General features: G+C 47.0%; 1 protein-coding gene across 1 annotated transcript; it reads left to right on the top strand.

Annotated features, from left to right (window-relative positions):
• The first annotated feature begins 22,179 nt into the window (after nucleotides 1–22,179).
• LOC142473355 (indolethylamine N-methyltransferase-like) lies at nucleotides 22,180–57,671 on the top strand. The gene is made up of 3 exons (XM_075580589.1): nucleotides 22,180–22,936; nucleotides 28,968–29,175; nucleotides 56,539–57,671. The coding sequence occupies exons 1-3, from the start codon at nucleotides 22,786–22,788 to the stop codon at nucleotides 56,972–56,974; spliced, it is 795 nt and encodes a 264-aa protein (XP_075436704.1). The 5' UTR covers nucleotides 22,180–22,785; the 3' UTR covers nucleotides 56,975–57,671.
• The last annotated feature ends 14,418 nt before the right edge of the window (nucleotides 57,672–72,089 follow it).

The following is a 72,089-nucleotide window of genomic DNA, read 5'->3' as shown; positions in this document are numbered from 1 at the left end:
TGCTGTGGGAAGCCCACAAGGCTACAATTAGAGGAGACCTAATCTCTCTAGCATCCCACAAGAAAAAAAGCAAACTAAAAATACAGAAAGCACTAACTGACAAGATACTAGTCCTCGAACAACAACACAAAAAGACCCCCTCCAAGAAATTACTCAGAACACTTGACAAAGCAAGATCTGAACTAAAACAATCACAACTAGAAGAGGTAGAGAGAGCGCTCAAGTGGACCAACCAGAGGTTCTACGATAGGAGCAACAAAGCAGACAAACTTTTAGCAACAAAGCTAAGAGGTCTTAAGGCAAAGGCCCAAATCACTAAGATCCGCACCAAAGGCGGCCACACCACTTATGTGGAAAAAGAAATCGCCCAAGAATTTGCAAACTATTACACAGACCTCTATAATCTACACCCCCCTAATCAAGACCCAAACGCAGTAGATATTGCCTCGCAATTTCTGGCGCGATGTAATCTTCCCTCTCTCACTGAAGAGGAGCTTACAGCTCTGAACCACAAAATCACAAAGGAGGAATTGACCCAAGCCATAACCTCCCTCAAAATAGCTAAAACTCCAGGCCCTGATGGCTTCTCGAACGCCTACTATAACAAATTCACATCGTCCCTCTCCCCTTACCTAATTGAAATGTTCAACTCCTTCCTAGAAGGAGAACCGATCTCGGGCACAATTTCCGCTGCCAACTTAGCCATTATTCATAAGGAAGGAAGGGACCCGCTACAATGCGGTAACTACAGACCGATCTCCCTGCTTAACACAGACCTGAAACTCTTCAGTTAGATCCTCGCAAACAGGCTAAATCCTATTCTCCCCAGACTAATTCATATAGACCAAGTGGGTTTCGTGTCAGGAAGACAGGCCTCTGACAACACCCGTAAAATCATTGATATTATCGACCACGTGCATCTCAATAAACTCCAGGCCATGATTCTCAGTCTAGATGCCGAGAAGGCCTTTGATCGGATCAAATGGACCTTCCTCGACCAAACCATGATTAAACTCGGCTTCTCAGGCACCTTTCTCGAGGGTGTCCGAGCCATATATCAGAACCCCACCGCATACCTAAAACTCCCGGGAGGACAATCCAACCCAATCCATATAAAAAATGGAACCAGACAGGGTTGCCCCGTCTCCCCTCTGCTTTTCGCGATCTCTATTGAACCATTAGCATCTCAAATTAGAGCCGACCCGAACATCAAAGGCATAACAATCGCTGATAAAAACTATAAAATATCCCTTTTCGCGGATGACGTAATTCTGACCCTAGCCGACCCCCACATCTCCCTCCCTAATCTACATAAACTATTAGACCAATTCAGCCAGGTCTCAGACTATAAGATAAACATGGATAAATCCGAAGCGCTGAACATATCTCTCCCTGATCCCATTTGGAAGCTTCTACAATTAAATTACAAATATAAGTGGAACTTTTCCCACATAAAATACTTGGGTATAAAAATTTCTAGCTCATACAACTTGTTGTACAAAGTAAACTACCCCCCTCTATTTGACCAAATCAAGAGAGACCTAGACACTTGGAATGCATACCAGATCTCCTGGTTTGGCAGAATTGTCTCCGCTAAAATGAATATCCTTCCCCGCCTACTGTATTATTTTCAGACACTCCCAATCCCAGTCCCCCTGGCCGAATTAAGAAATATACAATCACATATCCTACGTTTCATATGGAAACATCGTAAGCCTAGAGTCCCGAGGTCGGTACTCCTGTCCGCAAAGACAAGGGGAGGACTGGGGGTCCCTGACGTGGTTAGATACTACCTTGCAGCCCAGCTTAGGCATGCGGTGTTCTGGAACAGCCTCCCGAGCTCTGCCTGCTGGCTAGAAATTGAGACTCACCACGCACCCCCCATCCCTCTTCCAGTACTACTATGGTCCCAAGAGTACAAGCAAAAACAACCTCAGAGGCTCGAGCTTGGAGCAATGAAATGCACATGGTCCACATGGTTCAAGAACAGAGGGAAATATGGCCTAACTTTATCCCCCTCCCAACTCACCCCCATTCTCGGGAACCCAGAATTCCCTCCAGGGTGCTCCCGAACACAGTTTGGTCAATTTCAGGACCTAGACATTAGCATGGTTGCGGGTCTACTGGAGAATAACGAAGCTCTGTCCTTCCAAGAGCTCAAAACTAAATTTACATCCCCCGATCTCCCCATATTCAAATTCCTACAGATAAGGCATTTCCTTGGAGCTCTATCCCCGACCTCGAAATTCCCCCCGCTCTCCAGATTTGAGTCTCTCTGTCGTATGAGAGTACCAAAAAGGACTAATTTCAGGAATCTATAGAATACTCGAGAACTCCCTCCCCCTACCCACACACACCTACATGCAAAAATGGTGTGCAGACCTTAACACGCCACTGGACCTGGAGGACTGGGAGGACGTCTGGGAAGCAGCTTCCAAAACTTCAATATGCACAGTCACAAAAGAAAACATTTACAAAATCCTATTTCAGTGGTACCTGACCCCGAGGAGACTGATAATGTGAAAAAAAGACTGAGCCAGATTTTCCCCGGCACGGTTGACCTGTGCTGGAGAGGATGTGGACAAAAGGGTGACATGGCCCACATTTGGTGGACATGTCCGGAGATCCAGAGATTCTGGGCTGTAATCCAGAGACTTCTGGACGATACCCTGGGCCTGGAGATCCCCTTGGACCCCCTGACATACGTGCTGGGTAAACCAATAGAGGACCTCCCGGCCCCCACGACCAGGCTGACCTCCGTTATACTCACGGCGGCGAGATGCTCAGTTGCGGCGGCCTGGAAGCAAGCAAAGGCACCCTCGAGAAGGACAGTAGTGAATAGGATAAACATGGTCAGGAACATGGAAAAACTCACGGCCATGCTAAAACAAAAAATGCCCCAATTTTACAATACATGGGAACCCTGGCCCAACCCAGAGGACCTACCCCTGCCCCAGGTTCTAACTACTAACTAAGCAACTGACGCTGGGAATTAATCGGAGAGATACCCTACCCCTCCTCCTCTCCTCCCCTCCCTCCCCCTCTTCCCCTTCTTTTGTCGTCCCAAGCTATCGTCCCACCCTATGTCTCCCCATCTTTTTCTATTAAAAAAACAGGAAATGGATTTATTGGGACATCTCATATACTCTACGGTCATGTGCCGATGACCTCACTGGACTGTGTATTGATCCGATGTAATCACTGTTTGTAACCTATACACATGTCTCCAATAAAGGAAAAAAAAAGCTGTGTGTGCTGTGCACGCGCATAGTAAGTGAAACTTCTTTGACTTTTGTCACAGAAATTGACTTATAACGCGCGTGCTCGGCACACATGTGTCAGTGTGTCAGTCAGTGAGTATGTATGTGTTTGTTTGTGTGTGTGTGTGTGTCAGTCAGTGTATGTATCTGTGCCGGTCAGTGTATGTATCTGTACCGGTCAGTGTGTGTATTTGTGTCAGTCATTTTGTGTGTGTGTGTGTGTGTGTGTGGTGTGTGTGTGTGAGTGTATGTCTCTCTCTCTCTGTGTTGTGTGAATGTCTCTCTGTGTCGGTCAGTGAGTGTATGTGTGTCAGTCAGTGTGCGTGCGTATGTGTGTCAGTCAGTGTGTGTGCGTATGTGTGACAGTCAGTGTGCGTGCGCGTGCGTCAAAGTGTGCATGCGTCAGTGTGTGTGTATGTGTTTATTGGCAGCAGTACCAGCATCATGAATGTTGAGCGGGTGGGGGAGCTCACAGTGGGGGGGAAGGAATAGGCACATCATTCAGGGGCGGTGTTCGGTACATCACTGGGGTGTGCGTGCGTGTGTCAGTGTGTGTCAGAGTGTGCGCGTGCGTGCGTCAGTGTGTGCGCGTGCGTGCGTCAGTGTGTGCGCGTGCGTCAGAGTGTGTGCGCGTGCGTCAGAGTGTGTGCGTGCGTCAGAGTAAGTGTGTGTGTGTGTGTGTGTCAGTCAGTGTGTGTGTGTGCGTCAGAGTAAGTGTGTGTGTGTCATTGTGTGTATGTATCAGTCAATGTGTGTGTCAGTCAATGTGTGTATGTCAGTGTGTGCGTGTCTGTCAGTGTGTGTGTGTCTGTCAGTGTATGTGTATCTCTCTGTGTGTACCGTATGTCTCTCTGTCTGTGTCCTGCCCCCTCTCTCCTGACTCCCCCCACCCCCGACGGAGCTGCGGACCCGGGGGGCTCAGTCTGAGTCTTCTGAGCAGATACCCCCCCACCCCCCGGCGGCGCGCTCAAGCTCCCCCCTTCCCCACCCCCCCGGCGGCACGCTCAAGCTCCCCCCTTCCCCACAACCCGGTGGCGCGCTCAAGCTCCCCCCTTCCCCACAACCCGGCGGCGCGCTCAAGCTCCCCCTTCCCCACAACCCGGCGGCGCGCTCAAGCTCCCCCCCCGGCGGCGCGCTCAAGCTCCCCCCTTCCCCACCCCCCACCGGCGGCGCGCTCAAACCACCCTATTCCCAGGCGCCGCTGCCAGCTGCTTCTGCGCATGCGTGGCGCGCGGCATGGCAGTGGGCGGGGAACGGCGCCGCTGCCAGCCACTTCTGCGCATGCGTGGCGCGCGGCATGGCAGCGGGCGGCGGAACAGCGGCGCCGTGGCAGTTAGGAGCAAACAATGTTTGCTCCGGGGGCAGGGGGACTTGCAGGGTGACAGAGGAGTCTGTATGCTTCTGACATAAGAGGAATAACAGCGGTGGGACCGGATCAGCTTCAGACAGCTGACGGAGTTCCCCCACCAGCGCCTGACGTCACTGGGACGTATAGTAGCGTTAGGAGCGGCGCCGGCGGCTATCGCCGCCGCCGCCGCATATGTCTGCGGCCCTGTGGGGGGAGCGGGGGCCATTAGAAGCGGCGGCGGCGGCTATCAAAAGATTGGAAAAAAAAAGAGGCCTAGCAGCATAATGATGCATTATTATACGTAGAAATGTATACAAGCAATGTTGTTAAAATGTGTTAGTCCACCACATAAGCACAGGCGGTAATCTATTACCAATGGATTGTAGATCAGTGTCTGCATTTTATTTTATTTTTTTTTAAATATTTGTATTAAATTTATCAGTTTATTCGAGCATTTGCCCGTTCTCGGCCGCAGCAGTAACCTGGCGCGCGCCGGAGGGTGCCGGGCGCGCGCCGGGCGCGCGCCGAAGCAGCGGAAGAGCGCCCTCCGATCGGGGCGCTCTCCCTCCCGCTGCCGGGTCCGCCGGGTCCCCCGGAACCCCCTGCCGCCGTCCCCCACATCGAGGGACACCAGGGCTCCCTCGGGGAGCCCTGGACGCGCGTGCAGGGGGCGCTGGCACCCGATGACACGTGACCACGCATCGGTGACGCGCGGCACGCTGAGGGAGTGGGGCTAGCAAGCCGGGGCATCCCCCGGCTTGCGGAACTAGCCCTGCTCGGATTAAGTGTGTCGGTAGTGTACGTACTGTTTGTTGCACTTACATATTAATAAATATACAACAAAATCTGTTTGACATGAAATAAATGATTTAATTTTGAACCTGCGTCTCTCTTCTCTATTGGAAAAATGAGTAGATTTAGTCAGTCAGCGGGGGAGCGGAGCGAGCGCCCGGGACACAGCGGGGGGCTCTCACCTCACCAGGCGCTCTCCCTCACCAGGTGCTCTCCCTCACCCCCCCCCCCACACACACACAGAGCACGCGGATCTCCCCTCACACAGGCCGCTCCCTCACCCCCCCCACAGAGCACGCAGCTCTCCCTCACCCCCCCCCCCCACACACACACAGAGCACGCTCTACGGCTCTCCCCTCACACACACACAGAGCACGCGGCACTCCCTCACCACCCCCCCCCACACACACACAGAGCACGCTCTGCGGCTCTCCCCTCACACACACAGAGCACGCTCTGCGGCTCTCCCCTCACACACACACAGAGCACGCTCTGCGGCTCTCCCCTCACACAGGCCGCTCCCCGTCCCCGCGGCCTCTCCTCAGGCTGTCTTCGCCTCTCCCCGCGAGAGGCCCAGCACCTCCTCACCGGAGCGTCTCAGCCTCGCCGCGGAGGAGCCAGAGGAGGAGGCGGAGGGCGGCCGTGTGCAAGGTGAGAACAGGCAGGGGAATGGGTTATTTAACGCGTCCCTGACTCCCCCTGCCCTTTGCCCCCCCCCTGCCCTCCCTCCCCCTGCCCTTTGCCCCCCCCTGCCCTCCCTCCCCCTGCCCTATGCCCCCCCTGCCCTTTGCCCCCAGCCCTTTGCCCCCCCTGCCCTCCCTCCCTCTGCCCTTTGCCCCCCCTGCCCTCCCTCCCAATGCCCTTTGCCCCCCCCTGCCCTCCCTCCCCCTGCCCTTTTCCCCCCTGCCCTCCCCCCCCTGCCCTTTTCCCCTTTGCCCCCCTGCCCTTTGCCACCCTGACTTTTGCCCCCCTGCCCTTTGGCCTCTTGCTCCTTGCCCTCTTGCCCCCCTCCCTGCCCTCTTGCCCCCCTCCCTCCCTGCCCTCTTGCCCCCCCTGACCTTTGCCCCCCTCCCTCCCTGCCCTCTTGCCCCCCTCCCTCCCTGCCCTCTTGCCCCCCCTGCCCTTTGCCTCCCTGTCCTCTTGCCCCTCCTGCCCTCTTGCACCCTGCCCTTTGCCCCCCTCCCTCCCTCCCTGCCCTCTTGCCCCCCTGCCCTCCTGCCCCTCCCTGCCCTTTGGCCCCCCGCCCCTCCCTGCCCTTTGGCCCCCCGCCCCTCCCTGCCCTTTGGCCCCCTGCCCCTCCCTGCCCCCCCACCCCTCCCTGCCCTTTGGCCCCCCTGCCCCTCCCTGCCCTTTGGCCCCCCCGCCCCTCCCTGCCATTTGCCCCCCCCCACTGCCCTTTGTCCCCCCCCACCCCTCCCTGCCCTTTGCCCCCCCCGCCCCTCCCTGCCCTTTGCCCCCCCCGCCCCTCCCTGCCCTTTGCCCGCCCCTCCCTGCCCTTTGCCCCCCTGCCCTTCCCCGCCCTTCCCTGCCCTTTGCCCCCCCGTCCCTCCCTGCCCTTTGCCCCCCCGCCCCTCCCTGCCCTTTGCCCACCCCTCCTGCCCTCTTGCCCCCTGCCCTTTGCCCCCCTCCCTCCCTGCCCTCTTGCCCCCCTGCCCTCTTGCCCTCCTGCCCCTCCCTGCCCTTTGGCCCCCCGCCCCTCCCTGCCCTTTGGCCCCCCGCCCCTCCCTGCCCCCCCACCCCTCCCTGCCCTTTGGCCCCCCTGCCCCTCCCTGCCCTTTGGCCCCCCCGCCCCTCCCTGCCATTTGCCCCCCCCCCCACTGCCCTTTGTCCCCCCCCCACCCCTCCCTGCCCTTTGCCCCCCCCCGCCCCTCCCTGCCCTTTGCCCCCCCTGCCCCTCCCTGCCCTTTGCCCGCCCCTCCCTGCCCTTTGCCCCCCTGCCCTTCCCCGCCCCTCCCTGCCCTTTGGCCCCCCGCCCCTCCCTGCCCTTTGGCCCCCCGCCCCTCCCTGCCCTTTGGCCCCCCGCCCCTCCCTGCCCCCCCACCCCTCCCTGCCCCCCCACCCCTCCCTGCCCTTTGGCCCCCCTGCCCCTCCCTGCCCTTTGCCCCCCCCGTCCCTCCCTGCCCTTTGCCCCCCCGCCCCTCCCTGCCCTTTGCCCACCCCTCCTTGCCTTTTGCCCCACGCCCTTCCCGCCACTCCCTGCCCTTTTCCCCCCCGCCCCTCCCTGCCCTTTGGCCCCCCCGCCCCTCCCTGCCCTTTGGCCTCCTTGCCCTTTGGCCCCCCCGCCCCTCCCTGCCCCTCCCTGCCCTTTGGCCCCCCCGCCCCTCCCTGCCCTTTGGCCCCCCCGCCCCTCCCTGCCCTTTGCCCCACCCCTCCCTGCACTTTACCCCCCCCCACCCCTCCCTGCCCTTTGCCCCCCGCCCCTCCCTGCCCTTTGCCCCCCCCTCCCTGCCCTTTGCCCCACCCCTCCCTGCCCTTTGCCCCCCCCCGCCCCTCCCTGCCCTTTGCCCCCCCCCACCCCTCCCTGCCCTTTGCCCCCCCACCCCTCCCTGCCCTTTGCCCCCCCCGCCCCTCCCTGCCCTTTGCCCCCCACCGCCCTTTGCCCCCCCGCCCCTCCCTGCCCTTTGCCCCCCCACCCCTCCCTGCCCTTTGCCCCCCCCCCACCCCTCCCTGCCCTTTGCCCCCCCGCCCCTCCCTGCCCTTTGCCCCCCCTCAACCCTCCCTGCCCTTTTCCCGCCCCTCCCTGCCCTTTGCCCCCCTGCCCCTCCCTGGAAAAGCTGCCCTTTGCCCCCCCCATCCTTTTCCCCCCCCCGCCCCTCCCTGCCCTTTGCCCGCCCCTCCCTGCCCTTTGCCTGCCCCTCCCTGCCCTTTGCCCCCCGCCCTTCCCGCCACTCCCTGCCCTTTGCCCCCCGCCCCTCCCTGCCCTTTGCCCCCCCCGCCCCTCCCTGCCCTTTGCCCCTCCCTGCTCTTTGCCCTCCCCGCCCTTCCACGCCCATTGCCCCCCCGCCCTTCCACGCCCCTCCCCCCCTCCACCCTTCCACTCCATGCCCCCTGCCCTTCCACGCCCGGGCAACGCCGGGTCTCTCAGCTAGTGATGCCTTAAGGGGTTAAGATCTCCAAAAACATGGCACGTCTCCCACCAACCCATAAAAAGGTTGGCGTAGGAGGGGGCAACGGAAGTCCCCATAGCAGTCCCACGTGTTTGGAGATAATAAACCCTGTCAAACAGAAAAAAGTTGTGTGTGAGTGAAAATCTGAAACTATCAAGTAAAAAGGCTATATACAAAGTCCTCCATCAAGGAACAATTCCTGCGTAAACGCAGGAACTGCCCTCTTGGGATTCCTTTCATCAGAGGGCCGGAATTACAGTTTTTAGCGTGTAACAAAGAATTTCTGGCATTCTCTTTTCTGAAAATGTCAGATTGAATTTTGCGCTCGATATTGTATTGATATAAAGATCAAGATCCAAAAATTGTATGCGTTGCATATCGTAGCTATGCGTAAAATGAAGATTTAATTGATTATCAGCCAGATACTCAAAAAATGTAATGAGATCCTCTTCCCCACCACTCCAGATCAACAGAAGATCATCAATATAGTGCTTGTAAAACGCTATATGATGCCTAAAGGGGTTAAGATCTCCAAACACGTGGGACATCTCCCACCAACCCATAAAAAGGTTGGCGTAGGAGGGGGCAAAGGAAGTCCCCATAGAAGTCCCACGTGTTTGGAGATAATAAACCCCAACAAACAGAAAAAAGGTGTGTGTGAGTGAAAATCTGATACTATCAAGTAAAAAAGGCTATATGTGATGGAGAAAGAGAAGAATGTGAATAAAGAAAAACTTCTACTGCAGTAAGCCCGTGGTCGTGATTAATAATATTATAAAGGGAAGCTACATCTAGAGTGACCCAGATGTAGGAGGAGTGCCAGGAGATGGGTGCTAAAAGTGATAAAGGTGCTTGGTGTCTATAAGATGTGAGGGTAAGTGAAATACTAGGGGTTGTAAAAAGTGATCTATGTATTGCGAAAGGTGCTCACCCCTTGAACCAATACTAGAAATGATGGGCCTACCCGGGGGTGCAATGAGTGTTTTGTGAATTTTGGGAAGGTGATGGAAAATTGGAGTAATAGGATCTGGAGTGGTGAGGAAGTCTCGTTCAGAAGGTGTAAGAACTTGTAAAATCTCACCTTCATCCATCAAATCGATGAATTCCCTAAGGAACTGCGGGGTGGGTCCCTTTCCAGGATTTTGTAGGCCTCAGGATCCTCAAGTTGCCTCCGAGCCTCCAGCACATAATAATCTCTGTCAAGAACGACGGTGGCACCCCCTTTGTCAGCTTTTCTAATAAGAATAGAATCATTATTTGAGAGAGATCTAATACTGTAGCTGCCCTCTTCTCCGAGCGTGAAACGCGTTGAGGGGGAGACTGTGGTGTAGCCTGTTGTCCGTTTGTTATTGCAATAAAGTTTTTCTACGACCCGGAAGTGCTTTGGAGTTTGTCACTGGTTGAGGCGCCGGATTTCCCTTCCTTCTCCTTGACTGAGCCACTGATTGAACCACCTGGGCTGAAGCAGGGATATCCTTAAAACTTGAGCTGTTGGTGGCCATTGAGGACTGGAGTTGGCCACCCCTGCCCTAATCTAATAGAGGGGAGGGAAAATGGAAGTCCCTATAAAGAACACGGATTCTCGTGCATGAAAATCACAGCTGTTTGTGACGGAAACAAAGTTAATTTCTAAGTGGATTTGGTCACGGGAGACCAGGACTCTCACACCAGGGATCAACTCACCAGGGATCAACTCACCAGGCAGAACTACAGATTTGATCAAATTGAATTTATTGGAAAAAATGTACAACTGTGCACAGGTAAACAACACACACTCCCAACTGGGGGAACTGGGATCACCTTATAGACCTAGGCACAGGGACGTGTACATGTGTCCCGGTTGATTACCGGAGAGTCTTGGAGCTGCGGGAGGAAGATGACCTGGTAAAAGTCTGAAGGTGACGGACGAGCGCAGTCTCACATATATGTGGAAACAGCTAGAGTCAAACAACTGGAGCTAGAGTTAGGGGCCTCCCTCCCAACCTTTTTATACCCCCTACCACAACAAGCTTACAATAATAGAGAGTTGAGACCAGGTGTCTTCAATATGACCCAGCCCTGAATGGTGGGTTGAAATGCAACATAACTTTTGTTGCATACAAATAAATAGATGGAAAGGTCACATGCAACTAGCAACTAGCAACATTTCCATTACATTAATCCCTGGTCCCTGATATATATATATATATATATATATATATATATATATATATATATATATATATATATATATATATATATATATATATTTATATATATATATATATATATATATATATATATATATATATATATATATATATATATATTTATATGTATATATCTCAATCTTATAAAAATATTACTATATTACTTGTGAGCACATTCACATGTCTTAGACAGGTCTGCAACTCTGCTTTTCGCCATTATAACCTAGCATACAGTGTTTCACCTGCAGCAAGGGATTCTAGAAAATGACATGCAAATGAGCACACAGTGCCACCTTTTGTCTCAAGACCACATTACATGGAAAACCCTTAAGCCAATGCATGCTGCTTTAAACACAGCTTTTAAACCTAGCCTGGGATGAGATGCAAAGCAAATAAACCCACTAACAGACAACTCAGCTGACTGCTCTATGGTGACTAACACATGTAGCAACATTGTTTGTGTATTCTATGTATAATTAGGCATCGTTATGCTGCAAGGAATCTTTTTAAATGAATAATTACAGTAAAAGCTATTTTTTATTAATTCATTACATTCTACTACTTTTTGAGTGCAGTACTGTATATAGTGATTTTTCCTTCTTGATGATATTACTTATAGTAATTACTGTATGCTTTCTGATTTGCTTGCACTTTCATAACATTATTGTGGTGAGCGGTATCTCACAAGTTATATATATTTGATGTACTGTATAATAAACCTATTATTTTTTTTCAATCTCAGTTACATGCTCATTGGAGTGATTGCCAGGGAACAGAAATATCTTCCTCCGTCACAGAAGAGAAGGGAAAAATGTCCCCTCCATTAATTGGTTGTAATGCGCAATTGTGGTAACTTGTGATCTTAGTGGTCCATATATGAAAAGTAATTCTGCGCCGACGCAGTGGTGTAAAATAATGTGATATTTTCTTGCCCTGAAATACAACATGATTATTAAGAATATTTCTCCTGCCGTAGAACTTGGCACATACAGTACTGTACACAGCACTATGCTAGTATTCTGAGCCAAAAACATAGCATACGCCACCGAATACCAACGCAAAACTTTCAAGAAAAGTGACACAAGCCGCACATTCCTTAGAACATAGAGCTGCACTAACATCCAAATTACTCCATTAATCACTCAATTGATTGTAGACTGACACAGAACCTGAAAATGGAGCAATTTAAATTAAAACAAACGTTGCCTGCCGCAGGTATTATTCAGTGTACGTTGTTACCTTAAGGAGGTACATGCTGGGTACATCCTGGGTAGATGCTGCAAACATTTCAGTGACATTTCTGCAGAGACTAATGGCCCATCGGATTAACCCAGCAGGGGTCCCTGGAAGTCCCATTCAGTTTTAATGGGACTGCCAGGGACCCCCACTGTTAATCCGATGGGCCATTAGTCTTTCTGCAGAAATGTCACTGAAATGTTGCAGCATGTACCCAGCATGTACCTGGGTCCATTTGGTGATTGCCCCAGATTTGTTTTAGAATACTTGTCAGCACTACAGTAAGTGTTATTTTGTGTATTCAGCCGGAATGTGCCTTGTGTTAACTATAACGGCTGTTCGGGCTAAAGAGGTGTTCCCTCTAAGGCTGCGCTTATAGTGTCGGTGACAGCGACAGCAACGCAATGGCTTTTAAACAAATGTATTGAAGCCAACTGATTGGTCGCGATCGCTGGAAGTCACTTAAATTAGATTTTTTTTCAGCGACCGTAGCGTGACGTCAGAGTCGACGTCGCCAGCACTATAAGCACAGCCTAAGGATGCTTATCCATCGAGCTCAGTTATAGTCAATGCCGGGATTTAACCTGACGTTACTTGGGGTGAGAGGGAGGGTGATGGGGAGGGCCAGAGAGATTCGTTATAAAAGTCCCACGTGCTATGCAGTATATACCACCCCAAACTCACCTTGTGGAGAGACAGCTGTGCACAGAAGGGAGCACACACCTCTCTTTCTCTCATTTTGATAACTCGCAGTAGTACGGAGTGTCTTGGTGTGTAGCGCATTAGAAAAAAGTCGACATAAATAAAACTAACATGATGTTATAAGCCCTGAAATAAAGGTGCTCAGAGGATCTTGGCTTTTGTGCCTAACTTTCGGTTTTGATTCATCAGGCCCTTAGAGCAGTTGAGCGCAAACTTTTGCAGCTGCGCCCCCCTGCCTTCCCTCCGCTCGTGCTCGAGTCCCATCCCTTACCTTGATGCGGCGTCAAATGACGCCGCGGGGTCATGTGACGTCACGTGACCCACAGTGTCATTTAACGCGTTGTAACAGGGGAGTTATCCTTGTTCAGGTAATGTGCCTCTAATCCAGCAGTGTGGTGGTTAACTGCTGGTAGTCAATTAACAAGCACCACCTGCCTGATTAGATTGCTTAGAAAAGCCTGTCTTTTGAGACAGGAAGAGAGACTCCTTAGCTCACACCTGAGCTGAACTTGGAGACAGATCAGAGATTGTCCTTGACTCTCACAACTTGTGAGACTGACATGGGGACAGTTGTCTTGAGCCCTGCCAGAAGAGACAGCAGAGCTGCTTTCAAGACAAAGGGGACAAGATTCTAACCTGGAGCTTGATATTTCCTGTGCACACAAGGGTGCGGTTCCAAGAGAGCAGAGAAGCTTCCCCTACAGCAGCCCAGCTAACAGATAAGACTTTCATTTACAAGACTTTTTATATCTGTTCATTTCATGCTATATGTTTGGGGCTGGGAGACATGCTTATCTAAAGGGAGTGGTGGATTGTAAAGTATTTTACTAGAAATACTCCCAAGTGAATAGAAGCTTTGTTTACCACTTGTTTGGATGGTTTCCTGATATTAAGGAAACAGGCGAATTAAAAGCCTTATTTAATTTCACTATAACCAGTCTCCCTTGCATACCTCTGTGAGTGTCCGCCTACATATGGTGTTAGAAGTGGGATCAGAGGTGGTCTTTGAAGTTAGAAAGGAAAAGAGATTTTTTCTGTGAATTTTTTTATGCGTTTTGCCTACAAACAATCTGAGCAACGTAAAAAAAAAAAAAAATCTCATACAGCAGAGACCAGAATTAAAGTGATACACACCCATGCAGGAAACTTACACTGCACTGAAACTTACAAAACCACAGATGGACTCTTTTCCCCAATCCCAAGAGGAGAGAGAGACTGCTAAAGCAGGTAAACCTTATTTGCCTTTCACAATAAAGTGTAATATGGTCATTGAAATAGGGGTTTTGCCTTCCAGCCATAGTCAGGGTTCAAGAAGTGAGTTAGCCCTTAAAAGGGATAGGCGTTTGTTGTTTTCAAATGTTTAGCTGAAGCAGTGAATACAGATGGTGACCCATGAGCGGTACTGATTCTGCAAGTAAAGGCTGCCACACCGCATAGGACTACCAGTTGTGAATGGAGTATATGCAGAAAAATGTGAAAATTGATGCAAGACTGTGCTGAAGCAGGGGAATTTTCAGTAAACAAGTGCTGAGGGTAAAATTGCCTACTAAAAAAAAGGAATTGCTGAACTGTGTAAAAGGTATCCCAATGTGTGAAGAGTGAATGTCATAATACCCAAAGTTGAGACTGAACTCAAGCAGAAAATCACATTATTTGGCTGAAGCAGAGAGATTGCACCTAGCAAGTAAATGGTTTAAAACAAACAGAAGTTTTTACCTAGCAACTACACATCCAGCACACCTAATGAGAGATTAAATCTAGCAAGTAAATGGTGTAAAGCAAATAGATGTTTTTACCTAGCAACTGCACATCCTGTATACCTGATGAGAGAAAATGCGTGCACAGGACTGCTGATATTGTAAAACTTACCCAAGAAAGAAAAGTCTACAGAGATGCCTGTTAGAGCTACGACCTCTACAAGCAAAATATGCTCACCTGTAGGACTACCACAATTGGGGGTTCTAGCAAATACAGTGGCAACAGCTGCAATAGCGCCTCCTGAGGTCAGGAAAAAAATTACACCTGATAGCCTTAAAATGGAGGACAAGATGCAGCATTCCTGTAATGAACCCTACCCCACTGAAGAGTGGCCCTTCCAGTCCAATAAAGAGGAAGACATCTCTTACGGGGAACCCGAACCGAGTCACACCCACAAAACACCCCAAGAATGGTGGGGGTGCCTGAACTCGGCACGAACCGAAAAGACCGCTCCCTATGATGACGAATATGATCAGCAGGAGAAAGAGCGGGAGCAGTGGATCACCGAATATTTCCGTCAGCTATTATAGTTGCAAGAAAAGCCGGGTGGATCCAGTGACGCTGCTAAAGTTTCAAATGAAGATGGAGACCCCAGTATACCTGAAGGGACGTGTCAACCAAAACAAAAAGGCGAAAAAAGAAAAAGAAAAGTGGTTCTGCACTTACCATGAAAGGAACAGACACGTCCGCAGATCCTGTGGAGAAAAAGCGGGACCGAGATGCCCTGCAGCCTAGAGAAAATGGAGAATTTGTCCCGCGGATAACTGAATATCCAGAGGGCCCAAGGCTGAAGTCGTGTACCCCAAAGAAGTGTCTGTCCGGTGCCAACAGTGAGGAACCCTCAACCAACCATCCCAGGGAAGCGGAGCCGGAACCAGTGAGTGTCGATCCATTGACCAGCCCTGAGGATGCCCTGAAAAATGCCAGGCGTGAAACAATTGAAACAAAAGAAAGATGATTACGCGGAGCTACTGACAATAACGTGAAGCTACAGGAATATGTGCTCGCAATGTACTCTGCAGGCAGGACAGAATTGGACGATCTCAAGACTGATCTAGATACTGCAAACGCTACTATTTCCGCCATGGATGAAAAGCAGAGCCAATCTGATAAAATGATGACTAAGCTGAAGCAGAAGTATGAGGAAGCACTGAAGCAGATGACAGTCTTCCAGCAAGAGGTTCACACTCTTCGCATAGAGCTGAATGCCTCACAACAGGAGGTCAACAGTGTCTGGACAGAGGTGGACGTATCTCAGAAAGAGGTTCAGACACTCCGCAGAGCACTGGATGCCTCACATCATGAGACCAACAGCTGCCGCACAGACCTAGAAGTTTCCAGAAAGGAACGCCACAGTCTCACTGAGGAGCTGGACATGTCTAAAGAAACGATTGTCAATCTTAATACAGATCTCCAAGTCTCTCAGAAGGAGCTTCAGACCCTCAACCTAGAGAAGGAAGTCTCACGCCAGGAGACTGTCATTCTCAAAGCAGATGTGCATAAATGGAAGGAGGACTGCAAGGAGGCCCTGAATAGTACAGAGACTGAAAAAGGAGAACATTTAAGATTAAAAATAAAAAACTTAAAACTCAAAGAAGAAAATTTTCATTTGACAGACGACGTCAAGAAAAAGAATGAAAAGCTGCACGAGCTTAAAGAAATAAATAGACTTTTGGAAGGTGAGAAGTTTGAAGTAGAGCACCGACTGCAGAACCAACTGCAAGGTCTACGTACGCACCTCGAGAAGGCCGAGGAGAAGCAGCGAACTCTGCAGGAAGACAATCTGCAGGCTGTTAAAGAAATTCAAGTGCTGCAGGAACGTCTGATGACCCAGTATGTTCCAGCAAAGCAGCATGAGAAACTGAAGGCTACCTGTCAGCGTCACCAAAGCATCACTAGAGGCCAAGCTTAGAACCAGGTGACCTGGCACAAAAGGGAGCACAAGAAGGTCCAGAAACTAAAATAAGTAACTGTGGCCGGAGCAAAGAAATTCATAGTGCTTCACAATGCAATAAAAATGTGGAAGCAAGCTCAGAGAAAGCACAGCATGCAGATAAATTCCCTGAGAAGAGATTTGCAAAACGCACTCGGATGAGATTACAGTCCTACAAAGACAAGTATTGACCCTGACTAAACGTCAGTATCCCACAGCCACAAAAACCCATGAAGACCAGGGTGAAGTGAGAGCTGGGAATACCGCTCATCTGAAACACAAGGTTGCAAAATTTTAACCACCTAAACAAGCACTAGCAAAACCTTCAGTCACCCAATAGGCAACAAAAGAAGGTACACGTGCTGAATCAAAACCAGAAGAATCCTTAGCTGATAAAGCTGAAAAGATGAGACATTCTCTGGAGGTGGGTGTGGAATTGCAACTTAATCCCAAAGAGGCTGAACTAGCAACCCCATTGAGTGGGAAAAGGGCAGTGAGACAGCTTCAAGAGCAGAAAACTCAACGAGCTGTTTTAAAACGCTCTGCAACTGCTGCTATACAGTCTGCCTGCAATAAGACAAGCACCCGACGCAAGGGAAATCTCATGACCACGCACGTAGCAAAAAGACTGTACTTAGAAAAAGTCCTCCTCGAGCGACTGAGGAGTGCTGATCTCAAGCACCTTCGGGAGGAGACACGAATGAACTGGAGAAAGGGCTCCGATCCCAGCGGGACTGAGGGTTCTCTTCCTCCATCCACTCTCATTCAAGTCACAGAAATATCTACAATGAGAGTGGAAGGATGGGCTTTGGCCGTGGCAAGCCCGAGCTTCTCACAAACAGGGGAGGTATGTAACAGGGGAGTTATCCTTGTTCAGGTAATGTGCCTCTAATCCAGCAGTGTGGTGGTTAACTGCTGGTAGTCAATTAACAAACACCACCTGCCTGATTAGATTGCTTAGAAAAGCCTGTCTTTTGAGACAGGAAGAGAGACTCCTTAGCTCACACCTGAACTGAACTTGGAGACAGAGCAGAGATTGTCCTTGACTCTCACCACTTGTGAGACTGACATGGGGACACTTGTCTTGAGCCCTGCCAGAAGAAACAGCAGAGCTGCTTTCAAGACAAAGGGGACAAGATTCTAACCTGGAGCCTGATATTTCCTGTGCACACAAGGGTGCGGTTCCAAGAGAGCAGAGAAGCTTCTCCTACAGCAGCCCAGCTAACAGATAAGACTTTCATTTACAAGACTTTTTATATCTGTTCATTTCATGCTATATGTTTGGGGCTGGGAGACATGCTTATCTAAAGGGAGTGGTGGATTGCATAGTATTTCACCAGAAATACTCCCAAGTGAATAGAAGCTTTGTTTACCCCTTGTTTGGATGGTTTCCTGATTTTAAGGAAACAGGCGCAATAAAAGCCTTATTTAATTTCACTATAACCAGTCTCCCTTGCATACCTCTGTGAGCGTCCGCCTACATATGGTGTTAGAAGTGGGATGAGAGGTGGTCTTTGAAGTTAGAAAGGAAAAGAGATTTTTTCTGTGAATTTTTTTGTCTTGAGCCCTGCCAGAAGAAACAGCAGAGCTGCTTTCAAGACAAAGGGGACAAGATTCTAACCTGGAGCCTGATATTTCCTGTGCACACAAGGGTGCGGTTCCAAGAGAGCAGAGAAGCTTCTCCTACAGCAGCCCAGCTAACAGATAAGACTTTCATTTACAAGACTTTTTATATCTGTTCATTTCATGCTATATGTTTGGGGCTGGGAGACATGCTTATCTAAAGGGAGTGGTGGATTGCATAGTATTTCACCAGAAATACTCCCAAGTGAATAGAAGCTTTGTTTACCCCTTGTTTGGATGGTTTCCTGATATTAAGGAAACAGGCGCAATAAAAGCCTTATTTAATTTCACTATAACCAGTCTCCCTTGCATACCTCTGTGAGCGTCCGCCTACACGCGTGTAACGTCACATGACCCGTGGTGTCATTTGACGCTGCGTTACCATGGACACGAGTGACGACAGCAGAGTCAAGGTAAGTAATAGCATTGCAGAGGCCTCCCGCGATCCCCCGGTATTTAATTTTAATGCCTTGGGGAAGAGCGCGGGGCCTCTGCAACCGCCCACGCCCCCCCGAGGAGCGCACCCCCACTTTGCACACTGCTGCCTTAGAGTTTACGATTTTTGTTTATGGCGCCTACAGATAGGTCTCACACGAAACGCAGTGAAAATGGGCTTAGAATCAGACTTTAAGCAATGAGAGAGCGATCAGGGTGACTGGTGGAACATTCTTTTTGTTCATATTCGAAAGCTTTTACAAGAAGCGGCAGCATTGTAACCCATATAGGTTTCTGGTCTTTATGATGGTGTAAAGATTAAGTATACTAAATGACTTGCCTAGGCGCCACAGCTTTCTAATAAATTATGAAGTGTGATACAATAAATTAAATGATGTTACCCGACAGGGTACTTCTCAAACCTTCCAGGGAAATATGCTCGGATTTCCCACAAGTACAGTCGTGATTGGTTGTGGAAAGTGAGCGACCCAGTCAGGAAAACAACATGTGAATAAAAAACATATAAAAACAATAATTGTGCAGTATTGTGATTCAATAATGAATTAATTTGCGTGAATCTTAGCTCTGGGGGAGAACCTACTTACAGCAACATATAGGGTAAATTCGCTTTTCTCTGACTCTGTCAGATAGTGATATGGTACTGAGGTTTCTTTAGGTAGGGCTTTTATCCCCTCTTGATCTTCCCTTATGAGGGTTACTTCAGGAATGGTGGAGCTCGATTTCCCATGGAATATATATAAAAGAAGAGCAGAAGAAACGGCCAATAGTATAGCTTGCAAAAAGCAGAGTTTTATAAGCAGTGAAATTGTAGGACATGTACTCACATTCTGTACACAAATATCAGGCACATAAAGGTATCTTTTGCGCTCAGTGCGCCCGCTGTGCTGTCTCCCCGTCCTCCTCTGTTCCCAGTGCTGCCGTCGGCAATGGCGTCTGACGTCACTTCCGGGTGGTATCTGGTCGCATCCGATGGCAATGGACTGCGAGGCGCTGAGAGGGGGATCGCTGGAGAGCACAAACGTCTGGAGTCTTTAGTCTTCGCTTCCAGTCAGCTGCAGCTTGACTGAGTAAGCTCTGGATCAGGCTCTACGCGTTTCGCTGCGTCATACAGCTTCGTCAGGAGCGTCATACAATATTGCGTGGGCATAGTGTATTTATATGATTAAAGCCTAATTGGTTAATTGATGCTAATCTCTTTCAGCTAATTCAAAACATGATTTAACCCACAGGTTTGCCTTTACATAGGCACATTGCTCTGTGGTCAAAAAAACCTACACTCATTTCTTTACTAATAATTAAAATACATAAAAAAAATTATTAAGACAATCTTTATTCATACATACTTAAAAACTGAAAAATATTTTTTTCATTAATTAGTTATGTAAATTTATTGAGTACTGGAACAAAAGTGCAAATGTGATAACTCATTCAGTCCAGTTAACTATAATTGGAATGGATTAAAAAAAAAACAGGTAATACTATCATATTATCTAAAAACAAAAATTATTATACACAATAAGTCATGAAAACTATCTAGGTTGGGAGAGAGGAGAGATATAAAACAAGTATTAGTGTGACAAATACTGTCTGCATTAGATATTGTATAAGGAAATCTTGGATTGTGTAAAGATTAAGCCATATTATAATCCCAAGTAATCTTTGGAGTTAAGTACTTTGTAATAAATGTGATCCAGAATCCATGCTTTTTGGCAAGATCGACAAGCACTAAGAAATCTTGGAAACGTTACAATATTTACAGTAAAAACTGTGTTTACGAACATAAATATAAAGACAAAAACTCAATTTCGTCATCACCAATTCAGCCTTAGCCTGTAATTCCTTAACATTAATAAGGACTTTTGTGTTTAAAATTAAAAGCCATACTGTATTTCAGATAATCCTTTATTCCCTGTAGTATCAGATGGTCACGCAAACATATAATAATCTGCATAGCAGGATCAGGTCCCGGACTTTGATGCCGCATTGAAGAGGAGGATGTGCACTGGCGTCGTGGGATCACATGTGTTTTGACCCACTCAGGATGTGACAATGATAAGCACACAGAGCGTGTGATCCGGAATAGTTTAGTAGTATAACTCCAACTCCCAGGGTTACATGCAAGATTCAGCTATGAGTCACCCCAGGGAGTCAGTGAACCAATTGACTGCTGACAATTGATTGGAAGCCGCTGCTGCATACATTGTTTCTGTGATAAACTTCCAGTGTAAAAATAAATTAATGTTTCTTAGGCATTCTAAGTGTATGTCAGTGGAGGGCTCAGCCCTTATTCGGTATGCAGTATTCAGGGTTTAGCTTAGGACATGCTCTGTCCTCCCTCCTCCGAAAACTCCCATCCCAGTCCTGCAAAACCCCTCCTCCATCCTGCAGAATTCCCTCCTCCCTGCTCCTAAACTCCACCTTCCACCCACTAAATTCTCCCTCCTTCCAAAGGCCTTGATCCCACCTAAATAATTTGCTTACTACATTAAACATCAAATATTAACATATATGTCCTTTAATTGTTCCATTCAGACGCTACCTGCAGCACCTCGAGTTTCTTCATAACAACAGCCCCTACACCTCTACCCTACCTCCTCCCATTGCTCCATAAAACTATTCCCTTTAACACCTGCCATTGCTCCATATAACATCTCCCGATAACACCTCCTATTGATTCATATAACTGCTACTTACAGGTATTCCTCCCCCTATTACTCCATATAACCACTCTATATACCTCCCCCTATTACTCCATATAACCACTCTATATACCTCCCCCTATTGATCCATATAACTCATCCTATTGCTCCATATTACTGCTCCCTATAACTCCTCCTGTTGCTCCACATAACTGCTCCCTATAACTCCACTTATTGCTCGCTATAACACACCCTATTGATTCATATAACCGCTTCATATAACTCCTCCTTTTACCCACATATACACACTCCCTATAACTCCTATTGCCCCATTTAATCTCTCCAAATAATGCCTTCTAATACCCCCATATAACCGCTACCTATAACTCCTCCTATTACTCCATAAAACTGCTCTCTATAACTCCTATTACCCCACATATACACACTCCCTATAACTCATATTGTCCCATATACCAGCTCCAAATAACGCCTCCTAATACCCCATATAACCTTCCCTATAACTCCTCCTATTACTCCATATAACCATTCCCTATAACTCCTCCTATTAACAGTTATAACTGCTCCCTATAATTCCTCCTATTACTCCACATAACACTCTATAACTCCTCCTATTACCCCAAATAACCTCTCCATTTAAGACTTCCTATTGCCCATACTGTATAACCGTTCCCTATAACTCCTCCTATTATCCCATATAACTGCTCCCTATAACTCCTCCTATTACCCCATATAACATCTCCCTTTAACTCCTGCTATTGCTTTATATAACTGTTCCCCCTTGCAGTATATTGCTTTATCTAATTGCTTTTTTATAACTTCTCCCAACACCGCATGTTGACACGATAATAAAACACACTGATGGATGACCCAAAACGGGGCAATAACCCTCCTTATTCTTACAGCAAAGGATCAGATTCTTGCCGGTTTAAATACAGTAAGAAAAAAAGAAGAAAGAATCGCAGAGAAACGCCGCAGTGCAGCACAATTATTTAATAAAAGTAAATAACAACCAATGACAATAAACTCACAAGGTCTGTCACAAGCTCTCCCCCCCTGCCCCTCCATATATACCAACAGCTGGTACATATCACACTGCCAGAGACCACAGAGGCAATTACACAGTCCGACAAGCGGAGAGAGAGACGGACCCCGCCATTTGAACCTGTTGGCACCAAACTCCCCCCCCCCCCACACCCAAAAAGTGTGAGAGCTGTTTTTACCTTGACACCTTGTGAGTTTAGTACCATTTGTTTTCACTTATTTTAACTAAATAATTGTGTTGCGTTATGGGCGTTCTCTGTAATTTCAGTCTTCTCTTATTCTACATGTACTGAAAGAAGAGAGGAAAACCTCAAACAGAGAGAGAGCTGCCCACGCCTGCCACAGATCCAGGACTCTGGGACTTGCTTCAGATAAGGACTCTTCCTCACCAGGAACTTTTTCATTTCATGAACGTTTTAGTTAATTACCGTAGTTATAATTGTAGAGTTTTTTACATTGAGGATTTGGCCTGCAGGCCATCTTCCATGAGACTGTTTTTTTCTCATTGATTCACATATTTATTTAGGAAAATTATCATCCTGATTTGCACACTGTATTACACACTAATTAATCCGATAACTTTTTTGTAGCACACTGCAGAATACCCTTTTTTTAAATACAGTAACACTTCTCAAAAGCAGGTACAGTTGAGGAGCTGTTACCGGGTAACTGTAGATATAATGGATACATCTTTCACCAAGCAGGAAACATATATACAGGAATTTAATTCCAAAGACTACCTTGAAACATACTATTCTGCAGAAAAGGGAGTCCTGAAAGGAGAATGGTTGAACTTTGCGTTAAGAAAACTTCATGAAACCTTCACCCCAGGTAACTTTAACTTAAATAATGGCTAATTAAATTAGACAGTTTTCTTTTCATACATCACGTAATTACAGTAGATTTTTTTGCCGCTTTATTGTTCAGAACTGTTTATCTACTGAAATAAGTATACCTTTAGCTGCAAATGTACACTGTTTTAATATTATTATTAATAACGTATTTCCATTTTCTCAATGTAAAAAGCTCAATTGTATTGTATTGTCTGTCTTTATTTATATAGCGCCAAAAGTGTACTCAGCGCTTCACAAAGAATACAGTACAGGGAATCATAATTATACAATAAGTGCAGCAAAATCAGACAATATGAAAGGAAATCCCTGCCCCGAACAGCTTACAATCTACGAGGTTTCATGGGAAACTTACAGAGACAGTAGGTGAGGGAGTAAGTGCTGTAGGTGGCAGTGCTTGGTCACAACAGGTGGTAGGAGTGACTAAGTGTGGGACTATAGCCTTGAGTGCAGGCTATTGGGATACTTGATTTGTGGGGTGAGATTTAAGGCTGGTCAGTATTAAATGAAAAGGTTAACACAATTTACAGGGGAAGAGATGGCAGGGAGGCATGAGTGAGATCAGGTGTGTATGTCTGGCTTCAGGCTATGGGAAGATCCCCAGCAGTGGGAAGGAGTAGATAGAGGGTGTGAATAGAGGATTTGTGTGGGTGTGTTTTGTTGCGGGGTATAGAACTTGTTGGGAGAGAGGTGTATAAATAATGGTGCATAGGGGAGAAGGGATGTTGGAGAGAACAGAGAAATTCACAAAGGAGTGAGAAAACAGAAAACAGAAAAAGCAGTAGTGAGGGCATAGTAAGATGCAGGAGGAGAGACATCACAGGTAATGGAGGATAAAAGTGAACAAATAATCACAGATGTTAAAAGTGAATGTCTCACAGTGGCAAAGTTGTAATGCAGAGTCCAGATCTTCCTCCAATCTTCACCTCCAATTTCAACTCCCAAATTAACTCTTGCAGACACTTTAGATATGACACTTAAGATGTGACTCTTTTGATGTTACACAGCCATATGGCTCACAGCCAAGTTACACTAACAAGTACCCTAATCACATGCATTAACTAACTCTTAAGGGAGGGGTTTGCCTCAATTATTTTTGTCCAGATTTAAATATAGTTTTTGTAGATGTTTACCACTTTTGTTTTGTTAACATTATAATTTTCAGCCTTTAGATGCAAACGTAGGTAAGCCAAGTGTGATCCAAATTGATTGCTTTATTAGAGCATTATGAAATGTCCTAAAGAACTATTGAAATTTGTGAGTGAAGTTGTATAATATGGGATGCATGGAAAAGAACTGCAAACAAGGGATTTAACCCTGTAAATGTGCATATAAGGGGGGACTCCATTTTGATTGCTGGATAACCATTTTTCTATAACTATTCTGTACTAACGTTTAAGTCTCAGGAACTAATCACATGCCATATGCCATACGTAATTGTGCTGTGCAGGCAGGTCTGAGAATGTGACTTGACCTGTCACCTACTTATCGCTAGCTGAACCGTATTTGTTCAGACTTATTTTGCCCTGTAGAAAACAGGAACTTGTCTTCAGCCATATTGGGCATAAGTTACACAACAATGCATTTCACAACATACTGCCATTTCCTTAACGGCCTCCTAACTCGGTATTGAGCCCCTTTCCCAGACCATAAACTGCCTAACTGTCATTTTGCTGAGATAGACAGACTGTGAAGTAAAAGGGGAAGTATGTTCTCATATCTGTGTTTTTTCTATGCTCAAGTTTGCTATATAAACTGGCTGTAACCCTTCAATAAATGAGAGAACAGTTTTGACAAAGCTTCAATGGTTGTCTGACTCAATTACTGTCTTCTCCCGAGCTCGTCCGCCATTTTGTTTTCCCAGATCATCAGCGCTATAAGAGTGGGTTAAATCCTCCGGAGGTTTGAAGTCATCTCGAGTCGGGCAGACGGTGTATTTTCACGCTAAGACGTTGGAGAATACAAGGGCACATTTTCAAACCCCTTCAGAGATATCTCACTGCAATTTATTCAGTCCTCAGTGCAGAGACAATAGGACCAAACGAAGGGTGGGGATTGTGTCCCCAGACCCCCATATTCCACCCCCCTCCCGAAACATTGTTGCTGTCTATTGCCTCTGCACAGGGGACTGAATAAATTGCGGTAAGATATCGCTGAAGTGGTTAAATTCATTGTTTGCAGTCAATTTTTATTTATCTTGTCTGCGGACTAAGGAGTCGTTGGGTGGGTGACCACAAGGGACTAGCACAGGAATCCGAAAGGACACCACAAACAAAGTATCTGAGATGTCCTGTGTGTGTGCCTAGGTAACCCTCTTTGGTTCCCTACATGCTGGATAATATGCACATGTGACTATTATATTAAGGTTGGAAATTTAAAAACCCTTGTCACTTATATTATGTTGAACAAGTTAACGAACTAAGAATAACATCAGTATAACCTCCAACATTTTGAGTTTAATTGACCACCATGCATTTGATAAATCCAATGATTATGTTTGATGCTTTTTGTCATGAATTAGTAAATGGAGAGGGACCGAGAGAGGTAGAGAGATGGAGAGATACAGACAGATGAAGATGGATAGAGAGGGAGAGAGACAGACAGAGAAGAAATGAAGAAATACAGACAGATGGAGAGGGAGGGAGAGAGAGAGGGAGAGATACAGACAGATGGAGATGAAGAGGGATAAAGAGAGAGAAATTGAGATATACAGACATGGAGAGGGAGAGAGGGAGAAAAAAGACAGAAATTAAAATGAGTATGTTGGTTTGTTAAAAATAAAAGAAGACTGAGGAGTAGAAGTAGAAAGAGAACTTAGAGGATTTGTTGGGTGGAGTTACCAGTGGCATACCTGTGAGCAAGCGAGTTGTATATGTGACAATGGTTAATAGATACAGTTACACGCCATTTTCCAAAACAGGGGTTGGCCCCAGATAACCTCACTCCTAGACAAACACAGAAACCCAGGCTGGGTCAGTGGTTTGACCAGCCATAAAACCATACATGTATGTTTAATTTTTATCTTGTAAGAAGTACTGTAAACTGTTTGTGTCCCAGATTTGTTAAAATACTGAATATTTTCATGGTATACACATGACATGTTGTAATAGGGTAATATGCATAGAGAGAAATGTATCCCTTTAAAAAAATTAATGAACTTAGTCCCATACAGTATTAGAGCAGTTAAATGATGCACAAAATTATTCACTCCCCTCAAGCAGATGTTAGAAGCCAAACATTCCAAAGTAGAGTATACAGAGAACAGTGAACTTGACTACTGTAATGTTTAAGTAATAATCCCCTCAGAACAGGGCATTACTGGCCAATAATGCCCTGTTCTGAGGGGATTATTACTATTATAGGCTAATGTAAGCTTTTTTCATAAATAATAGACACTTTTGTGTAGTTATATAGATTTTAAAAATTAAAATAAAATGTTAAATACATTAAAGCACCTCTGTATACACAAACTGCAGCTATCTATATCCACACACAGCCGCCCCCTCTGTGTACACACACACACACACACACACACACACACACACACACACACACACACACACACACACACACACACACACACACACACACACACACACACACACACACACACACACACACACACACACACTCGCACACTCTGTCTACACACACACACACTGCAGCTACAAACACTGCAGCTAAACACACTGCAGCTAAACACACACACACACACACACACACACACACACACACACACACACACACACACACACACACACACACACACACACACACACACTGCAGCTCTACACACAAACACACTGCAACTGCACACTGCAGCTACACACACACACTTCAGCTACACACATACACACACAGCAGCTCTACACACACACACTGCAGATACACAAACACACCTACACACACACTGCAGCTACACACACACTGAAGCTACACACACAGTGCAGCTACACATACACACATACACTGCAGCTCTGCATACAAACACACTGTAACTGCACACTGCAGCTACACACACACTTCATTTACACACATACACACACACACACACACATACACATAGCAGCTCTACACACACACACACACACACACACACACACACACACACACACACACACACACACACACACACACTGCAGCTACAGACACACACCCACACACACACACTGCAGCTACACACACTGAAGCTACACACACACTGCAGCTACACACACTGCAGCTACACACACACACACACACACACACACACACACACACACACACACACACACACACACACACACACACACACACACACACACACACACACACAGAAACTGCAGCTACAAACAAACTTCAGACAGCCACTTACTTTGCAGCTACACAAACACGCTCTCTCGCTCCTCAACTAAATACGAATCTGTGTTCACAGAGGGGTGGGGGGTGTCACTGCCTGCTGCTACTTCCTGACCAATCCCCTGCCCTTTCTGAGATCTGTTCTTGCCTTCTGACCAATCCCATGCCTGTCTCAGAGCTGCTCTGACAAAAGGAAAAGCTGATTGGCTGGAAATAAATTGTAAAGAAGTGAATATGAAGGCGCAAACAACTTAAAAGTGAAAATATAATAATAGAGGTATAAATACAATTAATCAAAAATAAAAATAGTGATAATAATATAAAATAATAAGTGTTGATCTAATAACCCAGCTCAAACCCTCTGGTGGGACCTGTTTCACGGGTTCCAAGGAGTATGACAATGTTCAAACAATCCAGGAGGAGCATATAAGGGGAAAGAAGACAAAGATAACACACAATATAAGTGCAGATGTATGGACAATAAAATGTGGCATGTAGTATAGTCTTGGCTTGTATGTCCAGCCTACTCACAAGATGTAGATGAATAAAATGCAGTTTGCAATTAGGGCTGCTACCCGTGTGGAATGAATGCAGTCAGAGGCACACTCAGCGGTATGATGGTATATAGGAGAGATGAGAAAATGCTACATAGCGCGATCAGGCTGATAGACAAAATCTTTATGTAGAAAGAATATAAAATGCGCACTTATAATGTGCAAGATAAAAACAAGCATTTATCACTAATAAGTGAAAACGAAGGGTCACCGCACTGCTCACACCTCCCCTGGATTCTCCAAGCTTCCCCCACTCACAGTCTGTTGTCGGAGCTTGTTCTGTTGCACCCGTCAGAGCTTGTGACGTCACGGCTGCAGGGCTGGTGAACTACGGATCGCCTTCAGGATCAGAAAGGTACCACTCAACGCGTTTTGCCCAGTCTGAATAGACTGTATACGGCTTCGTCAGGAGTGTATGTATTGGTATATTTGGATCCTCTATATACCCCTTCACATATCAATTAAGCAATTAAACGATTTGCTAAGATGATTTACTCAGCTCTGATTGCATTTAAATCTACTTATTGTGAATTAACAGTGGACAATATATTAAATACAAACAGGCTACAAAAAGCGTGAAATAACATTAATGGCTTACAGAAGGAAGCATACAGTACATAGGACGAAAGTTATGAACCGTCATTTAGAAGTTTCCAAATGTACTTGATGTAATTAGTTTATATAAAGAAGAGGAATGGGCAATTCAAAAGGATGGCAACTTCGGTCAGTGTAACTCAGCAACTACAATGTATCCTGATATTGCTAGGGTAACATTATCTATTCTTACAGTTTGTAGCTCAAACTGCTGAGAATATTGGCAACAAAATATCACAAACAGGAAAGTGTTGCTAAGATCTTGCACTGCTGGGGCGATGGTAAAACCTGCTATAGAAATCAAATTATGCTTTAAAACTAACAAAAAATGGCATTAGGAGTTGAATTATAAGAAAAAATACAGTAATTTTACCGAACTGATTTATATCTAAAAAAAAAAAAACCCATATAAGATGTCACATGTTTTACTGCTTTAATGTACCCTATTGGAAAATCTTATGAGTATTATTTATTGATCTGCTGAATAGCTCTTTGTTCTTCTTTATAATCCTTTTACAGTATAAGGTGCTGTTGAAGGAGACACTCTGATTGATATCGGTGCTGGGCCAACCATCTACCACCTCCTGTCAGCTTGTGAAGTGTTTAAGAACATCATTACATCTGATTTTCTTGCACACAACCGGGCAGAGGTGCAGAAATGGCTGAAGAAAGATCCAGATGCTTTCGACTGGAGTCCAGTGGCCAAATATGTTTGTGAACTGGAAGGTGACAGGTATGGAAATTATAATGTTCTCTACATGGTTCTCATCTCAAAACAGCAAGCAGAACCACAGGGCTGAGATAGGATATAGGATCACAGACTAGAACCGGGAGACAGAGTCCTGAATGAGTATAGTGATGTTGGGGTCACAGGTTGAGGTCAAGGCAGGTGGCAGAGAATCAGAGTCAGGGTCAAAGGCTGACAGCGGTCAAATGCTGCTGCTGCCTAGATTAAGAGCCTCGTCATCCAACTGGAAGCATAAGTATGGGGCCTCAGATGGAGGTCAGCAATCTCAGCACAGAGTGTGAGACCTCTCAGAAGGAGGTTCACAGACTCAGCACAAAGCTTGTGGTCTCTTAGAAGGATTACTGCAGACTCAGCACAGAGCTTGAAGTCTCTCATAAGGAGGTTGGCAATTTCACCCCAGGGCTTGAGACCTCTCAGAATGAGGTCCGTAGACTCATCACAGAGCTTGTCTCTCTAAAGGAGATGGGCAGTCTCGGCATAGAGCTTGAGGTCTTGAGGTGCAGAGGCGTGGAAATAGAAGGATGCCTATGAAAACATTCTTAGTGTTTTTTAGACTGCAAAAGAGAGTACAGAAGTCTGAAATGGAGGTTGCAGATTTGACTGCCCAGGTCAGTGAGAGAAAAAACAAGCCCCACAAAGCAGAAAGGGTGAAGAAACAAGTGGAATAATAAAAGTCAAGGCAGATGGTAAGAGAATCTGAGTCAGGGTCACAGGCATAGAGAGCAAGGCTTGGTGCAGGCAAACAGCCATCCTGGGGGAAGTCCAGTCTATGTATACCATAGGAAGGTTGCCAGCTACCAAGCTGTCACTGCATCAAAAGTGTGGACGGACGTGTAAAGTCTCAAGCACTGCAATCAGCACATGTGCACGAACTTGGACATACCGTTCATGTTCGCTCTCTCTGCCCTAAGAGCCTGGAGGCCAGTCTGATTTCATGAGACTCAGAGAGAAAGGCTGAAGCTGCAAACTGAAGTCCATTGTCTTTTCTTACTGCATAACCGTGACATGTTTGATTAGTTGGTAAGTGGACAAGCTGCTCAACTGCAGAGGCATTGGCGTAGCTAGACATTCGCGGGTTCCCGGGCCCAAAAAAATTCAGAGCCCCATTAATATTAATACTGACTAGAATGTTTTCTCCCTACCTACCATCCTCTCTCTGATCCTCTATCTCTGGGGTGCGCAAACTGGGGGGCGCACGAAATTATCTGCGGGGGGCGTAGGGTTTACAGAGGCCTGCACGCTTCCCGAAGGCACTAAAATTAAATGCCAGGAAAGCGGTGAAGTGTAAACTTCACTTAACCTTGGTTCAGACGGCTTCTGGAGAGGTGTCGCCATGGCAATGTAACGTCATGTTGCTATGGCAACATGATGTCATGACGTCCAGAATGCCGGAACCAAGGTAAGGGGAGTGGGGAGTGTTGGGGAGCGGGGAGCCGGAAGGGGGGCCCAGGAGAAAAAGATTGCGCTCCCCTGCTCTATCTCATCATTCCTCATCGTCATCATCATCATGTCTCCCCCTCATCATCATCAATAACCCTCATCATTTCTCCCCATCCTCCTCATCATTATCTCTTCTCCCCCTCCTCCTCCTCCTCATCATCATCTCTCCTCCCCCATCCTCTCTCTCCAACCTCCACTCGCATATATACACACAAACACTACACCATATACACATACCAAACATGCAACATTAGTGTAAGACACACATACCATATACAAATACACATTTATAGTAAACATATAATAAAACCACTAAATATACAACATATACATGCACATAATCCATGTAACACACATATGCATTACAATTACAAACACACACACACACCAACACACACACTTACCAACATAGACATACACACAGACACACACGCACACACGCATGCATGCACGCACGCACGCACTCACACACACACACACACTTACCAACACTGACAGACACAATCAGACCCTCCTCCCACACACACACACATAGACTTACCAACACAGACACACACGCACACACTTACCAACACAGAGACACATGGAACCGGGAGATGCAGAGAGGAGCAGCAATGGAGTGCTCTGCAGCGCTACCTGCTGCCCGGAAGTGGTTTAGCAGGAAGACCTCCAACCTCCCTCCTCCCATTCTGGGATCATCTCTGCACTCCGCAGCCAACATCTTTCGCTCTCCTCCTACCCGCCTAAGCCTGTCTCCCATCTGAAGAGTGACAGATGGGCCGCCGACAGGGGGGAGGGCAGGCCCCCCAAGAGTGTGGGCCCCCAGGCTTTGCCAGGCTATAGCTATGCCCCTGTGTAGAGGGCTTTTTATAATTGTCCAGTTAGAGCTCATTTAAGCTAGGATTTTGTTTCTGTTCTGTTTGGATTTTATGCTGCAGGCCCACTCCATGGGGGAATAAACCAGGCAAAAGCCTGAAAACCTAATAACTTTGATTCTGTTTTCTATTTTACCCTAAAAGACTGTGCTATAATGAGGACCCGACAAAAGTCAGAACTCCCTGTAGGGACTTTTAACACATATGGTGGAGAATGCAGGCAGCACACTGAAAGGTCTTGTGGTATAGAAAAGTATTGATGTAATAGCGCCTTCTGTGGTCAGTGTGAATAATACACCTGAAGCACCGGAATGGAAAATTTTATGAATTTGTTGTGTAATGAGCCCGATCACACACAAAAAGTGTCCCTTCAGGCCTTACTTTGATGATGATTTTTATGTGACCCCCAAGAGAGCAGTACCAGCTGCAAGAGAAATATTTTTTCCAGACAGTCAAACAACTGTAACAGAAAGTAATGTGCTGGGGGGTCAAGGAAATTGTAGCAGAGAGAAATTTCACTTTCCCCTGTGGAAAAGAGACAGATTGCCCAACAAAGAAAAGAAAGAAGAAAAAGAAAAGAGGTTCTCAATTTAACATGGAAGTTGCAGCAACATTTAACGATGACCCTTCGCTCCAGAAAAGTATGCTTCACAAAGAACGTGTTCTGCAGCCTAGTGACTGACACAATCAGCCTGGGAATGTCCGCCAAGGAAAAAGATGAGCAGAAGAGTGATGAATCCATTAACCAGGCACTTCAATCAGCAAGGGATGACTCTGACTTCATTAAGTTAATGACTGGAAAAGGAGCTAGAACCTAACACCAAGCTACAGAGGCGCCTGTTCATAGATAACACTGAGTATGCTACATTGGAGAAGACAGAGTGTCTCTTGCGTAGTGAGTTAGAGGATGCGACTACTAATTCGGAGAGGTCAAACGCTGCAGCTATCAAGATACAAAGTCTTGTCGACCAGCTCATGGCTGACTGGAAGCAGAAGTATGGGGTCTCTCAGAAAGGGGTCTAAAATCTCAGAACAGAGCTTGAGGTCTCTCAAAAGGAGGTCCACAGTCTCAGCACAGAGGTGTATAAACTTAAGGATCCCTATGAAAACAGAAGTCTGAAAGAGGAGGTTCCTGACTGACTGACCAAGTCAGTGAGAGAGAAAAAAAGCTCCACAAAGTAGAAAATGTGAAGAAAGTAGTGGAAGCAGAAAAGTTAGAAGTGCAACTTGCACTGGAAGAAGCAGAGGGCACTTTGGAGCAGGAAAAGAGCAAGTCCTTGCATCTTCAGTTTGAACTGTATCAGATCAGAGCTGACTGTTCAGAAAGAAGAGAAGCATTCTAACACTTTAGAAATGTTACAGAGCTTATGTCCAAGCAAAAATGGAGAGAGAAAGCTATTGCTTAAACGCTCTGCAACTGTCGTAATGCAGACTGCCTTTAGAGGAATGAAAGCTCATCAGCTTTATTGCAGAAATAAAGCAACCTGTGTTCTTCAGTTAGTTTGTAGAATGCAATGACAAATGAAGAAGTATGAACATTTGAAGAAATGTGTGATTATGCTCCAGTCAAATGTAAGAGAAAGTCAGCAACAAAGACGCTACAGGAATGTGACGGAAGCTACTTGTGCAATTCAATCCTATAGGTCCTATAAGTGCGTCTGCTGTGCTGTTGCAGTGCTCCAATCTGCTTACCCAGAAAATGCAGAATAGAAGAATCAAGTTAAGACTGAAAAGTGCAATACAAATACAAATCGGGCTACTGTGCCCATGCTGAACCAGACTCATATGACCGTGACTGTGACATAGTGGGGAGACAGCATGAAGCGTGGGAAAACTGGTTGCCAAGTGAGTAATAGAAGAGTTGGAGAAATGGAAAGATGAGCTTACTGTAAGTGAGAAGTTCTCCGCAGTGTGGAGAAAGCTAAGTGCATCAGGGAAAAGCAGTGGTTCAAAGCGACAGAGTATATCCAAGTCAGGTGCATAAAAACCCAGAGAGGAACAATTTAGAGTTGGTGGAAAAGATGTACAGTGACGAGAAAAAGTTGGTCAACCCCTTAGGATGTTCACATATTTGAAACCTAACATTTTATTAGATCCTAATCGAAGTCCTAATCTTAATATATAAAATCGAATGGTTGGTACTAGCTGCGGTGAATCTGATTGGTCCTCAGCCTCTGGCCAATCAGATTGGTGGGTCTGATGTCACCCAACTGCCATTCTCTTACACACACACACACACACACACACACACACACACACACACACACACACACACACACACACACACACACACACACACACACACAGTCTCTCCTCTCCCCCCCCCATCACACTCACCTCCCTCCCCGGCGCTCATAGGCAGGGGGCAGCCAGCCTGCAGCTGCCTCGCGGCGTTCACCTCCCTCCCCGGCAGCGCACAGCTCACCTCCCTCCCCAGCGGCGCACAGCTCACCTCCCCGGTGGCGCACAGCTCACCTCCCCGGTGGCGCACGCTCACCTCCCCGGCGGCACACAGCTCACCTCCCTCCTCGGCGGGGGGGCAGGCAGCCTGCAGCTGCCTCGAGGCGCCAAATGCCTAAGATGGCGGTGCCTGGAAAGACCCCCTTCCTCCATCGAGGCGCCAAGTGCCTAAGATGGCGGTGGCCGGAAGGACACCCTTCCTCCCTCGCGGCGCAGAGTAGCTAAGATGGTGGCGGCAGGAATGAGGTGTGTGTGTGTGTGTGTGTGCACTGTCCCCCTTCTGTCCACTGTCCCCACCCCCCCCTGTCCACTGCCCCCCCCACTCCTCCTGTCCACTGTCCCCCCCTCCTGTCCACTGTCCCCCCCCCCTCATAGTGGCAAATGTAACTCACAGGCAACGCCGAGTCTCTCAGCCACTAACTCACCCACCCAGTCAATAACTCAAAAATCACTAACTCACTCAAGTCACTAACTCACCCACCCACCCAGTCACTAACCCACCCACTCACTATCTCACACACCCACACATTCACTAACTCACCCACCCATCCAGTAACTAACCCACCCACCCAGTCACTAAACCCACCCAGTCACTAAAGTGACTAAAAGTCACTAAAAGTCACTAACCCAAACCCAGTCACTAACCCAGTCACTAACCCAGTCACTCAAACCAAGTCACTAGAACCCAGTCATTAAACCCAGTCACTAAAGTCACTAACCCACCTACCCACCCACCCAGTCACTAACCCACACACCCACCCAGTCACTAACCCACCCACCCAGTCACTAACCCACACACCCACCCAGTCACTAAAACCCAGTCACTAAAAGTCACTAACCCACCTACCCACCCACCCAGTCACTAACCCACACACCCACCCAGTCACTAACCCACCCACCCAGTCACTAAACCACCCACCCACCCAGTCACTAACCCACCCACCCACTCAATAACTCAACCAGTCACTAACTCACCCAGCCAGTCACTAACTCACCCACCCACTCACTAAGTCACTCACCCACCCAGTCACCAACTCACTCACACACCCAGTCACTAACTCACTCACCCACCCACCCAGTCACTACTGCTGCGGCAGACTTTATTCTAACAAATCACCGGTTTGTCCCTGGCTGGTTCCTGGAATGCGACACTGTTCACCTGGAGCATACCGCGTTCCCTGCCAGGGGTCATGCCCGCTGACGCGCGGCTGATGTGTTAATTTATAATGGTTCAGGATTTAATAGGCTGCAATTCTTCGCGTGTCCGCCAGATGGCATCAAATCATGAATTGTAATGCAGTATATATATATATATACTGTATAACAACAACAACCCCTATAACACCTAACATACAGTACTGTACACATACAGTACTGTATATGCACATCCATGATACTATGGGCCGGCGGGGGCGAGATGTGTTTGCAGCAGAGAAAGATCCGCTGCTCTCTCTGCGCAAACATCGGCACATTAAAAATTATTTAAAATACATTTTTATTCATAGTGTAGATGTGCAGGGGGTCTCCGGAGCTGAACCGCGTTGGTTTCAGGTCGGGGGACCCCCTGCTTCCCGAGATACAGCCCCCTTTATGAGGTGCCGGTATCCCTCTGCGTTTAAAATCCCGATCACGTGACCGCGGCCTGCAAACCAAGCAGAGGGATACCGGCACCCCCTAAAGGGGCCTGTATCTCGGGGAGCAGGGGGTCCCCAGACCTAAAACCACAGCGGTTCTGCTCCGGAGACCCTCTGCACATGTACAGTATAAATAAAACACATATTTAAATAAAAACACATTCCTTACCTTAGCGGTTATGTGCTACAGTAACGAAGCAGCATTTCTCTATTTTAATAATATTGTACAGTGAGCAGGGGGTTCCCTGAGCCAGAAATTAATGCTCAGGGGACCCCCTGCTCCTGCACAATATTATTAAAAATACAGAAATGCTGCTTCATTACCATAGCGTATAGCCGCTAAGGCAATGAAGGGGTTAACCCACCGTGCCCGCTTTATTGTGGGTAGCGGGGGTGGGTGAAAGGGGTATTTGGCCCTTGGTGTGAGTTTAGGACTTGCGGGGGGGTTGCGGGTGCACTTAACCCCTTCACGATCGTAGCAGTTAATACCGCTACGGTCATGAAGGGGTTAACCCCTCCCACTACCCCCCGCAAGCCCTAAACAAGCACAGTTGGGGCTAATACCCCCTTCACCCACCCCCACTACCCACAATAAAAAAAACTCACACACAGCAGCCGCCCAAAAAAAAAAAAAATCTAAATAAATAAATAAATAAATGAATATAAATAAATACATTTGAAATACATTTTTATTCATAGTGTAGATGTGCAGGCGGTCTCCGGAGCTGAACCGCGTTGGTTTCAGGTCCGGGGACCCCCTGCTCCCCGAGATACAGCCCCCTTTATGAGGTGCCGGTATCCCTCTGCATTTAAAGGTCCCGATCACGTGACCGCGGCCTGTAAAGCAAGCAGAGGGATACCGGCACCCCCTAAAGGGGCCTGTATCTCGGGGAGCAGGGGGTCCCCGGACCTAAAACCACAGCAGTTCTGCTCCGGAGACCCTCTGCACATCAACAGTATGAATAAAACACACACATCAATAAAGAATCGTTCTTTACCTTTGCGGCTATGTGCTATGGTAACGAAGCAGCATTTCTGTATTTTTAATAATATTGTACAGTGAGCAGGGGGTTCCCTGAACCAGAAATTAATGCTCAGGGGACCCCCTGCTCCTGCATAATATTATTAAAAATACAGAAATGCTGCTTCATTACCATAGCGTATAGCCGCTAAGGCAATGAAGGGTTAAGGCAGAATAAACAATAAATACATTAAATACATATTTTTAATGTGTGTGTTAAACCTCCCTGCCTTCACTGTAATCTATGTAAAAAAACCTCCCCCTATTGTGTGTGTTAAACTTCCCAGCCTTCATTGTAATCTATGTAAAAACCCACCCCTCTATTGTGTGTGTTAAACCTCCCTGCCTTCACTGTAATCTATGTAAAAAACCCTCCCCCTATTGTGTGTGTTAAGCTTCCCTGCCTTCACTGTAATCTATGTAAAAAACCCTCCCCTTATTGTGTCTGCTAAGATTCCCTGCTTTGACTAATCTGTGTAAGCCCCCCTCCCCCTATTGTGTCAGTTAAATCTCCCTGGCCTGTGTTTCTGTGAGTGCAGTGTACTGTATGTAAATGTGGGAAGGGGGATCCCGTGTAAATAACCACACCCACACCCACTACCCACTACCCACCTGCACATTGCCCCTCCGCTGCTGCAAAAAAGAGACAAAAATTAAAACATACAAAGTAATGTCCCCTAACCCCTTAATCACCATAGCGGTTATTAACCGCTACAGTCATTAAGGGGTTAACCCACCCTTACCCACCACTCGGGATGCCTACATAGCCTCCCACACTAACCACCCCCCCCGTGAGGCCTAACCACCCTCACCCAGTACCCACAAGGGAGGCCTACCCACATACCGTTGGGGAAACACACCCCCCCCCCACCCCCAGTACCCACAATAAAAACAATACAGTGACCCACAATAAACATCATTCTATTTATTAAATACATTACCCACCCCCTGTGCCCCCCCATAAATACAAGATTTATTCTTTTACATACAGGGTTCATAACGCAGCCCCACGCGAGTCCTCGGTGGGCTGGCGGGGCATCTGGACAGACATACAGTTTACCAGCAGCCCTTTTTACACAGGTTCTGGAGGCCTGCTGGTGGGTCCCGCCAGCACCATGGCCCCCAGGTGGTCTCCTTGGGTCACCGTGGGCCACAATTGGGTCCCCACGGTAGGCCTGCGGATGTCTGGGAGCCCCGGGTCAGACCCACAGGTGTCTGCGGGGCCTCGGGTGGTTCCCTCGGGGGTCTGGGGAACTCACGAGTGCTCACTATGGGTCTGCGGTGCCCCCACAGAAGTGGGACCACACATCATCATCCCCGCACCTACGGGTCGGCGGTGCCCCCACAGAAGTGGGACCACACATCTTCATCCCCGCAGACTACGGGTCGGTGGTGCCCCCACAGATGTGAGACCACCGCTTCATCCCCGCATGTGTCACCCGTCGAACCACCAGCCTGATACCCGTGGGATACCCGAGGCGATCCACAGGTGGTCTCCAGAGGTCCCACGCAGAACCACGGAACCAACCCTGAATGTAAAAAAAATAAACCTGGCCTATACATTCATTACATACAACCCCCCCCCCCCCCAACACCTACAGTACAATAATGTGCAAAATAACTATTATCCAGATATGGATAATAGATTAATTGCCCATTATTAAAAACATTAACTAGCATATTAAAATAAATAAAGTACTACTGACCTCATCAATACGAAGTGTCCGTCGCCAGCAAAATCCTTGTCTTGCCCACAAAATACATTGCAAATACAAAGCCAATACATTGCAATTACATTCAGATATCAATTAACCCCTTAAACACCTTATCAGATAATAACCGCAAAGGTGATTAAGGGGTTAAGCCACACTGGCCCGATACCCACCCTTCACCCATGAATTTGTACAGTGGCATCATCATGCAACTATATATATATATACTGTATATATATATATAGATATATCTATATATATATATACAGTATATACACACACATGATGAACCAATATACAAATAAATGTAGAAGGGTTATCAAAACCATACTGTCCTACAAATAACACTTCTCCATACAGACACACTACAATAAACTCAATAATCCTGTGGATCGCCTCGGGTATCCCACGGGTATCAGGCTGGTGGTTCGACGGGTGACACATACGGGGATGAAGCGGTGGTCTCACATCTGTGGGGGCACCGCCGACCCGTAGTCTGCGGGGATGAAGATGTGTGGTCCCACTTCTGTGGGGGCACCGCCGACCCTTAGGTGCGGGGATGATGATGTGTGGTCCCACTTCTGTGGGGGCACCACGGACCCATAGTGAGCACTCGTGAGTTCCCCAGACCCCCGAGGGAACCACCCGAGGCCCCGCAGACACCTGTGGGTCTGACCCGGGTCTACCAGACATCCGCGGGCCTACCATGGGGACCCAATTGTGGCCGACGGTGACCCAATGAGACCACCTGGGGGCCATGGTGCTGGCGGGACCCACCAGCAGGCCTCCAGAATCTGTGTAAAAAGGGCTGCTGGTAAACTGTAGGTCTGTCCAGGTGCCCCGCCAGCCCACCGGGGACTCGCGTGGGGCTGCGTTATGAACCCTGTATGTAAAAGAATAAATCTTGTATTTATGGGGGGGCACAGGGGGTGGGTAATGTACAGTAGAGGCAACGTTTATTCTAGCATTTGCCGTAAACTAGCCGGGTTACATTCTGGGTATGTGCTGGGTATGTTCTGGGCTAGTTTGAGGCACGTTTAAGGCATTTCTGCATTGACTAACGACCCATAGGATTAACACAGCAGGGATCCCTGGCAGTCCAATTCAGTTTGAATGGGACGGCCAGGGACCCCCCGCTGTTAATCTGATAGGCCATTAATCAATGCAGAAATGCTGGGGCTAGTTTAAGGAACGTTTAAGGCATGTATTCAGAATGTAACTGGGTGTACCTGGGTCTTTTGGGGAATTGCCACTGGTTTTTGTTCGAATAAGAATTGCCTCTACTGTATTTAATAAATAGAATGATGTTTATTGTGGGTCACTGTAGTGTTTTTATTGTGGGTACTGTTTTTTTCCCCAACGGTATGTGGGTAGGCCTCCCTTGTGGGTACTGGGTGAGGGTGGTTAGGCCTCACGGGGGGGGGGGGTTAGTGTGGGAGGGTATGTAGGCATCCCGAGTGGTGGGTGAGGGTGGGTTAACCCCTTAATGACTGTAGCGGTTAATAACCGCTATGGTGATTAAGGGGTTAGGGGACATTACTTTGTATGTTTTCATTTTTGTCTCTTTTTTGCAGCAGCGGAGGGGCCATGTGCAGGTGGGTAGTGGGTAGTGGGTGTGGGTGTGGTTATTTACACGCGATCCCCCTCCCCACATTTACATACAGTACACTGCACTCACAGAAACACAGGCCAGGGAGATTTAACCGACACAATAGGGGGAGGGGGGCTTACACAGATTAGTCAAAGCAGGGAAGTTTAGCAGACACAATAGGGGGAGGGTTTTTTACATAGATTACAGTGAAGGCAGGGAAGCTTAACACACACAATAGGGGGAGGGTTTTTTACATAGATTACAGTGAAGTGAGGGAAGTTTAACACACACAATAGGGAGAGGGTTTTTTACATAGATTACAGTGAAGGCAGGGAAGTTTAACACACACAATAGGGGGATGGGGTTTTACATAGATTACAGTGAAGGCATGGAGGTTTAACACACACATTAAAAATATGTATTAAATGTATTTTTTGTTTATTCTGCCTTAACCCTTCATTGCCTTAGCGGCTATACGCTATGGTAATGAAGCAGCATCTCTGTATTTTTAATAATATTGTGCAGGAGCAGGGGGTCCCCTGAGCATTAATTTCTGGCTCAGGGAACCCCCTGCTCACTGTACAATATTATTAAAAATACAGAAATGCTGCTTCGTTACCATAGCACATAGCCGCAAAGGTAAAGAACGATTCTTTATTGATGTGTGTGATTTATTTATACTGTACATGTGCAGAGGGTCTCCGGAGCAGAACCGCTGTGGTTTTAGGTCCGGGGACCCCCTGCTCCCCGAGATACAGGCCCCTTTAGGGGGTGCCGGTATCCCTCTGCTTGCTTTACAGGCCGCGGTCACGTGATCGGGACCTTTAAATGCAGAGGGATACCGGCACCTCATAAAGGGGTCTATATCTCGGGAAGCAGGGGGTCCCCTGACCTGAAACCAACGCGGTTCAGCTCCGGAGACCCCCTGCACATGTACACTATGAATAAAAATGTACAGTACTGTATGTTAGTGGTTATAGGGGACGGCTTCAAAGACAACAGCTCGCAAACGCCCCCATGTGTTTTTACGCGGCATTGCAGTATTGCAGCCAGCGGGAATAAAATGCTTAAATCACAGCCGGGAAAATAATGCAATACACTCCGGCCCAAAACGATACAAAACCGAACATCACCGGGATATACTGAAATTTGCTGAACTAGCCGAGTTAGAATAAAATTGGTCGCCTCTGTAACTCACCCAGTCACTAACTCACTCACCCACCCAGTCACTAACTCATTCACCCACCCAGTCACTAACTCACTCACACACCCAGTCACTAACTCACTCACCCACCCACCCAGTCACTAACTCACCCAGCCACCCAATCACTAACTCACTCACCCACCCAGTCACTAACTCACTCACACACCCAGTCACTAACTTACTCTCCCACCCAGTCACTAACTCACTCACCCACTCAGTCACTAACTCACCCACCCACCCAGTCACTAACTCACCCACCCACCCATTCACTAACTCACTCACCCATCCACCCACCCAGTCACTAACTCACTCACCCACCCAGTCACTAACTCACTCACCCACCCACCCACTAACTCAACCCAGTCACTAACTCACCCAGTCAATAACTCACCCACCCACCCAGTCACTAACTCACCCACCCACCCAGTCACTAACTCACTCAACAACCAAGTCACTAACTCACTCAACTACCAAGTCACTAACTCACTCACCCACCCAATCACTAACTCAATCACCTACCCAGTCACTAACTCACTCACCCACCCAGTCACTAACTCACTCACACAGTCACTCACCCACCCACCCAGTCACTAACACACACCCACTCACTAACTCACTCAACCACCCACACAGTCACTAACTCACTCACCCACCCACTCAGTCACTAACTCACCCACCCACTAACTCACTCACCCACCCACCCAGTCATTAACTCAATCACCCACCCACCCACCCAGTCACTAACTTACCCACCCTGACAGTCACTAACTCACTCACCCACCCACCCAGTCACTAACTCACCCACTAACTCACTCACCCACCCACTAACTCACTCACCCTCCCAGTCACTAACTCACCCACCCAGTCACTAAAGTCACTAAAAGTCACTAAAAGTCACTAAAACCCAGTCACTATAGTCACTAAAACCCAGTCACTAAGTCACCAACCCAGTCACTAACCCACCTACCCCACCACCCAGTCACTAACTCACTCACCCACCCAGTCACTAACTCACCCACCCACCCAGTCACTAACTCAATCACCCACCCACCCAATCACTAACTTACCCACCCAGCCAGTCACTAACTCACTCACCCACCCACCCAGTCACTAACTCACCCACTAACTCACTCACCCACCCACTAACTCACTCACTCACCCTCCCAGTCACTAACTCACTCACCCACCCAGTCACTAAAGTCACTAAAAGTCACTAAAACCCAGTCACTAGTCACCCACCCACCCAGTCACTAAAACCCAGTCAATAAGTCACCCACCCAGTCACTAACCCACCTACCCACCCACCCAGTCACTAACCCACACACCCACCCAGTCACTAACCCACCCACCCAGTCACTAAAAGTCACTAAAAGTCACTAACCCACCCAGTCACTAACCCACCCACCCACTCAATAACTCAACCAGTCACTAACTCACCCAGCCAGTCACTAACTCACCCACCCAGTCACTAACTCACTCACCCACCCAGTCACTAACTCACTCACCCACCCAGTCACTAACTCACTCACCCACCCAGTCACGAACTCACTCTCCCACCCAGTCACTAACTCACTCACCCACCCAGTCACTAACTCACCCACCAATTCACTAACTCACTCACCCATCCACCCACCCACCCAGTCACTAACTCACTCACCCACCCAGTCACTAACTCACTCACCCACCCACTAACTCAACCCAGTCACTAACTCACCCAGTCACTAACTAACTCAACCCACCCAGTCACTAACTCACCCACCCACCCAGTCACTAACTCACTCAACAACCATGTCACTAACTCACTCAACCACCAAGTCACTAACTCACTCATCCATCCAATCACTAACTCAATCACCTACCCAGTCACTAACTCACTCACCCACCCAGTCACTAACTCACTCACCCAGTCACTCACCCACCCACCCAGTCACTAACACACACCCACTCACTAACTCACTCAACCACCCACACAGTCACTAACTCACTCACCCACCCACACAGTCACTAACTCACCCACCCACTAACTCACTCACCCACCCACCCAGTCATTAACTCACCCAACCACTCACTCACCCAGTCACTAACTCACTCACCCACCCAGTCACTAACTCACTCACCCACCCACCCACTCAGTCACTAACTCACTCACCCACCCAGTCACTAAGTCACCCACCCACCCACTCACTAACTCACCCACCCACCCAGTCACTAACTCACCCACACACACATTCACTAACTCACCCACCCAGTCACTAACTCACCCACTCACTAACTCGCTCACTCACCCAGTCACTAACTCACCCACCCACTCACTCTCCCACCCCCTAACTCACCCACCCACCCAGTAACTAAATCACCCACCCAGTCACTAACTCACCCACCAAGTCACTAACTCACCCACCCAGTCACTAAATCCACCCACCCAGTCACTCACTCACCCACCCAGTCACAAACTCACCCACCCAGTCACTCACTCACCCACCCACTCAACCACCCAGTCACTCACCCACCCAGTCACTAACTCAATCACCCACCCAGTCACTAACTTACCCACCCAGACAGTCACTAACTCACTCACCCACCCACCCTGTCACTAACTCACCCACCCAGTCACTCACCCACCCAGTCACTAACTCACCCACTAACTCACTCACCCACCCACTAACTCACTCACCCTCCCAGTCACTAGCTCACTCACCCACCCAGTCACTAACTCACCCACCCAGTCACTAACTCACACACCCAGTCACTAACTCACTCACCCACCCAGTCACTAACTCACCCACCCACCCACCCAGTCACTAACTCACTCACCCACCCACCCAGTCACTAACTCACTCACCCACCCACCCAGTCACTAACTCACTCAAGTCACTAACTCACCCACCCACCCAGTCACTAACTCATCCACCCACGCACTCACTAACTCACCCACGCAGTCACTAACTCACTCACCCACCCAGTCACTAGCTGAGAGACACCGCTCACTAACTCACTTACCCGCCCTCACTAACTCACCCGCTCACTCACTCGCTCGCCCACAAACTCACCCGCTCACTCACTAACTGACTAACTCACCCGCACAGTCACTAACTCACCCAGTCACTAACTCATCCACCCACAGAGAGAGGCCAATGGGGCGCAGAGATAGGGGGTGAGTGGACAGAGAGGGGGAGCGGGAGATTCAATCCCGGGCAACGCCGGGTATATCAGCTAGTAATAAATAAAGATAAACTGATCAAACAAATGACATAAAAACCTGATAGTTTTTCAACATTTATTTATCAACAAATGATTGAACATTCAATATCCATGTGTGAAGAAGTGCCGTATGTGAACCTTTAGATTCAGTACCTGGTGGTGCCCCCTTGAGCAGCAATGATTCCAACTAAGCGTTTCCTGTAACTGTTCGTCAGTCTCTCACATCGGTTTTGAGGAATTTTGGCCCATTCTTCCTTACAGAACTGCTTCAACTCAGTGAAATTTGAGAGCTTCCTTGCATGAACAGCTCGCTTCAGGTCCTGCCACAACATTTCAATGGGGTTTAGGTCCAGACTTTGACTAGGCCATTCTAAGACGCTGAATTTCTTAAGCCATTTTTATGTGAATCTGCTTGTATGTTTAGGATAATTGTCTTGCTGCATAACCACTTTAGGTTCAGCTTCAGCTCATGGACGGATGGCCTGACATTCTCCTCTAGAATCTTCTGATACAATGCAGTATTGATGGTTGTGTCAATGATGGCAAGCCGCGCCAAACTATCACACATCCACCAACCTGTTGGGATGAGGTTCTTCTCTTCGAAGACAGTGTTTGGTTTTCGCTAAATATAATGTTTCTCATTGAGGCCAAAATGTTCTACTTTTGACTCTTCTGTCCAAAAAACATTGCACTAGAAGTCTTGTGGATCATTTATGTGCTCTTTGGCAAATTTCAGATGGCAGCAATGTTCTTTTTGAGAGCAGTGCTTTCCTCCTGGCTATCATTCCATGAACACCATTCTTGTTCAGTCTTTTTTTGATAGTTAAGTGATGAACACTCACATTAGCCAAGGTGAAAGTCGCCTGCAGATTCTTGGATGTTACTCTTGGGTTCTTTGTGAGTTCCTGTATGATTTGCCGGTTTGTTCTTGTGGAGATTTTGGTAGGGCGACCGGTCCTCTGTAAAGTGGTCTTGAACGTTCTCATCTGTCTGACAGTGGGGACTCCATCCCAACCCCTGGGAATTGGGCTTGTAACCCTTTCTAGATCAATGAGCATCAATAACTGCTTTTCTGAGGTCAGAGATTTCATTTGACCATGGCATGACCTTACTCCCAAACTCACACCGAAAGATCTACCTAATTATTTAAACATCTGATTCCAATTATACCCTTTAATTTAGCTGATAAAACCAGGGTTTCACTTACTTTTGCACATAACCTGACTGTTACTCATTGTTTGTCTAATTCATACATCATTTTGTTTCAAAAGATATGGAATTGGTTAATATAAACCTTCTTGGATATTTAAGAAAAGACTGGTTTTGATTCAAGAAAGATTATCATGGGAAAACAATGGAACAATGGAATGTACATAATTATTATTGAGGTTCCCAAACTTTCTCTCACTACTGTTTGTGCATAAAGCAGTCCTGACAATAAGGTGTGAACATTTCCGTACAATATTCCAGTCGTATTGAAAGGAAAACTTCAGGGAGGTGATAGAAACTGATCAGTTTTCGTGTCCAGCGTACAATGCCACTGTTCAGTACGTGTGTACACATAATGCTGACCTGAAACCAGAAAATGCTATAGGACTTTTGAGAACCGAAATAAAAAACCTAGCAGTTTTTTCGTTATATATGTGAAATGTATTGTTTGAATAAAAAGCTGGTGGAGGGCTGTGAAACATGTAGAAGCTTTAAAGATAATATTGATCATACCCTAGGTAAGGAAGAAAAAGATGTACTGTAGCTGTTACTTAAACAGGAGCCTGAGAGTGGATTCGAAAATGTGCATCTCATAGAAAGATACAGAGAAGACTTCTTCAGGATTGGGCCATTTCTAAAGGAGGAGCTTGAGAGGAGTGCACTTAGCAAGTGTGAGGAGGCTGTTTGCATTCAAAAAGGGAAATATGAGATTCAATGTATCCAGAATAAATACCTGAGAAGAATTGAAGAGTGTCAGTAGCCTTCTGGAATGAAAACCTGTGAGCTGAGGAACACAAAACTGAAAGAAGAATTTGAGACGATGTGGAAGAATACATTGTCAGGTTTACAGACCAGTCATATAAACAATCACAATATCAGTCAAGAAATTCTACGGCAACTGAAAAGGAAATGAGCAATGAAGGGCGTTCTATAAATGAGACATTACTTAGGGTAAAAAAGGTTTAGGGAATTATGGGAAAATACTTTTAGATGAATTTGAAGTATGTTGAGAACTTGGTTCTGAATTAAATGCAACACAATATATGTTAGCCAAGGATATTATTATAATAAGATACAGGATCTTGGTTTCTCGTTGTTAGGTACAGTAGATGCAGTGATTATGTTACAAGGGAGCGTTATGATGGAACTTGCTGCCAGGAATTGCTGTGTGTGATCAAATGAAACACAGAGGACGAAATACTGAAGGCTGAAAAAGAGTCACATATCACCTTTGTTTGAGTTGGACATTAAAGCTGCAGTTCAAGATCCCGTTTTTTTTTTTTAGTTTTTTTTTTACTTCAATAGTTTCATTTGGGCATGCTCTACTTACCTGAAGAACTGCATAGCTGCCGGTCAATTCGTACTCCGTCTATTGATCGGCAAAGTTTGGTGACATCTTTAAATAGGGGGAATGTATGCTTTGCTAAAGCAACAAGCATGCTTTTAAAAATAGAATACAAGAAAATTGATATTTCAAAGTTGTTTTTTTTAAAACAGAAAATGCTAAAAGTATTTTTTCTTACTACAGAACTGATTTATTTAAAAAAAACACACATGCAGGATATTGCTTGAAGTGCAGCTTTAAGCTTTGGTTATTGGGGAAATAGCTGAAATGTTTCAGATGATGCATGAGAAGTTTAACCTAGAGAATGACCCCTGATATAGTAACGTGTTTGTTTTAATAGAAAGAAAATGTAATTACCACGGTTCAGGAAACAATTTCCCAAAAAATGTAGAGCATACAAAAGGTGAAGTACAAATTATGTTTTCTTCCATGGACCACAGGTTAGCGGGGCATGTTTTTCTAAAGTGCGGTGTTCCATATGTATACAGTATATACTGCATATTGAGGGGGATATAGACACAGTGTGAGCAACACATGACTGTTTGTTTGCAGCTTACCTTACTTCTCTGCTGAGCATTACTACACTAGCACAGAGTTAAGACAGATTTGTCTGCTTATCACCCCTACCAATCGCCTAGAATATTTGATGGCTCATTAGGCCATATCAGATAAAGCATTACCGGTGGATGACTTGAATATACATCGGGTCATCATAGATATGTTGAGATCCTGCTTTGCTGATGTAGCTAGGTCCCCTTGTCCCGCTACCCCCCCCCCCCTCCTCTTACCTCCGCTGCCGAGGGTCACGCAGCAGACCCGCCGGCACTTCTGGAGGGTGGGGGCTAGTGCAGGGAGCACTCTCGGTGTCTCCGAGTCCCCGGCGGCTCCCGAGGAGGGCGCCGCCATCTTCTATGTAGTTGCGCATGCGCAAGAGAAATGCGCGCGAGGCCCCCGCAGGGAGAATAGCTCCCAAGAGCAGTCAGCCCCCAGGGTGCACAGGGGCAGAGTCAGGTGACGCCAGGTAGCCAATAGGGCTGGACGATCTCCCTGCAAGGGAGATTAGATACATTTCGCGGGTTTGGAGCACGCTAGTTCAGTTGGTGACCGGAGCAGCTAGGGGAAGGAGGTAGGGTGCAGGAGTCAGTGACTCCCTGCACTAGGACAACAGCCCTCTAGGCCCCAGATAGCCCTGAGTCACAGTAGCTGAGTGCTATAGGGACAGGCCCTAGGTTAGGGACCCTGCCCCATTAGCCGTTTGCTAGTTAGGGACACAGCAGACGCTGCGTTTCCTGCTGAGAGACTTGGGCTCAAGTCTCCGCCATTAAAGAAAGCTGGACTATCTTCAGGGTGGGATCGCCCCTGATGGATCACCACATGGGTGGATCCTGGATGTCGTGTAGGAGCTCGTCTGATCCTTTGAGAAGATCCTTTAAAGCCAGGTATCGTTATAAGTGCACCAACAGAGCACTCACACGGGACTAGTGGCTGCGCAGTCACACACACATCAATATCATTTAAAGGGACATATTGTGTGGGGTCACTGGACATGGGGAGGGATCACCCGGTGGGAGGAGGTTGCTTCCTGCGAGAGTGAGGGACACCTGGTAATTATATGCAAGTATGTTCTATGCTCACAAGTAAAGTTATTGGTTGTTTTACATGCTGTTGTGTGATCTATATATATATATTGTCCTGCGAGGATCACTCCCCCTTTGGTGGAAGCCATCGCAGGTGGAGGTGCTGCACCGAGTACGAGGTTACTCCTATTACTATTATACATGCCCCAGGCTCCCCGTGGCAGAGGCTTAGGCCCCCTGTGAGCCTAACAGGTAAAGCACCACACTTGGTAACACTAAGTTCCCTGCACACACACATTATATGCGATTGTATGGGGGAATACCCGTTACATTTGGAGGCGCTGCTGAGATATCAGACCTGGGGTGCCCTATTCAAACCTGTATCATAAGAGAACAGCAACATGGGATTCCCTCACGTCAAGAAGTCCATGCGTGGGCCATCTCCGTCCTGGAGCCCCCTAGTTACGTCGTGGCCGTAGGGAACGTTCCAGCATTAGTAGCAGAGACTAACATCCGGGACTCGCTGAGGGAGCTCATAGGGTCAGATAAAGTATGGTACCGGGACAGGGTGTTCGACCCTACTTTTTATTGGAGCACCATACTATTCACTGTGGTGCGGGACATATGCCAAGAGACGGCCCCGAACACTCTAGTAGCCCCCGAGTGCCCACCAGAAGGCTACCCCGTTATATACTCGGACTTACCAGTAATACGGGAAATGTTTTCACCAAGGGCCCCTCCTCCGGCTCCAGATGAACCATCCACCAGTACTTGGACACCAACTGCACCAGTGTCAAGTACCCCAAACCGGGTCGAACGTCCCCCACCCAAAGTCTCCTTTACCCCAAACGCTCTCACGGGAGCCACTAGTTGGGCTGACAGTCCGCCCCCTTCACCCCCCACCGCACCCCGTGAGGGAAACTCCCGGCCTATCAGAGAGAGGGTAACTAATGAAGGTTCTGCAATGGGGGGGACGCTACCCCAATTCGTCGAAGCCATCACCCTGGCCTCCCAGTCCCAAAGCTACCAGAAACTCAAAGCCTTCTCGGGAGTACTTCCAACACGACAGGGGGAGAGAGGGATAGACCTTTGGAGGTAGAATGCGTTAAAAGTTGTAGAGGAATGGTCGTGCACTAACACAGTAAAGAGGCAGCGTATCATGGAGTGTCTCAGGCCTCCCGCTTCTGCCATTGTAACCACCCACAGGGACCAACATCCAGAGTTGACAGCGTTGGAGATAGTGGAATTCCTGCTGGAAGCGTACGGACTAGCAGAAGATGAAGGAGCGATCTGGACGAAGTACTACAATCTCTATCAGAAGGAGGGAGAGGACTTGTCGGCCTTTATACACCGCCTGCAACTGGTCTTGGGAATCCTACTCAGTCGTAAGCTGATTCCTGCCCCTGGGATGGATGAGGCACTTCGTAAGCAGTACCTGCGGGGATCAAGCCCCACTCACCCCATAGCCAATATGCTCTGCAGCAAAATAATGGACGGGAGTCCCCCTACGTTCACCGGGTTGATGCGCCTGGTGAAAATTCAGGAGGCACATGCTTTGCTACACTCTACCGCAAAATCCAAGAACCCCCCCGTCTCAAAGGGAAAGTGCTCTATGGAAAAGGAAGAGTCTGCCGCTCTGTCCAAGGGGTACAAGCCGAAACCCTCCGACAGTCCACCTTCCCCATCCAAGGTTCGTCCAGAACGCCACAAGGTTGTGAGCTATAACTGCGGTAAGAAGGGCCACTTTTCCAGTAACAGTCCGGAGAGGGAGGACCCTCCAGAGGAGAAACCTCCCGATAGAGGAAAATCAGCCCGGTCAATGGTCTGTCGCGTACAAATGGCAGCGTCTGACCTGGAACCCCCTCTTTCTGGAACCGAAGATGCCTCTTCTGCCTCCGGCCCCAGTGATGACGCCTCACCAAGGGAAGCTTACAGTCAAGTAGGCCCCGCGGCCATCGTACCTGTTGTACTGGAAGGGATCTACGCATTGGCCCTACTGGACATGGGATCACAAGTGACCATTATAAATCGCAAGTTCTATGACCAGCACCTTAGACACTGCCCCCTGAGGTCGGCCGAACATATGAAGGTTAGGGGGTTAAGTAATGAAGACTACCCCATCGATGGGATTGTAAGGGTGCAACTGGAAATACTTCAACTGAACACCGGCAAGAAACACCCCATGCATGTAGCGGCAATGGTATGCCCGGAGCCCCAAGATCAGTATCCGATCATCTTGGGAACCAACACTGATATAGTACAAGCTGTAATCAGAGCATACCTGAAAGAGACCAACGAGTTGCCACTGGCAATTTCGCTCCTAGACCCCGTCTTACGAGAAGAGTGCAACCAGGTATATGCCTTGGAACGTCACGGGGATCTCTACAATCATCAACGCGGACTGACGACCATATTACCAGGGGGAGTGCGACGAATGGCCATCTGGTGCTGTTATCCCGAGCGAGATGAGAACGATCAGCTGTTCTCTCTGGAGAGAACCCCTGAGGAAGAAGTTCAGAGAGGGTATCGGGTTCTACCCGAAGTAAGGGAGTGGGCGACTAAAATCCCTCTACAAACTTACGTATATGTGCAGAACATCTCCCCATTCCCGATGGATCTTGATGCCGGACTGAGTCTGGGTTGCATATATCCGGTTAGCCCTGTGGAAACAACGTCTCAGGTGAACGCTGCTGCAGTGGATGAGCGATTAGTCGAGTTAGACTTCAACTTTGGCGAGTCAACGTTGCCAATGGAGTGGAAAGAGCGGCTGACAACCCAATTGAATAAACGACGGACTGTATTCTCCACGAGTGAGATGGATGTGGGGTGCAGTCGCAGCGCTCAATATGCCATTAGACTGAGTGATGCCACTCCGCTCCGGGAACACTCTCGTCGCATCGCCCCTAGAGATGTGGACGATGTAAGGAATGTCTTGCAAGAAATGGAGACCGCTGGGATATTGACGGAGTCTCGGAGCCCTTACGCCTCTCCCATAGTGGTGGTAAGGAAGAAGAATGGATCCGTACGACTGTGTGTCGACTATCGAACCCTGAATAACCGTACGATACCGGACCAGTACAACCTTCCCCGCATTGAAGAGATCCTGAATGCTCTGAATGGAAGCCAATGGCTCAGTGTGCTTGATCTACAATCTGGGTACTATCAGGTACCCATGAATGCAGAGGATCAGGAGAAAACAGCCTTTGTCTGCCCCATGGGGTTCTACCAATTTACACGTATGCCCCAAGGTATATGTGGGGCCCCTGCTACTTTCCAAAGACTGATGGAGAAGACAATCAGGGACATGAACCCTCGGGAGTGTCTCGTCCACCTGGACGACATCATTGTCTTTGGAAGAACTCTGGAAGAGCATGAAGAAAGGCTACTTAAAGTGATAGACCGTCTTGGGAAGGAAGGGTTGAAATTGTCCCTAGACAAGTGCCGGTTTTGTCACACCTCGGTGACCTACGTGGGGGACATCGTGTCTGCTCAAGGGATCACCACCGACCCAGCCAAAGTAGAAGCGGTCATAAACTGACCACGTCCCGAGAATGTCACAGAACTACGATCCTTCCTGGGGTTCTGTGGGTATTACCGTCTCTTCGTGGAAGGGTACCCTAGTAGAGCTAAACCCCTGAACAATCTGTTGAAGATATACCCCGAAGATAGCGGAAGGAAGGCTGTATCGGCTCGCGAACCGTTTGGTGATAAATGGACGTCTGAGTGTGAACAGGCCTTCCTGAAATTTAAGAAATCCTTGACCGAAGCGCCGGTGCTTGCGTATGCTGATCTCGAACAACCAAACGTTCTACATGTGGATGCCAGTCTCAATGGTCTGGGTGCCGTCCTGCATCAGAAGCACCCCTAGGGCCTTCAGCCTGTAGCCTACATCAGCCGCAGTCTGACCCCCAGTGAACAGAGATACCCCGTCCACAAGTTGGAGTTCCTGGCTCTCAAGTGGGCGATCACCGAGAAGCTCCACGATTACCTTTACGGGGTTACATTTGAGGTAAGGACGAATAACAATCCCCTCACGTACATAAATACTTCGGCCAAATTGGATGCAGCAGGACAACAATGGCTGGCCGCTCTGAACAATTACCGCTTCTCCCTGAAGTGTAAGCCGGGACCCTTGAATATCGGGGCTGACGCCCTCTCCCGACGGCCAGGGCTAAGTGCTACTCAAGATGATGAGGAATGGGAAGAACTCCCAGGACCCAGGGTGCGAGCTATGTGTAGCACTGCCGCCATCATCAACGACCAAGTGGCCTTCTCAGAATTAAGGGTTGCAGATTCATTGGGATGCCAGTCGCAGGCTGTCCCAGCCGCCTACTGCGATCCAAAAGGGATGAACATAACGCATGACAAAGTGCTACGGTGGAAAGATCTGGTAGACTACCAAATACGCGATCCTGTCGTTAGTATTATTAGGCAAGCCGTCGAAAAGAAGAACCCAGCCCTTCTGAAGCGTGCTCCCAATGACTTGGTGGCCTTGCTCATGTGGGAAATGGACAAATTCGAAATAGACAACTGCTTACTCTATCGGGTGGTGCAATACCACAACCAACCGGATAGGCGACAACTAGTCCTCCCTAAGAAATTGCAATACATGGTGTTGAAGTCCCTACATGATGAGCATGGACATCTCGGAGTAGAGAAGACCTTTGGGTTGGTCAGAGACCGCTTTTTCTGGCCAAAGATGCGAGAGGCCGTCGAACGCCACTGTCGCCGTTGTACTAGGTGTATACAGCGCAAGACCCTGCCGACCAGAGCAGCACCCATGGGCCATCTGAAGAGTTCTGGCCAAATGGACCTTTTGTGTATGGACTTTCTGTGCATTGAGACCGATAGCAGGGGAATATGCAACGTGCTGGTCATCACGGACCATTACATCCATTATGCCCAGGCCATCACCACGAAAGATTAGAAAGCCATCACAGTGGCAAAAATATTATGGGAGAAGTATTTCGTGCACTACGGTCTTCCCAACCGCCTTCACTCAGACCAAGGTCGGGACTTCGAGAGCACGTTGATCCGAGAACTGCTCAAAATGCTAAACATTGCCAAATCACGAACGACCCCGTATCACCCCGAAGGAGATGCACTGCCAGAATGATTTAATCGAACCTTACTGGACATGCTCGGAACTCTACAGAGTGTTTAGAAAACTGAATGGAGTTAACACGTGGAGGCTCTGGCGCATGCGTACTATTGCACACGACACGAGTCAACTGGATTCTCCCCATAATTCCTCATGTTTGGGCGAGAGGCGAGACTGCCAGTGGATGTACGTCTTAGAGTCTCGACGGATGGTATACACAATGCTACCCATTTCAAATACGTGTAAAGACTTAAAGACAGTTTACAGCAGGCCTATCAACAAGCTGAGAAGTCTACAGCTAAGCTGAACGTGGGAAATAAAAGGCGATACGATCATAAGGTCAAATATCGGGAACTTCGTCCTGGGGACGCTGTGTTGCTTCGGAATTTGGGAGTCCCGGGAAAACACAAATTGGCCGATCGATGGAGAGATGGGGTATATGAAATAGAATCTCAGATGCCTGGCCTCCCGGTCTATCGCATCAAAGACACTGAAGGCCGGCTAAAGGTATGGCACCGTAATCATCTTCTCCCCATTCCACAAGTGGGAGATGAGGAAGCAGAGATACCGGCCACACCGCTCAACGGTGAGTCCAACTTATCAGGGATGGGTCAAGAGACTGTCAATAACGAGACCCACTCTGAAACTCCTGAAGATCCTATGGAAGGACCCTCTCAAAGGGACTACCCCACAGAAGGGGCATCTCCCAGAGGAGCTACAGGTAAAGGGTTCCATAGGCCAACGCCTACTAAGGTGGCACCAACAGGCCAGCATTTGGATCCACAGAGCCCGTGCTTTGTGCCTAACAGAGACTGTTCAGAGACATTTCTCCCCTCAAGGGAAGAGGCTGAGCCTGAGGACTGTGTTTATTACTCCCCCGAGGGAGTTGCAGAAGAACAGCTCCGCAGGAGCCAAAGAGTCAGGTACCCTCCAACTCGGGTAACCTATGATCAAATTGGGGCACCCCATTATGAGGCTCAGCAGTGGTCTCAGAGCAAGATCCAATCTGTGATTGTGATGCTCACATAATTGTGCAATATTGTTTAGAGTCGTGCATGTGCTGTTATATGATCAAACTGCATTTTTATTATATAATTTCTGTACATGGTTGAGCTCTGTATCCCAAGCGAGGACGTTGGGGTTTTTTCCAGGGGGAGGATGTAGTTGGTTCCCCTTGTCCCGCAACCCCCCCCCCCCCTCCTCTTACCTCCGCTGCCGAGGGTCACGCGGCAAACCCGCCGGCACTTCTGGGGGGTGGGGGCTAGTGCAGGGAGCGCTCTCTGTGTCTCAGAGTCCCCGGCGGCTCCCGAGCAGGGCGCCGCCATCTTCTATGTAGTTGCGCATGCGCAAGAGAAGTGCGCGCGAGGCCCCCGCAGGGAGAATAGCTCCCAAGAGCAGTCAGCCCCCAGGGTGCACAGGGGCAGAGTCAGGTGACGCCAGGTAGCCAATAGGGCTGGAGGATCTCCCTGCAAGGGAGATAAGATACATTTTGCGGGTTTGGAGCACGCTAGTTCAGTTGGTGACCGGAGCAGCTAGGGGAAGGAGGTAGGGTGCAGGAGTCAGTGACTCCCTGCACTAGGCCAGCAGCCCTCTAGGCCCCAGATAGCCCTGAGTCACAGTAGCTGAGTGCTATAGGGACAGGCCCTAGGTTAGGGACCCTGCCCCATTAGCCGTTTGCTAGTTAGGGACACAGCAGACGCTGTGTTTCCTGCTGAGAGACTTGGGCTCAAGTCTCCGCCATTAAAGAGAGCTGGACTATCTTCAGGGTGGGATCGCCCCTGACGGATCACCACACGGCTGGATCCTGGATGTCGTGTAGGAGCTCGTCTGATCCTTTGAGAAGATCCTTGAAAGCCAGGTGCCGCCGCACCAGGCAGGTATCGTTATAAGTGTAACAACAGAGTACTCACACGGGACTAGTGGCTGCGCAGTCACACACACATCAATATCATTTAAAGGGACATATTGTGTGGGGTCACTGGACACGGGCTGGGATTACCCGGTGGGAGGAGGTTGCATCCTGCGAGACACCGTAGTAGTGTCTCCTCTAGGGAGGGACACCTGGTTATTATATGCAAATACGTTCAATGCTCACAAGTAAAGTTATTGGTTGTTTTACATGCTGTTGTGTGATCTATATATATATATTGTCCTGCGAGGATCACTCCCCCTCTGGTGGGAGTCATCGCAGGTGGAGGCGCTGCACCGAGTACGAGGTTACTCCTATTACTATTATACGTGCCCCAGGCTCCCCGTGGCGGAGGCTTAGACCCCCTGTGAGCCTAACAGGTAAAGCACCACACTTGGTAACACTAAGTTCCCCGCACACACACATTATATGCGATTGTATGGGGGAATACCCGTTACACTAACACACATTATTATATGGTTATTGGTAACGTAGATACGTTCGTGGATTTCTGAATTGTGTGTCTAGCACCCACCTACCTTTTTTTTATATTTGGGGAGGTTTATATCCCTACACTGTATATATGGTCACTGTAATTGTTCATTCGTCGATGTCAAATAATTAATAAAGTTTTATTGTCTTTGGCCATTTTGGCTTTTACTGGTATCCATCCTCCTACAGGGATGGGACCGGCTACTATGGGTAACCTGTATCTATTTACCATCTAAGTAGCATACCTGTTAGACATTTGTGCTAAATACACTAAACTATACCAGACTGAGTGCAGGAAATAGGAATCTTTTGGTGATTCTGTCATCAGCTTTTTGTTTGGATCTATGCTGAATTCTTTCCCCTATATGCACAGGTCATAAGTTACTACTGCATCCAATGAGGTGAGCGGTGTGGTTAATTTGTTGTGTCAGAGATTTTCAGCCCAACAGAGTAAAAGGAAAAAGATGTTGTGATGTATACACAGAACATTTTCCAAAGGGTCTAAGGCCTAACATTCCATCCATAGGGATAAATAAACAAACAATAAAATGCCTTTAATGTTTATTTGTTTTGACAGTGAGAACTGGAAGGAAAAAGAAGGTACACTCCGTAGAACCGTGAAACAAGTCCTAAAGTGTGATGTCTTGAAAAGAAACCCATTTGAGCCTGAAGTTCTGCCACCAGCAGATTGCATACTCAGCTGCCTCTGCTTGGAAGTTGCCTGCAAGGATATCCAGTCTCTTTGCAATACCCTGAAACATTTCCATGACCTGATCAAGCCCGGAGGTCACTTAATCGTTCTGAGTTCGCTAAATTGTTCCTTTTACTATGTTGGCCAAAAGTGCTTTTATTGCATGGCCATAACAAAGGAAGGCCTGGAACTGGCTTTTAAAGGGGCTGGTTATGAAATTGAGAAACTGGAGGTACTTCCACGTGAACACCGGTCAGCTTTGAACATTTCTGATTCTGATAGTTATTACTTTGTGCATGCCCGTAAGCCACACAATCTGTAAGCCCCTCACCCATCAATTCTATTAGCGTGTTAAAATGCAGGTGTTAGGTGAGCAAAAAAAGAAGGGGCATTTTAGTAGCTTATCAATAAAATAAGTAAACATTGGAAATGTTGGATATGTTGGATACGTTGAGGCTAAGTCTTAGTTCACCTTAAATCCCACTAATTGTATGAAAAATGTGCTAAGACTTAGCACCATTTAGTAACGTTGGTGCGTTGCAGTGTTTTACTGTATATTGGTGTATTAAGCAATGTTGCAGCCTCTCCAGCACTGAAAACATAAGGGGAATATTTACTAAGTGGTGCAAAGCTATATAACACTACATTAACCTGTAAGACACCTTGTGTGTTGTTTACTTAAGCAAAACTGATGCAAAGACTGTGCAAAAGAATTGCACCAGATTTATCACAGGAAAAACTCCCTTTGCTTTTAATGGGATTCCTTTTTCTTGATGAATATTTCTCAGTTTATTCCACTGGTTCTGCCCAAATGTTGCAGCCGGGAGACTGTAGTAAATTGACCCTTTCATTCATAAAGTGTGTTATGGGTTCTGAGTAAGAGTAACGAAGAAATATTCATTTTACATTTTCATTTAACATATGGTTAAAAATACCATGCAACTCACATATACGCTTTGCAATACTTTGTTACATTGAGCACGTGGTTAGATATTTTAGATAACACTTTGGGGCGAACTAAGCAGTATGATTTCCTAACAGACCTCCTGGTCCATTCAAGTCAAGGTGTCTTACTGTATGTTCACAAAGTCAAACCGTAATCAGGTCTATGGCTCCAATTCAACATGATGTCTTCCCCAGGTGCTGGAGAAGGGGGACTTAGCCCATATGGCCTGTTGTGCAGCTGTAGGTCCATGTTTACTAAGTGGTGCTGCTCTACAAGAAGGCTTCCAGCTCTAGCAGTTACCTTGCAGCCCAATTCAAGTGAATATGCTAAATAATACTTAAACATGTTTTTTGTTAAAATTGTATAAAATGTTTTACCAGGAAGTAATACATTGAGAGTTACCTCTCGTTTTCATGCATGTCTTGGGCACAGAGATATGAGAATACTTGGTTTCATTAAATAAAATAGGCTTCTTTTTAAGTAGAAATATTAAAGCTTTTCAGATTTCCTTTATATTTAGATGATATACATGGCGGGTTAAAGCACTGTTATTTGTTTTGGCCATCCCTCTGTTTCTCTAACCTTTTGTCTCTAATTCTCTCGGCATGTGCCAGGCAAGATATTAACTATCAGACTAATCTGTAAATGTGCATAGAAGAGCTCTGCTTGATTATGAATAAACCCTGTTTGCATCATCGGTGATTGTTGTGTTATTTCTTGTGCTAAACATTAAATACACCACAATGGGATGGTTAATGACCATCGTGACAACTGGTCAACCTCTTTTCTCGTCGCCCGTTTTGTCTATTGGGATTGTTAATGACCATTGTGACAGAGACACTGGTCAGAACTATTATTATTACCGGATTTTCAGGACCAATCCAATAGGAAGGACTAAAAGTTCTAAAAGACAAATGAAAACCTGTAATGGCTAATTTCTCCTTGTATACAAACAATACATATTGGCAATAAGGCAATTTTCTCCCCTTAATAACAGTGCATGGATAGATTCAGAAGACTGGTCAGTCTCTAATCTCCCCCCTCCCCTCATTTTGTCTATTGATGAGACACCCCCGATTTATATTCGTAATGTAACTTCTTCTCCAAGTAAGCTGTTTGTGTCCAATGCAAGTCAGTAAAAGATGAATTATTATTTCCTACCAAATCTGCCTATGGCGGGTCTCATAATTAGGCCAGCGTGTACTTATTTAGTGAGGATTAATGCTGACCCATTAAAAGTATCACATCCAACCCACGAAACATTAAATATGCTGAGAAATTACAGTATGTAATACTTATTTATGCTAAATGTTCATGAAGTCCGACCTTTATGGCGTCCATGGCCCCTGTTCCAAATAATGTGAAGATGTTTTTCCAATGTGTTGGGATATTGCCCCCTGTCTGCCAATTTATGATTGAGTTGTGTAAATAGGAGGAGTTAGAGATGAGTTACTGTAAGGAATCCACTCCGCGGTTTACTGGTTGCCTTACCTTGCAGACCGGTGCAGTTCTGGAACAGCTCTCCTGATGTTTGCTGCAGCCTGGATTCACTCACCAAAGCAATACACACTCCCTCTGGTATCTACTGCAGCTGTGCAGCCTATCACTGCAACCTAGACTTGCATTCACTCATTGGAGCAGTACCTTCACACCCCCGCCGGGGATTGGCCCTCTGGCCTTTAAGTACTGTTTTCCCACAATGCTCCCAGCCGAGCATAGTCCTTACCGGATGTCACTACCTGTTCTGCCACAAGCTCCCGCTTGTTCTCCTGTGCTGAAGCGGAGGTTCCGCCCTGCGTCCTTCAGCTTCCTTCAAGCTTCCGCTTGTTCTCCTGTGCTGAAGCGGAGGTTCCGTCCTGCGTCCTTCAGCTTCCCTCAAGCTCCCGCTTGTTCCCCTGTGCTGAAGCGGAGGTTCCGTCCTGCATCCTTCAGCTTCCTGTTCTCCTGTGCTGTAGCAGTGGTTTCGTCCCTGCGTCCTTCAGTCTCCTGGATTCCTGCACTGAAGCAGAGGTTTCGTCCCTGCATCCTTCAGCCTCCTGGATTCCTGCACTGAAGCGGAGGTTTCCCTGTGTATCTTCAGCTTCCTGGTTCCTGGGGCCTACTCTCTCCCTAATCTAGATAGGCCATGTCCTGGTTCCTGCGCTGAAACAGAGGATTCCCCAGCCCGATCAGGACTCTTGCGCTGTGCACTGGTTTACCCGTGCAGCTAGGCGGTGTGTAATCTGGTCTGTCTTCCACCTCCTGTGACCAGTACCATGGGCCATGGTCGCCGCATGCGCAGAGGCCTCCCCCGCGCTCCTAAGCTGAAGCGGGGCTTTCCTGACTCCCTGTTGCCGAACTCCTGCGTGGACAATGTTTATTCTGACGTCTCCTGTCCTGACCCTGGCTTGTACAACGACGATGCTGTCTTCTCCAATCCTGATTCTGCTACATACACTGCCGACACAGTTTATCCGAGTGCGGCTCATTCCGCAAGCCGGGAAATGTTCCGGCTTGCGAGCCGCACTCCCTCAGCGTGCCGCGCATCACCGATGCGCGGTCACGCATCATCGGGTGCCAGCGCCCCCTGCACGCGCGTCCAGGGCTCCCCGAGGGAGCCCTGGTGTCCCGCGATCGCGGGACGGCGGCAGGGGGTTTTGGGGGACCCGGCGGACCCGGCAGCGGTAGGGAGAGCGCCCCGATCGGAGGGCGCTCTTCCGCTGCTTCGGTGCGCGCCCGTCACCCTGCGGCGCGCGCCAGGATACTGCTGCGGCCAAGAACGGGCAAATGCTCGAATAAACTTGGCCGCAGCAGTATGACTACGAACTGCGCAATCCGGATCAGCCTGCGCGGTCTAAGGTCGGTGCTTTTACAATCCCACCTCAGCCTCGCGGTCCGACCCTGGTTTGTGGCGAGCACAACCGTGACAGTATGCTCGGCCTCACAAACTCGGACCGCGCTGAGGTGTGGGTTGGTAAGTTTTTTCCTAAAAACCTGTCCCGGTCTGTAGACCAGTCCCAGTTTGAGAATGATTATTTGTGCGATATAATACCCCTGATGGAAGATCCGTTTATGTCGGAGGGCTTAACTCCCTTGCAAAAGAAATGCCGTAATGATCTGCTTTGTAAGGCTTACTGCCTCAGAGACTTAAAACAGTATCTGGCCAGTGTTCTGGCCAGTGCAAACAGTGCTTTCTCCCCTGATTCCCCTTTAACTGGGGATAAGGTGAGTCCTGTGGAACTGGTCAACGCCTGTAGTACACTCAATGCCCTGGCTTTAACATTGGACATTCCTGTAGTACTCCCGGACCGTTCCGTCATGTTGGCTCTCGCTCACGACACGCTGCATGTACTTTCCTTGGCATTGGACGGTTACTTGTTAAAACAGGATCGCCCCCTGGCCGCTAACGCCGTCCTCTGGCGGTTTTCCTCTGCTGCCAGTCCTGTCGCTAAACCGGGGGACGTATCTCCCTCTCCGGGAGATGACCAAACGAACCCATTAGCAATATCTCCTAACGTAGTAACTGCCACAGTCCCTAGCTCTGATTGTGTGCCCGGGTTCCCTGACACTAATGATATGTCTACGTTAACCCCTGCCGATCAGTCCTGTGAGGTTCCCCTGGAGAGTACATATGTTTCACTAACTAACACTAAGGTTCTAGTATCAGAGAATAAGTCCCTTAGTTCCCCTATTTCTAGCTCTGAATCCCTCTCTTTAGGTCTTGAGGGTTTTCCAGCTTTAACCTCTGCTAGGCAGTCCTGTGCGCTTTCCCCGTCAGAGAGAGAATCCCTAAGTTCTGTTCCCAGGGTCATTTCTGTATTAACCCCTGTGGGGCAGCTCTCTGAGTCTCCTTTGATAATTCCCTGTTCTCTGCCAGCCATGGTCACGCCCCTAGCTCCAGAAGAGAGATTCCTGGTCTCTCCTAATACAGAGAGAAGATTACCTATGTTCTACTCTCAGGCATTGTCTGCATTAACCCCTGTAAATTCTTGCTGCCTCCAAGTTAATGCCTTCGTTTTAGCCTCAGAGAATGAGTCCCCAAGTCAGACAGCAGAGGTTGCATTGAGGGATTCCCATAACCGTACGGAGTCCTTAGATATTTTTTGCTATAAATCCCCTGCTTCAGCTCAAGTTTCCGCAGTTTTGCCTCCGGAGACTTCGGCTAAAGTTCTGGTTCCTGATAAATGTAGTCAGGAGTCAGGTTTTTCCCTAAGCTTGGTCGCAGAGTTCCTTCTCCCGGCTATTTCACTGAACCAGCCTGTCGCCCACATAGCGGTGATCCCTGCTTCAGCGCATAGTTCCCACATTATGGAGTCTGCAGTAATTTCTGGTTTCCCAGACATTCCTTACCAAATACCTACTTCAGAGACCAGTACAGTTATGATTAACCCCCGTGTACTGTCTGAGTTCTCCTCCTCTTTAGGCTTAGGGTTAAAAGCATATAGTAGTCTGTATGTCCCTCCTGGGGTTCATATTATGTTCCCAGGAATGTTTGCTGACGCACGGTTTTCTCCCAAAAGTGACGCTTTTTCATATAGATTAGTAAAAAGCCTGCACACTGTTTCCCTTTTCGCTGAATTGTGTCTTACTAGTTTTGAGACTCTGAGAGGTAATGATTCTCCTTCTGATTCTGAAGCTCTTCCTACAATGATTATCCTGACTGGGGGTCCCCCTGATTTCTCTGTCCAGGCTAATTCTCCAGAGATCAGCATATCTGTAGTCACTCCCTTAGTACTGTCTGAGGTCACCATGCCTATATTACAAGTCCTGGGGTTTAAATCTAAGCTATTTAGCTGTCCTGCCTTTGCTGAAACCCAGTCCCTCAGTACTGTGTCTAAATATGCCCCAGCAAACATGGGGTTACTCTGGGAAGAAATTAAAGCTCCTGTCTTAAAGGGTATTTTTTCTCACATGTCCAGCAAATCTAGAACCTCAGTAATTGTTTCTAAGTCACTTATCAATACATCTGATTTTTTCTCTAATCAAACCCAGACACCCTCACTATCGGTTAGGAGTCCTGTGATCAGAGATTTTGCACTAGAAAACACACCTATTCATGTTTTTGTCAGGTTAGGTACCCCTGTGGTTAGGGCCATTGCAGTTTCGGAAAAGACTCCTTGTATTCCTAAGGTGCCTGTCATTAAGATTTTTCATAGTTCATACTTGCTGCTTGTTGATTCTCAGGTCCCTGTCACTGAGGTACAGACTTCAGCTTCTGATGTTAGCTTCCCTCCCGCCACTACCCTGGCTCTGCCTTTTTCTCAAGCTACTGATATGAAAATCCCAAGGTCTATTCCTGATTCACTGACAATACTATCTTCCAATGAAGATTTCCCAGTATTGGAGAGCTCTACTGTTGTTTGCTTCTCTGCTCCTGCTAAACCATGGTTTTGTCCCTCGGAATTTTCGGTTGCCCCTGTTATTTCCTCTCAGTTGGAAATACTCTGTACGTATCCCAAGATTTCGGTCCCTATGCCTGGTTTACTGCTTGCCTTGTCACCTTCCATACCAATACCGGGAGATGCTTCCAACCAGCCTATACCCTTACTAACCATTACCTGGGAGCCTTCTAGAGGAAAAATTCCTCGCAAATTCCAACATGCAGTGGTCAGCCAAGACTTTTTCTGTTACAAAGTTCCTCCTGGTGTATTCGATCAACTATCAGGGCCGCTGATCCTAGATTCCGGTTCCTTTATTAAAGACTGGGCTTTCAGTGGGGGTTCTTCTGCCGTTTCTGCTCTGGAACTCTCTGGTTCTTCACAGCCCTGGATTTCCAAGACATTTTGCGAGGCGAGCCATGTACCAAGGATGTTTCTTCCATCAATCTCATATCCTAGAACTGTACTCACCAAAGAACTGCTCGTTTACGGATGCCCTTTCCACCTAAAGAATTTTAGGAACAACTCAATGTCCCCGAGACCCATGGATGGTCCTGTCTGGCCGCAGTTCTCACTGGGGGGTGGGGGTACACTAAGGACTAACCACGAGTCTCAGGACCACGACTCTAACCCCAATCCTAGACGGTTCAGCAACAATTCCCGGTCCTCCAACTCTATGAGTGCTCATGTTCGCCCGGAGGTCTCGCGTGAAGGGGGGGGTACTGGAAGAAATCCGCTCCGCGGTTTACTGGTTCCCTTACCTTGCAGACCGGTGCAGTTCTGGAACAGCTCTCCTGATGTTTGCTGCAGCCTGGATTCACTCACCAAAGCAATACACACTCCCTCTGGTATCTACTGCAGCTGTGCAGCCTATCACTGCAACCTAGACTTGCATTCACTCATTGGAGCAGTACCTTCACACCCCCGCCGGGGATTGGCCCTCTGGCCTTTAAGTACTGTTTTCCCACAATGCTCCCGGCCGAGCATAGTCCTTACCGGATGTCACTACCTGTTCTGCCACAAGCTCCCGCTTGTTCTCCTGTGCTGAAGCGGAGGTTCCACCCTGCGTCCTTCAGCTTCCTTCAAGCTTCCGCTTGTTCTCCTGTGCTGAAGTGGAGGTTCCGTCCTGCGTCCTTCAGCTTCCCTCAAGCTCCCGCTTGTTCCCCTGTGCTGAAGCGGAGGTTCCGTCTTGCGTCCTTCAGCTTCCTGTTCTCCTGTGCTGTAGCAGTGGTTTCGTCCCTGCGTCCTTCAGTCTCCTGGATTCCTGCACTGAAGCAGAGGTTTCGTCCCTGCGTCCTTCAGCCTCCTGGATTCCTGCACTGAAGCGGAGGTTTCCCTGTGTATCTTCAGCTTCCTGGTTCCTGGGGCCTACTCTTTCCCTAATCTAGAGAGGCCGTGTCCTGGTTCCTGCGCTGAAACAGAGGATTCCCCAGCCCGATCAGGACTCTTGCGCTGTGCACTGGTTTACCCGTGCAGCTAGGCGGTGTGTAATCTGGTCTGTCTTCCACCTCCTGTGACCAGTACCATGGGCCATGGTCGCCGCATGCGCAGAGGCCTCCCCCGCGCTCCTAAGCTGAAGCGGGGCTTTCCTGACTCCCTGTTGCCGAACTCCTGCGTGGACAATGTTTATTCTGACGTCTCCTGTCCTGACCCTGGCTTGTACAACGACGATGCTGTCTTCTCCAATCCTGATTCTGCTACATATGACTACGAACTGCGCAATCCGGATCAGCCTGCGCGGTCTAAGGTCGGTGCTTTTACAACCCCACCTCAGCCTCGCGGTCCGACCCTGGTTTGTGGCGAGCACAACCGTGACAGTTACCAGGCATTATTATGGGCGATGTGGTTAAGTGTAACAAACTGGAGCATTGCTCGCAAACTGGTGCGGGGGTCTCGTACTGGATTTGAATATTATCATAATCCACTAAAGGTGTCGGGACACTAGTGGGTGTAATTCTAGAGTCGTATGTTATAGTTGCGGGACCAGGAATAGGGGCGTTAATGTTCAGTGAAGCATACGTGTGGCTAACTGACTTAACAGAAGGCATAATCACTTTACATAAAGATGAACACATTATTTTGCAGCATGAAATAATAACAAATAATACTACAAACATGCAAATGATTAATATCAGTCCCATAACAATTCTCTTTCCCTCATTTTGTCATGGGTCCATAACCTAACAACTACTAAATTGTTTTTGATATTGTTGATATACTTTGTCGTACTGAACTAGTGGTGCAGGTTTTGGGGGTCAGAAGAAAATAAATATATATATATGGTTACAGGAGTTCTTGTTTGTAGAGAGATATATATCGGTGTGGCTGGTATAATATCTTTTCTGTTTACCAGGTTGACTATTACTACAAAACCCATTACCAATTTCTAAATTACTATTCACACTGCTCTTCTATAACTACTAGCACATTATGGCGGCTAAAATTTATGAAAATTGGTGGGGGCTAATTTCTACCGGAAGCGATTGCACAAATATCCATCTTGCACGCATCTTTCATACTGCATTTATTCAGAATGGCAAAACAGCAAAATGGCTGCTATGGTCAAAAATGGCTGACTTATGATCCTTTCCTTGTGGCTGATACACGCCTCTGGGTGACCTCCCACTTTCCTCATAGCCTCATATCCAATCTTCTTAGTCCCCTCTTATTCTTTAGAGACAGTCTATTTAAAGAACAGTAAACCATTGCATAGTCCTGCTGGTCCAGGAGATTGTCCAATTGTGCCTTGTCATTCCTTTTCGGCCATTATATCGGCGCAGTTGATTTCTTCTCGGTCTCTTCTTCTGGGGGACTGCCAACATTACCGAAAAGAGGCATAGCGTCGGTGGGGGTGCAACGCACTTCTGGATCAAAGTTTACTGCATATGACACATACATAGAGAGTGATGGGTAGTACAGACACACATACAAAAGCATCCAATAGCTTTGCTTCCAGAGAACTAATCCAACCACCAAGTCCCAACAAATCCCATCCGTCATTTCTACCTTTAAACACTGGAACTACTTTTCCCAAATACCATGACCTGTTCTAGTTGCAGGGTAATATTCTATCTGTCCTTCTATCACAGAGTCAACAACTTCCCTAGGGAAAACTCGTATTTCTACACCCTTCGTAACCAATTTCTTATAGATGGTTCTACAAATGTCTTATATCATATTGTCCTTTTCTCAAGGGGTTAAATATAACACTCATTTTCCTGGGGTGCAACCTATTGAATATAGATAGTACATTGGGTTACATTATACATAAAATATGGGCTTTGTTTACCAGGATTCCATTGTGTGACAAAAAGTTTGCATATATGCTATACACAAATCAATAAAAACAAAATAACAATTACTAAACAAAATATACCTGCTCCTACCCTATCGTCTTTGTGTGCACACTATTTACACAAACCTAATAAACTATACATTTATAATTAAAATAACAAAACCTGTAAAGAAAAAAAGATTATTAAAAAGTTCAAAGTTCATGTGTTGAGGCCTGGAATTTTGGCTGTGTCTCTAGGCTTTTCCACTTTGGCTATGGTGTAGATTGAAGCAACTGTGGGTGGTGCTGGGATAAGTTTCATATGCGTAACGTGGATCCAAAAAGAGACCTCTGCCACTTTATTTGCTGTAATGGTGATGAGTAGTACTTTTCATAGTAGTAGTAGGGCCTTTTCCTCTGGGATGAAGAACGTTCTTGCGTAGGAAATGCTTGACCATTAACCCGTCTATCGTAGGTGCACTTTCAACTTTGACATGTGCCTAGAGAGACTCAAAAATATATTAGTTGCATACAATACTTACTAATTTTTTACTAAACAGTCACTGTGGTCTTGACTTTGCTACAATTTAAATTCATTAAAATTGGTGCCTCAGCTATTGCCAAACTAAAAGAAAAAAAATGGCTAAAATAATTCTGTATAGAACTCCAAACTAATTACTTGTAATATAATTTCTTTGAAAAGTGCCGAGCACACTGCCAACTTTAAAAGGCACTCAGCATTATTCTTAAAAAAAATAATAATAATAATTTCAGATTTCGTTCATCCCGGGCACTAAGCCATCTAACTTCTGGGCATAGACAGCTATATGATAAACAGCAATAACACCCCTCCTTTGTTCACATCATTTTTTTATACAGTAGCGACATACTTTATCGCACTAAATGCCGGCGGCATGCCGGGATCTACCCCAGCTGCCGCCAGTAATATCCGCGCGCCGCCGCGTTTCCCACACGCACCCCCCCTCCACCTCGCGCGCAATTTACTATCCTTCCGGACCCCGAGCCCGGCTTCTGCTCTGCCCCTCTGTTTCCCCGCACCCCTGCTTAACTTAATTTGATGTCCAGGGGTGTCGGGGAAGCCTGTGGGAAACCGGGGAAGACGGGGAAGCCGGGCGCGCCTGTGACTGTGACGTCACAGTGCGCCGCCACGCGCCGCGGCTACCCGCTTCCCAGCCTCATACAGCCAGCGGCATTTGCTCGAATAAGAGCTGCCGCTGCTGTATGTGAACAATATTACAGAAAGGATAACAGCATTCAAAACATAACTAACTATTGTTGCTCGATCTGTAGCAAAACTAACCTGAAACCTTTGGGTATAAAATTTGCATTAAAACCCCTGAAAACACTACTGAATATAAATATAATCAGCTATTGTCTACTGACAGAAACATCCTGTAATATAAGAAATTATAGACACAGATTTAAAAACTTTTTTTTTTTTTTTTTCCGGATTGGAACAAGCTTGAAATAAATTTCTGGGCATCCTGCCAAAACCTTAGAACAAAACAGATAAGAAAAAAAATTGTTAATTACATTGCAATATAATTTGGGACATCTTAAAAATGCAGCTCCTCACACGGCCTGATTACAGAATAAAATGTGACACACAAAAGAAACAAAAATAATACAACAAAAATTACCAAGACAAAGCAATGTAAAACTGTTTGATCCTGCCCGCAAACTATATTAATAAAACAGTTAAACCTAATTTGTAGCTACAGAGCTTCGGTTAACTTTCGTGTCTCAAATGTATCTCTGCATATTTTTTTTCAACTGGAGAAGGGGGGCTGTCTGGGCTGCTATTCTGATTCTCTCTCACCCTCTCTCTCTCTTGACATGGAAATAGAGAAGTTGGAAAAGGATGTCTTTCTGGTTTTAAGAAATCATCGTCTGGCCAGAACGAATAAATCCTCAAAATATACCAGTGACCGGGCTGAATTATAATTTTTTTTCCTTTTTCTCACATTTGCCCATTCTTTGTCCTTCTCTCAATAACCAGTCAAACTCTCCCTTTCCCATTATTGATTAGTTTGTGTTATAGTGGGGATGTTTCTCACCTTTAAAATTTAAACTTAACGAGCAATTAATTATGTTCTTATTTTAGAAACACTTGATAGTATCTAGATAATAATTTTGTATATATACAATAAACCGACATTCATATTATTCAATGCACATAAAACTTTCACATAGTTAGGATTCACTCAGATTATACAAGCACACAGGGATTACTCAATCAACCTTTTTACCATATTTATAAAATGTAATAAAACATTCTGGGGAAAAAACAATTTTCCTACCTTGAATTTACACACAAAACATATTTTCCACTAAGATTTACAATACTTGAGATTCTCAATACCGGCGGGAAAGACCCGTCTGAATTTAGACTAAAATATTCTACTAAAAAAATTCTCTGGTTCTCTTCTTAGGGGCTAGTTTGCAATTACTGGCAAAATATCCTGTCTCTTTACAATTATAGCACTTCCTGTCCTTTCTTTTCCTTTGCTTTCTTAGCTTCCCTGCTCTTTTTTTTTTTTTTCTCTACCACAGTAGCAATGTCTGGCAATCTTTTATGCTTTCAACCAATACACTTCCTCTACTTTCGTCCCAATTTCTGCATGTAAACCTTTAAAAAAAAAACGCCACTATTAATGGTCTTGTGCTCATCTCTACTTCCTCAATTCTTCCATATGCCTATATTATTTCCAATAATCAATCGGCAAATTTACTTGCTGTTTCTTCCTTATTCACTTACGTTATGTTAAATATAAATACAGCAGTTATAACACACTTTTTTTTTTTATAAAATGTTTTACCAGGAAGTAATACATTGAGAGTTACCTTTCGTTTTCATGCATGTCTTGGGCACAGAGATATGAGAATACTTGGTTTCATTAAATAAAATAGACTTCTTTTTAAGTAGAAATATTAAAGCTTTTCAGATTTCCTCTATATTTAGATGATATACATGGCGGGTTAAAGCACTGTTATTGGTTTTGGTCACCCCTCTGTTTCTCTAACCTTTTGTCTCTAATTCTCTCGGCATGTGCCAGGCAAGATATTAACTATCAGACTAATCTGTAAATGTGCATAGAAGAGCTCTGCTTGATTATGAATAAACCCTGTTTGCATCATCGGTGATTGTTGTGTTATTTCTTGTGCTAAACATTAAATACACCACAATGGGATGGTTAATGACCATCGTGACAACTGGTCAGCCTCTTTTCTTGTCGCCCGTTTTGTCTATTGGGATTGTTAATGACCATTGTGACAGAGACACTGGTCAGAACTATTATTATTACCGGATTTTCAGGACCAATCCAATAGGAAGGACTAAAAGTTCTAAAAGACAAATGAAAACCTGTAATGGCTAATTTCTCCTTGTATACAAACAGTACATATTGGCAATAAGGCAATTTTCTCCCCTTACTAACAGTGCATGGATAGATTCAAGAGACTGGTCAGTCTGTAATCTCCCCCCTCCCCTCATTTTGTCTATTGATGAGACACCCCCGATTTATATTCGTAATGTAACTTCTTCTCCAAGTAAGCTGTTTGTGTCCAATGCAAGTCAGTAAAAGATGAGTTATTATTTCCTACCAAATCTGCCTATGGCGGGTCTCATAATTAGGCCAGCGTGTACTTATTTACAGTAGTGAGGATTAATGCTGACCCACTAAAAGTATCACATCCAACCCACGAAACCTTAAATATGCTGAGAAATTACAGTATGTAATACTTATTTATGCTAAATGTTCATGAAGTCCGACCTTTATGGCGTCCATGGCCCCTGTTCCAAATAATGTGAAGATGTTTTTCCAATGTGTTGGGATATTGCCCCCTGTCTGCCAATTTATGATTGAGTTGTGTAAATAGGAGGAGTTAGAGATGAGTTAACAGGCATTATTATGGGCGATGTGGTTACGTGTAACAAACTGGAGCATTGCTCGCAAACTGGTGAATATAGCGACATGTTAACATTATGTGACTTTGCATCAATCCTTGCTCCATTTTCACCACATTATTCCACTTGTGTCTTTCACTTTATGGGGAATGATTATAGGAGGAGCGAGTCAATGTAACAGTGTAATGGATGTATGAAAAGCGTGAATAAAGAAACAAATCTGAGGATCACAGAATAACAAATGAGTTTATTTTGCGTACATGTGCACATAGAAGGAAGTTTCAAAATAAAACTTCCCCAACGACATATTGGCCTACAAGCCATATTTATACCAAAATACTAAGCCCACGCCCTCTATATGAGGTGGCGTGTGCGTCATTACATAAGCGTATAAGATAAACAAAATATGAATAAGAGAACATTGAGTTAATCACATACTGCTGCGGCCAAGTTTATTCGAGCATTTGCCCGTTCTTGGCCGCAGCAGTAGCCTGGCGCGCGCCCGAGTGTGACGGGCGCGCGCCGAAGCAGCGGAAGAGCGCCCTCCGATCGGGGCGCTCTCCCTACCGCTGCCGGGTCCGCCGGGTCCCCCGGAACCCCCTGCCGCCGTCCCGCGATCGCGGGACACCAGGGCTCCCTCGGGGAGCCCTGGACGCGCGTGCAGGGGGCGCTGGCTCCCGGAGACGCGTGACCACGCATCTATGACGCGCGGCACGCCGAGGGGCGGCCACTAGCAAGCCGTGAAATATCCCGGCTTGCGGTACCGGCCACACTGCAATAAAGTGTGTCGGTAGTGTAACTGTAAGATTCATACTAAAGATGGATTGAATCAGCTAAAATTTATTATACACGCCAGTGACCTTTTCTCTATATACAGGATTTCTGGGAAAGGGTGAATTTGACCATGAGAACCTCCCCCTAAATGTGAGAAGTGGCTGTTATCTATATTTTATTTTCATAACAGTGGCGCATTTCTCCAGTCTCTTCAAGGTTTGTGGTTAGTTGAAAGCTTATCCTCCAGGAGCAAATAAAAAGAAAAAATGTGGTTTTACACTAAACGTCCACTCCAACTTTCATACAGACAATCAAAATGGATGACTAGATCAGGTGTATCAAAAGTTGTGCCTATAACGGGAGAATCTTTCCTCTCTGGGATTGATGTACTAAGTGTCACAAATGGAATATTTAGAGTTATTTGTGTGTGCACGTCTAACTACTAACAATTTTTTTCAAAGTGCGTGGTAAGCATCCATAACATTTTTAATTTGGGTATATTGCCGCAAACAGGTGATAAAGAAGTGGAGCAGCAGTAGTAATGTGCATAATGAACATAAATGGTACAGTATGTACAGTACTAAAATTATTTGTATCTGTGTTAAAAAGAAATTAGTTTAAAACTACGTACTTCAAAATTGTATGGCAAAATAAACCTGGTATAATTCTGACAACCTCGGTTAATTAATAAATGTAAGTATATACATTAGCACAATGTTAAATGTTTACAGTATGGCTATTATAAAATACTAGCATAATATACACCGATCTAGGAGATCTGAAAGGTTAGTAATGAAACATTACTCTTTGTTTTTAACCCTCCCTGTAACACCTTGCTGTGTCTTGTCCCCTTTTCCCCAACTGACTCTCTCCTCAATCCTGCCCTGCTCTCTTTTGATCTCTCTCCTCCCCTCTCTTTGCACTCCCTGCCTTACTTTTTCTGCTCCTCTCTGTGCCCACAACACTCCCTCCTCTCCTACGTATCTCATCTGTTTCCACGTCCTCCTTGCTGTCTCTCTGTTTTATCCTCCTTCTCACCTTGCTGTCTCTCCTCCCCTGTCTTTGCACTCCCTGCCTTACTGTTTCTGCTCCTGTCTTTGCACCCTACATTCCCTCCTCTCTTACTTATCTCATCTTAGTATCTCATTTCTTGCTTCG

The sequence above is a fragment of the Ascaphus truei genome (assembly GCF_040206685.1).
Source record: "Ascaphus truei isolate aAscTru1 chromosome 3 unlocalized genomic scaffold, aAscTru1.hap1 SUPER_3_unloc_7, whole genome shotgun sequence".
NCBI classification, from domain to species: Eukaryota; Metazoa; Chordata; class Amphibia; order Anura; family Ascaphidae; genus Ascaphus; species Ascaphus truei.
The sequence above is the reverse complement of the archived record's forward strand: the minus strand, read 5'-3'. Positions and strand labels throughout refer to the sequence as shown.

Coding starts and splice junctions, on each gene's coding strand:
- LOC142473355 (XM_075580589.1), top strand. CDS start 22,786: ATGGATACATCTTTCACCAAGCAGGAAACATATATACAGGAATTTAAT. Junction 22,937..28,967: donor TCATGAAACCTTCACCCCAG/GTAACTTTAACT, acceptor TTACAGTATAAG/GTGCTGTTGAAGGAGACACT. Junction 29,176..56,538: donor TGTGAACTGGAAGGTGACAG/GTATGGAAATTA, acceptor TTGTTTTGACAG/TGAGAACTGGAAGGAAAAAG.